Genomic DNA, 67,002 nt, shown 5'->3' on the forward strand with positions numbered 1-67,002 from the left:
TCCCTCGGGGTTGTTTTTAGCTTTGATGTTAGAGGGAAGGATGGGTGCAAGACTCGATGATGCTCAGACACAGATGTACTCATCGCCCTGAGCACTGGAGACTGAAACGTGATGGGAAAGGACATTAAGAAGCCACTTGTCCACCTTCTGCTCCAAGGCTTTGTTAGGTCTACCTAAACCGTCCTGATAACTTTTAATGTTCCTGATAGTGTTTTTCTAACCTTCTTCCTCCAGGGATGGAAGCCCTTCCCCAAAATCCCTTCACATTTTGAACTACCCTCACTATTAGGAAGCTTTTCCTAACATTTAACTAAAACTCCCCTTTTGTAGCATAAACTTATGATTTCTATCCTTTTCCCTTTGGATATGGAGAAGACTTTATTCCTTGCGCTTTTACAGCTACCTATTACCTTCTTGAAGACAATAATATCCCCTCAGCTCTCTCCCCCAACACTGAACAAGTCTGTTTCTTCTATATGGCAATTGATCATACAGTGCTCTGACACTCTTAATTCCACCAGATCTGAAAAACTGCCCTTTATCTGATTCAGCCTCATTCACAGGACCTTTCCTTGTCTCCCTCATTCCTTAAATATCTGTTCCTTGACCACTCTAACCTTGGGAATCCTCAGGATGCACAATGCCCTTCTCCAGGGACATGCAGTAGGAGAACAAAAAGATGGTAAACATCTTTCAGAGGTTTCAAACACCAAATACTTTTTACTCCAGCTATCACAAGCAACGTCACTGAAAAAGTAATTTCACAAATCCAGGAGAATACTTCAACCATCCTTATAGTATAAATCTACAGTGCTCAGGGATCCGAAGGGAATGATTTACTGTCAAGTTAGCTAGTTTTACGCGATGAGAGATACCCTTCAAAGTCAAGGGCTTGTCAGCTGTTTGGATATGATCTCTTTGTCACCTCTGAGTGGCACTTCTAGAGCTATACCCATACTAGCGAATTAAACAACACTGGAGAAAGTTTCCAAGCACTGAAACTTGTCTGTACCATTGATGGTTACAAGTGCCCCTGGCAGGGATTTGGCTGAGGCCAGACAGTTCCCAGGCACAGTTCAAGACTGATCCCAAAGTACGGGATATATAAGCAATGTTCTATATGCTATCAATTTTATTTTCCTCAGGGCCAGCTCCCTCTGGTTGCATCCACACTACAGAGCAATGGCTCTTGGGTTTCCTGTGGCCCAAAAGTATGGTTATTTTGTTGAGTTTTTTGTTTGTTTGCTTCTTCAGTTCAATTCATATAAAGTAAAGCAGTGGGCTGTACTGCAGTCCAGCAGAGTGGAGTTTGCATGGCAGGAAGGTGAGGGGTTGGGGTGCATGCCCTGGGGTGGGATGTGAGGACACAAAAGGCTGTTGGAGAGTGTAAGTAAGTGGGATGGGGAAAGAACCAAAAAAAAAAAAAAATTGTGGGTTGAGATAAAGACAGTTTAATAGGACAGAAAAGGAAGGGGAAATAATAATAATAGTAATAATAATAATAATAATAAAAGAACTGGAATATACAAAACAAGTGATGCACAATGCAATTGCTCACCACCCACTAACTGATGCCCAGCCAGTTCCCGAGCCGCGACCCCCAGCCAGCTTTCCCCTTAGTTTATATACTGAGCATGACATCATATGGTATGGAATATTCCTTTGGCCAGTTTGGGTCAGCTGTCCCGGCTGTGTCCCCTCCCAACTTCTTGTCCACTCCCAGCCTCCGCTGGCAGGGCAGTAGGAGAAGCTGAAAAGTCCTTGACTTAGCATAAACGCTGCTTAGCAACAACTAAAACATCAGTGTGTTATCAACATTATTCTCATCCTAAATCCAAAACACAGCAGTATACCAGCTACTAGGAAGAAAATTAACTCTATCCCAGCTGAAACCAGTACAATAGCCCTGGAAGACAGTGCAGGGAGAGAAAGACTATGGTGGGAAATAGCCGCTGCAGTGAATTATTCCCAAAACCATGCCTTGGTCTTGGAAAGGCGTAGCTGGAGATGTCCAAAGCACAGCCCATGAGTGAGCAAGCAGTTAAGAAGCTAGGACAACCCAGCCTCTAGCACTTGAGCTCAACCCCCAGCCCTTTTATTCTGCAGTCTAGAAGATCCATTTTGCTTACCACGATGGAAAATTTTTTCGGATCAACTCATCTCACTGTTTCCTTTTAATGTAACAATCTCCCTCCTGGGTTCCCACCCACACCCACAGTACACACGTACTTGCACATGCCTCTCGCACACGTGGCAACCCACATACCAGCTTTGGCAAGCAACAGGCAAACACACCCAAACAAATACGTGCCCAACCACCCTCATGGTCCACCCAAGAAACATGAAGTTGCTGAGGTCACCTCTTTTGCTAGCTTCCCAGTTTGATCAGATCACTCTCATTTAGCTTTCTCCGCTGAGTCCTCATCCATTAGCTCATTTAATTGCAACATTTCTGAATCAATGTGGTTTCATTGATTTCTAAGGAGTTGCTCTGGATTTACGCTGGTCAAACAGATCGGAACCAGTTGGCAGGTTTGTTAAATGTTCTCCCCTCAAATCAATACTTAATAGATGAGAGGGATACCTGAGACTGGATACAATTTCTCCAGAATGGAAGATACTTCATTACAACATGACTGTCTGCTTTGTTTCCTACAGCCAATTTGCAGTCTTTTAAATGATAATAGATATAACTTAAATCAAAACAAAGCAAATATCCCATATGAAAGATAACACTATAGTGCTCTTGGCAAACCTCCCTTTGGAAAGATAAATGGGTTTCATCGCTATTTTTAAAGGATTCATCCAAGTTCTAGAGGGAGAAGTTGTAGTTCAAAAGAAAATTCAACTTATTTAAGGGGGGGCACGGTCCTGGGCAAACTGCTCTAGGTGGCCCTGCTTGAGAAGGAGAGGTTGGACCAGGGACCTCCAGAGATTCCTTCCAACCTCAACTGTTCTGTGATTCTGTGACAGCTCCCAGTACAAACCCAGAGAAGCAAAGTATTATCATATTATAAGATATATCTTCATACTGCTGCCAGCTCATGAATATGTGTCAGTCTTGCGGTACCTGTGGTTTTTCTAAAGCTTCAGATCTTGAAATTGTGCAAGAATGTAAGTAGATGCAGACTCGGCAGGCCAAGGCCATTGAAGCTTTATCCCCTCTTGTGATTTCTGCTTGGGATAACTGGTGGTGTGAGGAATGATCCCACTGTCACCTAGTCCTCCCATTCAAACCAGGCTGCAGCTGCCTTAAGTGACTTTTGACTTATAAAATGGTAAATTGATCCTGGTAAAATAAATCCAAAGGTAAGGCCCAACAGTAGCAATAAGAAACAGCTAAAGAAATAACTTCACTTACAGAGGACGAGCCACAGATGGGCTGGACTGGCTTTAGACCATGGTGACAGACTAGACCAAAAAAGCTCCATATAAAATAGGAAACCAGTTGAATGAAACAGCCCCATTCAGCAGATCCCAGAGGAACCACTTGGCCACTGCCATCCCACCAGGTGTGTGAGTGCTTACTGATGTGTTTGGCATGCTTGTGAGAAAGCTCTGTATTTTGAGGGAGATGCATTTTTGCACGCAGTGATTTGAGAAGAGAGTGAATCACTGATTGAACTCCTTCTGATGTTCTCCACATCCCACAGAGCAATGCAAACTGCCAGCTACAACACTAGCCGTCATCTGGGATTGATGTACCCATACAAGTAAGAGTGTTTCGTTTTGTAACTTGTTGATCTTTCCTTTAAAAATACCTATTTGAGGTTCCTTACCTCTTGACTGATGGATTCTCTCATCAGTGGTGGCCTCTCAGCATTAGCTAATTGCTTTTCTGAATTTCTCAGCAGAAGCCAGACATTGCCAGAGTCACACAGACAAAGAGCATATAAGGATGAGGCCAACACAAGGCCACAAAGGATGTGGGATTTTTTCACACTGTTACTGCTGTCATGAAGACATTTGGGCAGCAAAGACATTCTCCAGAGCTTTGAATCCAGAACAAAGTGGGAAATCACTTTTAATGTTACTATAGGAAACTTTGAAGGAAATCAGACCTCTGCAAGACACCTACAGCCATGTACCTGTGAGAAAAATGGGCATTTCTACTAGCACAGAGGAGATTTATCTGGTTATATCACTGTCATCTGAACCAGACAATACAGCTGGGTTTGGCTCAGTGCAGTAGCTTGTCCTTCCATCCACACCCGTTAGAAGCACAGGCTATGGGAAAAGAGAGCATCTTCACACACAAAAGCCTTTCACAGTTGGCTTTGCAGCAGCTCGGCTTGGCATGGGGACAGTGAGCTTGGCTTTGATTAGAGGAAATGTTCCAGGAGATGATGGGGCTAAAAGCAGGAGTTATTCTGGGAAATTCACACAAGTTTTGGCTGTGGTCCTAAAGGAAGAAGGAAACACAGTGCAGTAGACTCAATAAGGAAAGGAGCAAAGCTTCACAACACAGAGGTTAGCTTTAAACAGAGCGACAGTTGGGTTTTCGTGGCTGAAGCACAGATTACTAGGATGGATGGAGTGAGAAAAGGCTTGTCCAGCTACCTACCTGCCTGCCACCACACTTGGAGCATCACCTGATCTTTCAGAAGGAAAGATCCCTAAAAGCACTGCAATCATCCAAGACACCTGTCCTGGTTTTGGCTGGGATAGAGTTAACTTTCTTCCTAGTAGCTGGTATAGTTCTGTGTTTTGTTCAGTATGAGAAGAACGTTGATAACACACTGATGTTTTCAGTTGTTGCTAAGTAATGTTTAGTCTAAAGTCAAGGATTTTTCAGCTTCTCATGCCCAGCCAGCAAGAAGGCTGGAGGAGCACAAGAAGCTGGGAGGGGACACAGCCAGGGCAGCTGACCCAAACTGGCCAAAGGGGTATTCCAGACCATGTGATGCTAAGTCCAGTATATAAACTGGGAGGAGTTGCCCTGGGGTGGGGCAGATCACTGCTTGGGAACTAACTAACTGGATTGGTGGGTGGTGAGCAAATGCATTGTGCATCACTTGTTTTGTATATTCCAATTCTTTTATTATTATTGTAATTTTATTATTATTATTATTGTCATTATTATTATTATTATTATTATCTTCCTTTCTGTTCCATTAAACTATTCTTGTCTCAACCCATGAGTTTTACTTTTTTTTCCCGATTTTCTCCCCCATCCCACTGCAGGGGGCAGAGTGAGTGAGAGGCTGCATGGTGCTTAATTGCTGGCTGGGGTTAAACCACGACAAGACCATATGAAGCCATAGGAGTCCTTGGCTGGGGACAGCACATTGCAGCCAGTCCTCTCTGGGCGTGCAGTGTCTCAGTAATGAAAAGTGGCGGTGCTACTTTTGAATGACTTTGGTGCTAAGCTGCTGCTGGTGGGAAAGTCTCAACAGAGAGACTTCATCTGTCACAGCGTATTGCAAAGCTGGCCCCATCCAGCTGGATGTCTCACTTACTGCAGGTGTAAATCCCAGCAGCCCCATCACTGTCAGTATGTGTTACTGGTTTATCCCAGCTGAGATTCCAGCCCTTTATTTTTAACTTAGATGCATGAAAACAGGACATGACCTGAGCTACAACCGTTACAGACAAGTGAAAGGTTAGCAGAGGGTGCTGGAAAAATAACCGGACTTCAAGAGAGAAGTTTTTCAAATAAACGTGACTTCAGGTTGGCTCCAGCTCAACAGGAAAGATAGAGATGAATTAAATTCCCCCAATAAAATCATATGCCCAGTTACTGCCAAGATGTGAATGACACGAGATATTTTCTTGGCTAGAAAAAGCAAGTTTATGTTGGCCATGTCAGATTTGCAAGATGATGGACCTGTGAAATATGGACGCACACAACCTCTTCTTCCACACATGCACACAAACATACCCTCTCATGGATACGTATCTCTGTATCTTTACATACCTACACAGTGCATATATGTCTCTACACGCGTGTCTTCATGTCACCCTGGGCTCCCTCCATACCTCACAGAGGTCTGATAAATGCGGTCCGACTAAGGTCATCTTGCCATAAAGCAGCCATCCAAGCAGAGAAGATGAACATGTACCTCCAAAGTGCTGATGTGGATGGCCACAGGTATCTATATAAAAAGAGTTCAGTATGCAAAAAAAAAAATAATACAGTAAGCATCTGTAGGAACAAGCAGAAAGTCTCTCACCAATGGAGCTGCTATTATCATCAGTGTCCTGGACTTAAGTGCACCACACAGACCACAATCGCCACAAAGCAGGGATTTGTAAAACCGAGTTGCCAAAGAACAAAGTTTAAACATCGCCCCAAATGATTAAAAATGGTCTAGGTAAAATATTGGCAACACCGCAGGAGAAGATTCCCGGTTTGCCACAGGAATGGACGTTGTAGCCAACTTATCGCAGATCCTGCTGTGATCTCTGTGAGCCTGAGCATCGACCAAATCACTGCACATCTGCAACGCTCAAAATGGCACCAGGAACAGAGCACCCTGCCTGGGGGTCTCAAAGGGCTTTGAGGACACAGCGACCGCCTGGAGTTTGAAATGTCCCTTCTGTCCCATTCAGAAAAGGAGCAGTGGTTCCACCTGACCCAGCTGAGATGGCTCCTTTCCCCATCCATTGTCCCGGGACAGAAGGTCTGGGACTTCAGCAGAACATTTCTCTTGGTGATGTCTTTCAAAGGCCAAACTTTAGAAAAGAGACAATTCAGGTTCTGATACACAGGGCTCAACTCATTTGCCTAAACGCAGACATTTAGCGACATCTAAGCAATGCTGGGACATCTGAGATGTCCACACAGGACTGGAAGACAACATACAGGAGACCCAAACCCTCCTGGGCTGGCAGCATGGAACCAAATAGGAAATCCAAGAGCACCTCAAATGACATTAGACACTGATATTCAGACAACCGAATCTCAGTATGCCTAAATTAGGGAAAACAAACACTCAAAGACACAAATTTACATGGCTCTTTACCAGAACCACATTAATATTCAGATGTTTATCACACCACTTATGCCACAAATAATTTCTTTTTAAGCGTCGCTTTTATATGCTTTGTAGAAATCTCTTTGTAGAAGAAAACCGGCAATTATGTTAAGCTCTCTTCAAGTAATTCAAGCCTTTATCAGCCCAGTTCCAGTGTCTGCTTGTCTAGGATGTGTACTATCACACTCTGTTTGAATTTTATGAGTCTAATAAGCAATCTTCATACTGACAGATATTGACTAAATTTCTGGATAAAAAGCAATGCATCCACATTGTCAAAGAGCACCCAAGATGCTAATTGATACAAAGACTATCAAGCAACTTTTAAATTTAAAATCAGAGAAGTCTCCCTTAGTCTTTAGAGGTACACCACCCAGTTCCTTCCCTTCATGTGTTAAACAGGGCCAGAGAGGGTGAGATCACAGTTTTTATTAGACCAAACATCATACCTGAAAAAAAAGAAAAATTTCTGAACATACAGTTCCTCCTTCAGACTGAAATCAAAATGTAAATATTGAAGCTAAATATAAGATAAGGGGAAATGCTCCAAATCTAATTACGTTGGACATTTAGGCAAGTTGAAAGAAGTAAGTAGTTAGCACCTGCAGACCTCAGGTAAGGCTATAAGCTTATTAGCCTTGATGAGACACAAAATGATGGGATGGGGAGGGAGAGAGTAGGAGTGTAATTAATTATTTATTTATTGCCTGCCACTGCCAGGGGGAATGAGATACAGTATGGGGGCGAGGGGGAAGTAATATACCATAAAATCAATGTCTATTGATTTTCCACACCTAGTAGATTTATATATTTTACTTGATAGGCTCGTGTTTCAACAGATTTTATAGGTCTTTCCTGGGGATGAAGATTGAGAGATCAGAGACAAAAGGGTCATGCCTTGAAAAATATTCTATCATGGGCACCAGAGCGTTTCTGCTTGTACTATTTTGCCCATCTGGCTCATTCTGGCTGTTTTTTTCATCTTCATGGGGTCTCTGGCAGTACTTGGCGCTCTGAACAAAATCTATCCCTTTCTGGTGTGTGCTTGGGCAGGACTTGGTGGATTTTGGCAGGCCTGTACTGGTACGTTTCTCATGGGCATGTATAGATAAGCTTTGCATTTGGTTCCTCCTCTCCATTGAGCTCCTGAGCCTGCACTGGTCCATGGGACATCTCTAAACTGTGTGAGGAGGCATGGAGGAGACTTTTAGGAGATCTTTCAGTGAAATCTTCTTTTAGGGCATGTTATTCTGTGAGGATAATTCTTTAATGCTTTTCTGGCCACAGCCCTAGCATAGTTTGATATGCTGAACACATAGATGCACACATAGACATCTAAGAGTTGTCTGCTGCTGGGTCCTCCTGCTTTGCATTGCAGCGAAGGTTGGTTGGATATTCAGGCAGCTCATTTTGGAGGGGAGATCTATTTCCCCGGACAAGCAGTTGAGTGGATTTCCTTTGCAGACCAGAGAGGTGGGTCCCACAAGTTTTCTCTGTACAATGAAGTGCGGTGGCCTCCCCAACTCATATGGCCTCAGCAGTACAGCACTTTGGTGGGGTTTGGGTGGTCGGTGGGTTTGAAGGTGTCAGTGGTATCTATATGTGCTATGGGGGTGTCCTGGTTTTGGCTGGGATAGAGTTAATTTTCTTCCTAGTAGCTGGTATACTGCTGTGTTTTGGATTTAGGATGAGAATAATGTTGATAACACACTGATGTTTTAGTTGTTGCTAAGCAGCTTTTATGCTAAGTCAAGGACTTTTCAGCTTCTCCTACTGCCCTGCCAGCGGAGGCTGGGAGTGGACAAGAAGTTGGGAGGGGACACAGCCGGGACAGCTGACCCAAACGAGCCAAAGGAATAGTCCATACCTATGATGTCATGCCCAGTATATAAACTGGGGGGAGTTGGCCAGGGGAGACCGCGGCTCGGGGACTGGCTGTGCATCGGTCGGCGGGTGGTGAGCAATTGCATTGTGCATCACTTGTTTTGTATATTCTATTATAGCTATTATTGTTATTACTATTATTTTCCCTTTATTTTCTGTCCTATTAAACTGTCTGTATCTCAACTCATGAGTTTTACTTTTTTTTTCCCGATTCTCCCCCCCGTCCCACCGGGATTGGGGGAGCAGTGAGCAAGCGGCTGTGTGGTGCTTAATTGCCAGCTGGAGTTAAACCACGACAGGAGGTTTTCTGCGTGTGGTGATTTGGAGCTGGTTGTTTTTCATGCTGATTTTGGGGTCCAGAAAGCAGATACTGGGATAGTGGGAGGGAGAAGGAGGACAGGGAGTATGAAAATGGGTCAGTGACAATGCAACACTAATAAGAGTGACCGAAAATAACCAAGATATAAGAACAAAGTGTTTCATTACTGTTATAATTTATTACATCACATTTAAGATATAGAGTTAGGGTATTTGTTATGCCAGTTATAGTGCAGTCAAAGGTAAATTTGGCCGCCCCAGAGCTATGTTTATGCTAAAAAGTATCACATGCTGCCATCCTGACTGCCTTTTACCTTCCTAAATCAGCTGAGCAGGAGGATAATAAATTGCTGGAGAGGGAAAGCAACTGTACACTGAGCAGTTGTTTCATTTGCTTTCTCCAGCTTATGAATCCAACTCTCCAGTGGCACTTTGCCCAGTTCATTTTACTTTAGCAGCTGGTAAATGAATAAGTGATCAAGAAGCATTTCCAATAAATGTAATTACTCCTCTGCTGGGGAGGGTTATGGCAAATGCAGCCCAGCAACATTTTATATGAAACACTGAAAAGGGAGAGAAGAAATTAAACAAAGGCGGCTTTTCTCAAGAAATTCCAACTTAACTTGATTCTCACGGGTTAAAGGAAACCACCATTCAGGTCCTAACCTGGTGGAAATGAAGAAACAGCTCCTTTAGCCACGGAGAGAATTTCCTCCAGTGGATCTATATGCTCTGCTGTTGCTGTGATTTCTCTTTAGGGGAATAAGTTGCTGGTGGAAATAACAGTGATTTTAATGCAGCAGCAACTGGAGGCACCGCTGAGAAGAGAGTCCGGCTGTGCAGGGTGCTGTACAAACCACATTTGCTGACACAACGGCTGTGGATTTTGCCCTCAAGCATTTGGGCACTGAAACTATGCCCAGCTACCCTGCAATCTGTTGCTTGCAGACTCCAGGCTGCGATCATAAAGTGTGGCCTCTCTTTGGGCAAATATGGTATATGTAATAAAAACTTACCTGACCTAAGTTCACACAGTTCAAAGGCACTCCTGAAAATCCTGCATTTACGTAAAGAAGAAACAAGGAGAAAGGAATAGCTGCTTGGAGATCGGATTATTCCTTTGTGTTCAAATGTACCTGAAAAAATATTGCTATTCCACAACAGAAGCAAAAAGAAAAAGCTAAGGTGTTTTGTTTTGTTTTGTTTTTCAAACAAATCCTACTCAGGGTCGTTCAAATGTTCCCACAGCAATAAAAGGGAATGTTGTATCAAGACTTCAACTTCTCTTTTCTTTTATTGCCCAACTGGAAGCTTCAAAATGCTCTGTCTGGTGTTTTTGAGTGAAATTTCATCAGAAGAGGCATGTTCCCACTGAACTCTTCTTTGACAGAGAATAGTCCAAAGAAAAAGTTCTGCAGCTGTTTTACGTAGGAGGAAGCAAGACACAGAGAAAGTGAGAAATCCCTGCATCTTCTGTGTAGACGACAAGAGCCTCACGTTGGTGTCGGATCTATGGATCTCAAGGGGAGCTGAGCCTGGAGAGCAGATGCTCCAATTCACTTTCTTGAGCTCAGACACACTGCTAGCCACAACGACTGATTTCTGTGCCTGCCTGATGGAGCCTGAGCACAGCCCTAAGTGACCTGTCCGGAGTCACGTAGGCAATCCTTAGAGCAGGAATTGAACGCAGGTCCTTCCAGCTCCACAAATGTGTCAAAGCCTGTCAATCTCTTCGGTTTATGGGACTCTCTTTTGAGACCTAGATTGGTCACCCTGAAATGGGAACCCTTTAAGTCTTCAAATTGGAAAAACATTATCAAATTGAGTAATGTTGCAAGCTGGGTTCAGTAAGATAAGTCTGTCCACAAATGTAACCTATGTACCTAAAGAAAGGGGCTGAATTCTCAAAGGTGCTCTGAAATTAATCCTGCTGCGCAGGTTCCTCAATAAACATACAGACTCCAGGTCCTCTTTTCGTGTTCCTCAGGTTTCAGCTTTCCTTCCACCTTCACTACACTTAAATCCTCCGTTCTTTTCTACTGGTGCAGAGTGGTCAACGCTCCCACCAGCCAAAGGCCACGTGGGACCTGGCATAATTTCCCTTATCTCTGTGACCCTTTAGCGAGCTCTCAAATGCTATCATAAACAGTGTTCACTGATCCTTGGTGTAAATGTTTTGTACTCCAAAGTTACTGCTGCTTCTAAAGCCAGTCTGTTGCATTCAGCACCCACAGGCCAGTTAAAATCTTTGGGACTTGCCTGGCTTGCCCATTTCCCTTTGTTTGTAACCTCATATAATGTCACAGTTTCACAGCTGAGATCCTTTTTATTGAGCCATTCATAGCCATCTAAGCAGTTGCTCTCAGGGACTCTAGACAGCTCTTTCGTCTTTTAGTTGTGCATAAATCTCTGCATCCATCACACCACAGCTCCCATTTTTTGCCTCTATTCCCCCATATTCAGTCTTGACTCTGTCATAAAGTAGGTTTACATTTTTGCTACTGTAAAGTAACTAGAGTTACCAAAATAACAGAACAATTTAGTTTGAAGGAATCGCAGGACATCTCTAGTCCAACTCCCCCGCTCAATGCAGGGCCAGCTTCAATATTTACCAGGATGCCCAGTCTTGTCCAGTCCAGTTTTGAATGTCTGCAAGGATGGAGATTACACAACCTCTCCAGATCCCTGTTGCAGTGTTTGACCGCTCTCACGGTGAAAAATATTTCCTTATATATTGTTGGAATTTCCCTTGTTGCAACTTCTGTTTGTTGCTTCTCATCCTTTTGCTGGGCATCTCCAATAAGAATACGGCTTTGTCTTCTCCATAACCACTCATTAGGTACTTGAATACAGCAATTACATTCCCCTTAGCAACCCCTTATTCAGGCTGAACAAACCCAGTTCCCTCAGCTTCTCCTTCTACGCCATGAGCTCCAGCCCCATAATCATCTTGCCTCAACTGGACTCGCTTCAGTGTGTTGATGTCTTTCTTTACTGGGATGTCCAAAATCGAACGCAGCACTCCAGATGCAGTCTCATGAATGCCAGCTGGAAGGGAACCATCCCTTCTCTTCATCTGCTGGCTACACTCTCACCAGTACAGCCCAGGATGCTGTTGGCCTTCGTCATTGTGAGGACTCATTGCTGATGCATGTTCAACTTGTCCACTAAAATAAACGGGTCCTTTTCTACAGAGCTGCTCCCCAGCCAGCTGGTGTGGAACTCAGGTTTGGAACTCAATATAGAGTTGACCTTGACCTTACTTCCCAAATAACCAAGAAAATCCTGCAGCAGCCTTCAGTTCAACGCCACCACAGCACTAAGCTAGCTAGGTTATACCCTACCGCAGATGTGCCTATGTGAACCAAAGTGGAAATAAACCCCCGATTTAGTAATCTTTGGTCCTAATGTGATCTGCATTGCCAGAAAATCTGGAGACCTTACAGCCCTCACAAAAAGAACATATATTTTTATCTTTGCAAACACTGTGGCCATCTATCTTGTGCCCAAAATGGTGCCAAGACTCTCAGAGAAGATGTCCCTTGAGAATCTGCTTCTGCCAATGACATACGTTAACGCCTGTTCTATTGCAAACAACAAACAATACTCTGCTAGCTAGAAAATCAATCCCACCTGCCCAAGACTGTTCTGGATGTGAATAAATAGAATGGACTCCAATGGGAAGGGAGTCCTCGCACCAGAGGTTTCCTGGACAGCACAACACGCTGAGGCAGGTGGGTTTCCAAGAGATGCCTTAGCTGCTGACGACAAATTGAAATACAAACGTGCAGGTTTTAAAAGGCAAAGCCGTAGCCCATCACTCATTTAAGGCATCACCACATTGTTTATAATGCCATGACCTTTTCCATTATTGAATATGCTCATTGCTACAAAAAAGATTGATTTTCTTCCCAGGCAGTGACAGATGGACAGATATGATCCAGGGGGAAGAGCTGCTTATTAGCCTGGGTCAAAGATATTCTCCAAGCCCTTTTCCTTTTTTGCCCCCATACCCAAGTGTGTCTGAAGCCGCACTAGGTACCATGATTAACCAACTGAAGCCCGAAATTACTCAGTACATCAAAGGATTTGCGTATTATTCAGCTGACCAGCCAATAATGGATGACTTTAGTTGCAATCATTAATTTATTAAGTATTTCAATTTTAAAATCGATCTTAAAAGGCAATGGGGTCCAAACAAGACTGGCCACTGAATTTTAACTACTTGAGATGGTCAAAACAGGAGTTGAGACCAGTTATACCCCTGCTTTAAAATCTTTATGTGATCAAACTCTTTGATCACAGCTTACTGCTGTGAACATTACTGTTGCTGTTTCTAGGCCTTCCTGGACAAAATGTGTCTTGAGTTGAACAAAATATTTCATGTTCAGGATGTTTTCCTTTTGACTTTTATTGAGATTGTAGCTGACAGTGAAGTAGCAGTTTGAATGAAAACTGCGGCATTTCAAGTTTTTTAAAAAAAATAAGTTTGGATTTTTTCTGTTTGTGACTAAAACAACAGAAAGAGTTCAGTTCATATTATAAAATCTCCTCTTTTTTTTTTCTGAATAAAATATCCAGCAAAAGTATTGTGCTTTGTCCTGACACATTCCAAAATATTTATCAGAGGGAAGAATGATAAAGAACTAAGGGTTGTCCAAATTCAACCCAACAGGCATTATGATCAACACGTATTCCTGTGTTTATCGGTCACCTCTTTAATAAGCATCATTCCCTGCCATCAGATCAGCTCAGTAATGTGTCAGCAAACAGAAACAATTCACTGAGCTTTCAAATGATCAGAGGTGATCAAATCAAAACCTCATTTCTGTACTAATCTGACTTGCTCGGCTCCTAGGTAATGAAAAGACGTGAAGATCTACACGGTTGTTCGTCAAGCACCGACCAGCACGGTAGCAGGCGACCAAGACTCAGCACAAGCCGGGAAGCAGCAGGGTTTAAAGAATAACCTGAAATCACATAATCACGCGGTGTCAGTAGTATTATAACGAAGCAGGAGCTGCTGGTGGTGGCTCGGGGCTGTGCAAGTGTTCAGCGGACAGAGGGAGAAGGCAGCTGCCTTGACACATGGCTGGGAGAAGTGCCAATGCAAGGCACCGAGGTGAGCACCGTCCTCTTAGCTCAGATGATAAGTCTCCCGATAAAACTGAGACTAAGCAACACAGTCCCCACCACGCAGGCCACCTTTATTCAAGAAGATAGAGGCTCGCTCTTTGCTGTCACAATTAATGCCTAGAAGTCCTCCAGAGAGCAGGAGCTCCCAAGAGTAGGGATGAAGGTAGGGCTGATAGCATCCAGGGCAGGCCAGTGCTTCCAGTTGTGTGTCGTACCCTTACACACCCAGATAGTCATTTAGGTCTCTGGTACAAAGCCCGTTTGGGTCTTTTTTGGAGGCTGATGTGTCTCAACCATCAGAGAAAAATAATTCTCTTGGGGCATAGGAACAACACCACGTTTCTCCCATGCATGACCCACAACCTTGAATCCCACTTGGGGAAGGCGCTGGTGTTGCCCAGGCTATTGTAACCCTCCCAGAGACATATTATAAACATGTAAATTGGAAGATCATTAAGTCAGATTCCTGATAACCAGGGAAATTAATGTAGGGACAATGCCCAGGAAAAAAGAAAAAAAGGTCTTTTTTTTTTTTTCTAATTAGTTGAGGCAACTTTAAAAAACAATCTATGTGTAATTATGCAGCTTCATTACCAGCAGGCCCTAAGGTCACCTTTCTAAACAGGAAGCAAGACCATTAAAGCAAAAGCAATCCCCTCAGATCATATCGTAAGTCATAAATCTGACGTGCTACGAGTCAGCACCATTCCAACACAAGGTTAAATCGCTCCCCGCTGCCGTTAACACCGGCTGTTCTGCATGCATAAGGTCATATGTTTCACAACCACAGAACAGTCAGATGATGCACATGTTACATGATAACAATGTCCTCAAATTACTCTGTGAAGCCTTCCTGCTCTTTCTAAATTACATTAATGTTTGATTTAGAGTGAGAGCACCTTCAGGGAGGTCAATTTGATTTAGGGTTGTTGGCTGGGATTTTTTTTTAATATTATGCAAACTAGCTAACCTTTGTGAAGTGGCTAAGCAGCATCCAGAACCCTAAACCACAGCATGTCCGAGGGTCATAAAATCACACAGATGGTGGTTGGAAGGGACATCTAGTCCAACCTTTTGCTCGAGGCAGGACTGAAACCAACAGTAGTTCACAGCAGTTAAGGCTTTGCCCAGCCAAGATGTGACAGCCCATGGGCATGGAGAAACCCCAACCTATGTGACCTGTTCCAGAGCTGCACCTCCCTCCCAGTGGGATTTTTATCTAGTGTCCAACCTGAACCTCCCAAGCTGCAACAAGTTGCTGCACGTATACTTTCTGCTACTAAGAAGAGTTTAGATCCGTATCTCCGCAGTTTTCCCAAGGGTTGTTGTAGGCTGCCATCAGATTGACCCTCAGACTCTTCTCAAGACTAAACAAACTGAGCTCCCTGACCTGTCCTTGTAGATCACAGGCTTTTGCCCCTGGCCACCATGATGTCCTTTCACCAGATCCTCTCCAGTTTCTCCACATGCCTTTTGGACTAGAGAGCCCAAGCTGGACTCAGTATTTTAGGTCCCATCTCAGCAGCAGCAAGTAGGGGTGCAGAGCAGGATCTGCCAATGCAGAAGAGGTTAAAATCAGCCTCTAATGGTGGAGAATCCAGTTTCCAAACAGTGGCAAAGGTGGGGGCTTGCTTGGCAGCCCTCCAGCCAACTTATTCCTCTGCAGGGTGGAGGTGCCTATCCAGGCATATCCCTCCAAAACGCCTTTGGGAAGTGGCAGCGTGCAGAGCTTTCATTCCAGTTTGTAATGAATTCCCTTCCAGAGCCGAGTTCTTGTTTAGACATCAACTGGCAATTATGGGGTTTATTGTTCCTGGTTAAACAACGGTGAGCAAACAGCTGGGAGCTGTCTGAGCTGCGTCACGATGGAAAATGGTCATGTTTGGTCGGTGACCCAGGAGTTTGGTTCAGCGCTTGCGTCCGAGCCACTGCAGAGGATGTCGGGTGGTACAGCGGGTGCTCCTGGCTCACAGAGAGTCTCCCGTGGCTGTTCCCAATGGGAATAATTCCTCTAGGGAACTCAGGCACCTTCATTGCTCCTCATCCGGGCAGGAGCAACATCTCTGCTATTGCCTGACTTGCCATTGCTCCAGCCAGCAATCCCTAATTACGGTCACGATCCTTTCAAAGCAAGCTGGCAGGTGGTTTTCAAGCAAGCTGCTTGCAGGTAAACCTGTATAATCCTCATGGTGCATGAGCACACTTGGGAGTTCAGGGACTTTTCTAACAAGCATTAAAACTGCAGCTATCCCCTTGCAGGAGGATGGTACCTGGTACCATCTGCCATCTGAGAACTGCCCCTCTCTTTGCCAGTGAAGACAAGGTGCATGACAGCCGGTCACTCTCCATGCAGTGATCCATAAGAGATTTTAAAAAAAACCCCACCAAACTATAGGGGAAGAAATTGCTGAAAAAGCCTAGTATTTTTGGCTGGGAAAGAATTCTATTCCTGACCACACAGTGATATCCGACATACGTAACTTCTGGTAGATACCAACACGACTCTTCTCCCCAGCCAGGCAGCTCCCCTCCACCCCTCAACGGCAGCAAATTTACTGTGGGATTAAGCTGGGCAAAATCCATCCTGTTTACCTGGCCCAGCCTCGGCACTGAGCTGTGTCACCTCCTCTTGCCAACGCACAGATTTCTCCAGGAAGAAGCACCCAGTGTCACCTCTCCCTCCATGTGCCCTGGGGAGCACCTTGGAGATCAGGATGACGTTGGAGCAGATGTAACCAGGGTGCAATCTAGCCTGCAGTCCCACGTGTCCTGGTTCCTGCTCTTCCCTGCCTCCTTTTCTTCCATTTATCCTTTACGTCTCCATGCTGCCCTCTCCAGCGTGCTGGTATGTGTAGGCTTGCGGTGAGGTAGGTCCAGTTTCTTCTTCACACCAGTCCAATTTCCCCTGCCACCGAAGAGGAGGGTATAGAGAAATCAGCACCGCTGCCACCAAAAAAGGCAGGAGGAAGATGTGGTCATTATAAAAACAAATTAATCACAGAGCACACGCTGCTGGGAAGGAAGAAGGACTGATGAGCTCCTGCGAGGTCCCTTTCAGCACCAGCAAAGCATCTCTCAAACCCAGTTTGGTCACTGGAAGCAGCCTGGTGACCTCAGTTAGCTCCAGCTCAGGCTTCTCTGCCCAGCACTGGCTTACTGGATACAGCCCAGGCCGGCCGGCCAGGTTTGAGGTCCTGCCTGGAAGCAACCCTACGTGTCCTCTCCCCCCACCACCGCCAGAGCTGCCCACTGCCATCCAGGTACCCACCTTCCCACTCCACGGCAAAAGGTGGCAGCGTCCTTTGCCTGTTTATTAGCAGAGTTTCGGAAACCAGGTTTTGCCTCAAATCCCTTTCCGTCTGACTTAACTTTCCAAGCAGCTACCGCAGATGGATTAAGTACCAGAAATGTATGCATGTATGCCTCCAAACTTCTCGCTAATTAAGCTGCTGGTTTCTTCTCTCAAAAACCCTCCAGTTTCTTCCTGAATCCCTCAGGCCGAGAACAAAGCCCTGATGCTCAGACCAGGAGCGTCAATATTTAGCACAAAGAACGATGCTTTGTTCCTTAAAGACTAGCGAGACAAAAAAAAAAGAAGCTGCAGTGACTTCACTTTTGACAAATTGGTTCCAGCCTAGCTAGGTAAGTGGATTTGCAGCCCTGAAGTGATCCTCCTATTGCCTCCAGGGTGTTTTATCTCCTTTTCATGAATCCCACAGCAAAATCTACTGGGAGAACCGTAGCATTTGTACAAGCAGGTAAAAAAATTGGCAGGTTCCCCGAGTCAGCTGTTCGGCTTCCCTCCCAGCCTGGGCGCGCAGCATTAACTTGTACACTGGTGCCTCCCAGTGCTTGCAAGACAGAGAAGCAGAAAGCTCAAGAAGTAACACTGAAGATTGCTTCAATTTCATTTTTTTTAAATCCAAACGCTCCTTGCTAGGTACCTGCTCATGCTTGGGGGGATTGGGAAGTCCTGCGTGAGCGTAAGGAACAGCCAAGGACACGCGAGTCCTGGGAACGGAGGCAGCAAGGCTTCTCCCTGCTCGGTTTTGTGTATTAACCGCGAAACCGCAGAGCGCTGCTGCTTTTCGCCTGCTCCCTCTGACCCCAGCATCCGCAGAGCAAGCCAGCCTCAGTCAGCAGCTTCAAAGAAAGAGAAGAAAAATGACACTATGAGTTAGGTATGTATGGGCTAGACACAAAGCAGAAGCTTCACTACCAACACGAGACACGTTGCGGGAATTTTGGCTTGTGAGTCCAAACCAGCAACCCAGCTTGACGAGGCTGTCAGCTCTGGAGATGCCTCAAGCATCGGAGGTTCCTGCTCTGCGTCATCTAAATGTTTCTCGAGTCTTAAATGAGACCTGTGTGCAGGTGAAAGGCACTACCTTGGGAAGAGACCCATCTTCTGGAAGGATGCCCCAGTTCCCGGCTATGCTCACAGCCGATATGTCCAACTCCTGCCTTGTCCTGCAGGAAAGCCTGATGCTCTACATACATTCGGGTCACACCTACTACGTGAAGACAGAAAAACCGAAGGTGAGGCAGAGCCACTGCCATCCCTGCCACCCAGAACCACGCTCAGCGGCTGTAGTCGTACTGCTGCATCTTCTGAGCAGCATTTATTCCCCTCCGGCCAGGGCACTCTGTTGTTGAAAGCCTGACGTGACACACACGGGCTTTTTCAGCACGCCTGGCACCTTCACCGCAGCTCCACTTGGGGTTTTTGGCCTCATCCAGCAGGCAAATACAAATAGTTTGGGGCCGATCCATGCCAGAAGGTCTGTGCCCCCAGCTCCCACTCAAGGCCACAGCAGGTAGGAGCCTCTTGTTTGTTTTGCGTGGTGCATACCGATGGGTCCTAATAGATTTCAGAGCTGAACTTTCCGCATAATTGCTTTTTAGTGTTTCCCTACAAGAGCCCATGAAATAAGGGATTTTGTATGTTAATGTCTTTCCTTGCATAATGAAAGACTAAATCTCAGCTCTGCGCAGCTGTATGTCATGCTATACTGACTGGTGCTTTACATTTTAATGGTCATTATTTCAAGCCTTTCTTACCGTTCTTGTATCAGATGACATTTATTCCACCAAAGGGAGTTTCATATGCTTCTGTGTTTTGCTTATCATATACTTTAAGTGGGAACAGAAAGCAAAGACTTTTAAGGGCTCTTTGGTTTGTGTTACCATTTAATTACTTCTAAAATGGTTCATCCGAGCAGCCTGGATCAGCCTTCCTAGGGCTAGAAAAAATGACTCAAGGGAAAGACCTGCAGCCTCAGGGATGGGGAAACACCTCCCCTTTTAGCTGCCTTCCTGATTAAAAATTAGCTTAAGCCAATCTAAGACATGCATGAGCTCGAGCTCATGCTGTTATTCACCTCCATAATTTGGGAAAAAAGAGCTACTACCATATCTGGTGGGGGGCAGGCCCAAGGAAAGGGGATATTACCTTTTATCTGCTCACCCGCAGAGGTTAACAGCTTCTCTCCTTGAACAGCCCTTCCAGAAGCGCCTGATGAATACAGTTGCGTGATATCACACATTTGCAGCACGGGAAAACATAGCAGACACTATTCACTCCCACTCCATGGTCCTCATTTCGCCAGAACAACACTTTAGAGGGAAAACACTGCACAGCAATTGGTCAAATTTAAAAATAACACTTTATTAAGCCTTTTGCAAAAGAAAGACTGAGGGGAAGAGGATTAATTTACACACACACATGCCCGCCCCCGCCCCGGGGAGCTCAATCACACCTTCTTCATTTCCTGCCGACATGGTATTGCTTCTTTCCAAAACATTCTCCAAAAGGTCATACCTTTAGTAGAGATTTATTTGCAGACAACCAGGAGGTACCTGTAAAAGCCAACAGGCGTGGAATAAAGCCTCCGACCCCTTCAGCCTGCATCCTCGGCAGAGGCACCTCGCTGCTGAGGTTAAGACACACGGTCGATTGCTTTTAAAAGCAAATACCACCGGAGAGAGGCTGTTCAACTGTCCCCACCTCCTGCCTGCCCCTGGTTTTGAGCTTGCTCCGAGAGCAGCCTCGGACACGAGAGCTGAGCCAGCCAGCACCACGAGGAGGTAACACATCTGAAGACAGAGCTGCTCTTTTTCTTGTGGCCACTGTTTCCTTCCCCTCCCGCCCCCCGCAAACAGTTTTTACATGCAATTGGGTCACATTTGTAAGTCAGCACGCAGCAGAAGTTGAGTTACTTTGTTTAAAATAAAAACATGTATTTCTATCACCTTAGGAGTTGTTCCTCTTTTGGCACAGGGACCCTCTGATCCTCCCACCTCCTTTTATCAGCATCTTCAAAAGAAGAAGGGAGTTATAATTGCTTTCTCCCCTCACCTTAGAAAAAAAGGGAAAGGCTGCTGTTCTTCTCTATTGGCATCTTGGAAAAAACACGCTTTGAGCAATCATTTATTTACAGAACAAAAATAACATCTAGATTTCAAAGGGCAGAGCAGTTCAGAACAACAAGGCGCTCTCCTCTCTCCCCCGCCATCAGCTTTTGCTTATTACCACCTACTGTCTGCACAACCCACTGTTCTGCCTCTTTCCTCATTACAGGGGCACACGCAGGCTTCTCTCTTTCTCTTTTGAGCACAGCAACGAGTGCTGCAGGACTGTAATGATCTCAAACCTACTGCTGGTATTTCTGTGCCGCGAGCCAACATCTGAACAAGCTCCAAGGCTAAGAGGCCAAGTCCAGGCAAAGAGTGGGATATATTTTTAAAGCAGAAGAGTAAGACTAAAGAATTCACAGTTCTCCAGATCCACTTTACCCACAACTGCCTTCTTGATAAAGCAGCAGCCTTAGAGATTAGAAAAAATTCACTTTTTACACAGTGGAAACCAGTGGAAGAACCCAGCCCTTTACCCATCACGTTTTGCTTCTGCTACAGACATCTAGGTATTGTTCCTGTGGAGGACCAGGGAGCAGAAAAATGGGAAGAAGCCAGCAGTTCCACAAGCCTGATTTCTTCTAGCTTTTTGATTTTTACCTGATTCTTTGGTTCCTGATTCGGCAGGGTCCTCTATGAGTCCTGCCATTGAAAGCACCACTCTCCCAAAGCACATTCATCGATACCTGAACCCATCACATTCAGATGGGGGGATTGCTGAATTTTCTGTTGTGTAAAGTCATTCATTTCTACAAAGCCTGATGAATCAGTGTCTTCAGAGCCTTTATCAAAGGTGGCTGAAGTGAGCCCAAAAAGGTCCATAAGTTCTTAGCAGGGACTGACTGGTAGGACTAACTAATAGGCCTAGTTCCATTAAGTGACTAGGCTGAAAATCTGACAGCAGTCTGCAAAATCTCCACTCCTCATTGCCAAGCAACTGGAAAAGGACCTATGGGACCATGGTACATCTTACTTCACATACTTCACCACTCCAAAATGCAAGTTTTTCAGGAAAAGCCATATAACATGGTCTCTGAAAGTAAAGAGCAAGACTGTTAAAGCTACAAAGATTGTATCATAGCCTACTGCAATCTGTTTCTTTGATAAGCAAGTTTCTATCTACATATTTATAAATACATAAATATAGTTCAACTGATGAATCAGTCACTCTTCAGTTTGTAGATGACTGAATAAAAACCGTCCCTAATTCCCCCTGAACAGAAAAAGCCAGTGTGCACCCAGGTAGATTAGGTATCAGAGAGCACACCATCTCAGAGAAAGCCACCCTGAGTTCATACAGGTATTTCTTCTATAAGAGACCACATACAATCCAGCATGCACTACAACAGCATTTGAAATCACTCTGATTTTGAAGCTATTTGTTAAAGAGAACAACTGAGTTTATTTTTAAAATATTTTGAACACTGCCACATGTAACACTAAAGATTCTATGCTCAGCTATTTCAAAACTATAAATGAAGACAACCATTACAAAAAAAAAGCCATTTATTAGATATATGTACATATATACATAAACATGCAAAACGATTTTATACACATTTACACAGGTTTAATTATTAATACAGTGCAAAAATGTCTAAAAAGGTACCAGCCCACCTTCTACAAACTTAACAGGTCTTTGGGAGAAAGGAAAAAAAAAAAAAACCAAAACAAAACCCAAACCAAACCAAACCCACAGAAAATTATCAGCTTCATGAAGTGACTAAGCACTGCAAATCTTTAAATTAATGAAGTTTACTCTTTGCCAATTTTCTTATACTGAGATGCTGGGTGAGGAGAAGAGTTTCCAAAAGGCTTATCCTGAAAACTGACAGAATTAAGGAGATGCAATTCAAACTACATTAAACAGTTTAAAGTTGAACAAAGAGGGATGGATTCCTGTCTGGGGATTTGATTCAATACAGGCATAATCCCACATTATGAGTCAGATTTCATGTACTCAAACTGCAAGTCATTCTCTTTTATTAAATCTTAAAGCACTGAGATCAATGTAAACTATTCTATTCCTCTTGCTGTTTCTCCAGAAGAAAATGTTTATCTGTATAAATACCATACAGATATAGGAGCCATTCTAAATACTAACATTAAAGATAAAAAATAAAAATAGGTCAAACTATGCATGCTCTGCCTCATCCCAGAATCACAATCCAAACCTATAAAGTGCGCAGATACTAACGCACTACATTAATCCATGCAGATTCCTTAATATGGTTTACAAATATTACAGGAAAAAAAAAAAAAAGGCTGCAAAGGGATTAAGACTACCAGCAAACCAGAGCTTCGTTCATTTAGTAGGAAAGATCTAGTCGCATCCTCCATCTAATCCATCAAGCAAAAAAAAATTTACACGAAGGCGGAACTGAACCAAGTGGTTTTGTTTGATTTTACTGAAACATTTTCAGGAAAAAGAAAATATTAAACAAAAGCTAAATTTTATCTTCATCCACTGTAATTATGTTAATTACACAAGCTATCTAAACACCTTGTTCTACCACTCTTATTGCAGAGCTGTTGCTAACATCACCTGGCATGGGGATGTATTTGTTTTATGATGAAGCAAACAGTCACATGCTCAGGAACCATCAGGAACATTACAGTTTCTTCCAATCAGCTCAATACAAGGATGAGGAATAAAAAGCAGATAACGGTTCACTGGCCCCATGCCCCAGTTATAAATGCTCTACGTGCCTTATGCTATAGCAGGCTAGCTTTATCCAAGCCTATGGAGAACCAGTAAAGCTCTTTTGGACTCTTTAACCTGATGGAGGCTAAAAGGGTAGGAGCTGGGAGTTGGGTCATATCACCAAGTAAAACTGGGACCGAACAGCATGGAAACTTAAAGCTTGTCAGTAGTAAAACCCCCACATCTGTAGGGTCATCTGGGTGTCTTAAAGACGATGCTTGAATTCTGGCTTCATTTCTCCACTCACACTCTGGCAGAAAACTGGGGTAATGACAGACAAACAACTTTAATCCACTCCCTTGTAACAGAATAGTATTTCCTTATGACACACAGCTCTAGCTGTTTTCTTAACTGGCTGGCTAGAATATTCCGCCATCATTCCTACTAGAGTATTCCACACAGTTTAAAGGAATTAATTATGTTATTGTTACAGTAAATGGGCTAACATGGGATGGAAGAGAAATACCTACATTTTACTACTCTGGCACCAAGTCTCTTGATGTCCTAGAAACTGTTCAGGTTGTGAAGGGCTGCCTATCGATGCCATTGTCACAGTCAGCTGCGTCACAAAAGTGCTTCCAAGGTACACAGGTTTCTGGTCTAGTAGTCCCCTGATATTTGTAAGTGTTTACACCATGAGATTTCAGGAAAATTCACTGAGATGCAAGGAAGTAATTTTGTTAAGCATTTCTGCAAACTCAGGAAGGCAACTCTGCATCATGCTAATCTCTTTGCAACCACTAGAAGTAGAGACTATGTGAGAGGAAAATAAATCTTTGGTGAGAGACGTTTGGTGGAAGAAATGGGGCGACCAGAAAACAGTTTCCCAAGAAAAAAAATGAAGAAAATCTAGGACCACACTTCCACAATAACACACGTACAGTTCTCTACATCTTCTCAGTTTGAGTCTCTATAACCCTTCAAGGACAGCTGCATCAAAATGCTATGCATTTTTTTTAAACAGACAGCTTAAATTATTCATCTATGTTCTAAAATGCCCATACGCACTTCAGTACATCACATACAAGAATACCTAGTGCAGCAGAGGTTATGAATTTCAGCTCTTAAGTACTATATTCAAAAGTGCACACTCATAAATTCATCTTAGTGTAAGAACTCAACACCATTAACTAAAGGTGTTTTATATAATAAAGAGAACCTGCTCTTGCTTTCCATTACTGGAAATGGCTTCCTACTCACCAGCTATACATTTTTTTAAAAGGTGAAGGAGTCAGTGGCCTGTCATAAGTAGGCTTGGAAGATTTATTATCCATACAGACCAAGCAAACATGGAATTACCCTTATACTAAGAGTGACCTTAACCAAGGAAATAAAGGCTACTTGAGCTGAAAGATCACTTACATTCACTTGGTTTATTTTATGCTGCCCCAAGCATATTTGCAATTAGCCAATGAGCACATACTTAACTATGATGCACTGTTTAGCCAGGAGATATTTATAGCCTTTATGGTTTTTAAAAGAGCCACAGCCTATTCCTTTCCTTCAAAACCTAGAAAAATTACCCTGAAGCTCATCCTAACAATTTTTCCCACTGATATTGAACTCATCTAATTATGGCAAATGACTCCTTTACTTACATTTACCAAGAATCTTAACGCTTCACAAATTCTATAGACAAAAATGCTACCCACCATTTTATCTTCATTTTACTACACAATTTTAATATTTTCGGAAGCATTGGCAGGGCAAGACATTGATCTGCCAAACTGTTACAAAGCCAGTAAGACAAATGGCAAAATGCTGTATAGATGGTATTAGTCAAGGAGTAAAAGCCTGTTTATGGTAAGGAGAACCTCCGTCTGTTGATCACACCTGACAAGATCTACCATGCACAATTACCACATGCCTTGTTAAATACACGTCCATTCCTCACTGTATGTTTGACACGATTACTGTATCCTACTTTATTTCAAGCTGCTTTGAAATATCCTCCTTGCAATAACCTTGTCACAAATCTTTAAAAATACTCCAAGCTATTTTTGGCCAGTTCAATACAAAAAAAGTTGTAAAAATAGAGTAGCAAACCCAAAGTCTTTTTCATACTCCGCAGTCAGGCTGTTTCTCCATAAGTTGCCTTGTCAGTATCTGATAAGAAGAAAGAGATGCCACTCCTATGTGAAAGGCTATTTGCCAGAGGTTCCGTAATCCGTACAAGTAAATGTTGCATAAACAAACAGAGAAAAAGAGTACAAACGTCTTCACCTTCCTTGCTGAGCTGTAGAAGAGGTACAAGTAACACTACAAAAGGACCAGAGAGACAGTGTTAGCATTAAACTATGGACATATAGACAAGAGACATAACTGGGAATTGCTGGCACATCTATGCTGCTTGGATGTGCCTGCCACTGCAGTGATCACTACGAAGCTCAAAGCTTCCCTTCAACTCCTATGTTGAAAGGTCCTCCAAGAATAGCCGCAGTGGTGGCCTCAACGCAGACCCTACTGGGTAAGCACAGATATCAAAAGAAGTCTGTCAGCACAACTGGCATCCCTCCTGCCTGTCTCAGCCTGGATTAAAAGGAGCCCAAAAGCTGAGCCAGCTTTCAAAAAACCACCTATGACTTTTGCAAGACAAAGGCTCAGAAGCAGGAGAACAGTAAACCCAAATCTGCTTCTGCTGTATTTGTTCTTGGGATAAGTAAAGGACTTCATTCTCTAGACTTGACTTGGTAGAAAGACCATCATTTCTGTTAAGAGGTTTAGCTGGGGTTTTGGGCTCTTTTTAAATTCAAGAACAGGTGGAACCCCATTTGCTAAGCATGTGTGAAGAGCAACAACCCGTACAGGAAAAAACTAAAAAAATCACAAAGTGCTGGCAGAAGAGTTACTTTTTTAACTCAGGCAGTAACAGATCATGCTTTCTCACTTAAGGTCACAGTTTCCAACTGTGCTGATGACACAAGTAGAGATCAGCATGTAGAAAGCACTTCACATTTGAGCTCAATTTATGCACAAGCATTTTGTGAAGACGACTGCTATAGGTCAAAAGGATAAGAGAGAACTCTTCTTTATTTAGCTTCTCTAGCTTCAGGTAGTAACTGGAAAAAAGCAGGACAGGGCCTTTCTTTGTGAAGAATGACTTGCATCAAGTATTTAGATCCAAATAAGTATCTCTATCTTAAAGCTCTGCTGTGAACAGAGGTGTAAGAAGGCTGAAAGACACTAAATTGTATCTATTACAATACAATAAATAGCCTCTCTTCAAGTTTTAAATACCATAGATAAATAGAAGTCTTCAGACAGTGGTCCCCAAACCATTACCCAAATGCAACAGTACTAAGCAATGAATACACTGCAGGCATTATTTTATTCCTTCTGTCAACTAGTAACCCAACTACAGCAGCTTCCTGCGGTGACAGGCTAAAAATTGAAGATTCTGCAAACAACATATTGCCCTCAAGTTAAAGGTTGTGGACCACTGTTTTAGGCATTTAAGGAACCTTTCAAGAAGAACCCGTTTGGAGCATACAATTCCTCATTCAAACTCTTCTGCATAAGGAGGTCAGGGAAAATAATCCATTAGGGTAAAAAAAAAAAAAAAAAAAAAAATCTAAGGAAGTCAGGAACCACATTTGTCTCAAGAACTAAATGTAATTTTTCGTGTAAATTAGAACATTTTCAATAACGTGGCTATCCTGTATTTGCTTAGTCTTTCAAGGTGGTTATGCTACAAAAGCCCATCACTAAGTCTGCCCCGGTCAGAAGGACACTGTGTCTATCCCTTTGGGAAACAAACCATCTTTGGGCTAGCACTTATTTATCACACTCAGCCCCATCTGGCATGTCAAAACATGAAAGCACTGAAAAAGCTTGCAACTGCAATTTGCCAAGGGTTAAATTGTGCCTTTAACTGTATTTGCACCACTTCACTGGAATACCTCAGTGAAATCACCTAGATAGGATGCTAAAAACCAAACCGTTCCTCCTCTTAGCTGAAAATTATTTTGTCTTGTATATTGTAATATAAAAATAATCAGAAAACATTTTATTTACACTTAACATACCTGAAAAACACAGGCTAGAAAAGGTAGAAAAAAAGCTATCACATTTCCAATTCCTTCACGGTCCTCCTGTTTGGATTAAAAGAAGTGACAAAGAACTACATCAGATGCAGTTTTTAGCAAGTACTGCTTGATATTTTAGAACACTATATTTCGTCAAGAACCTCTCATCCTAGTTTATGTTGATTGACTGTAACAGTGTTAAACAGCAAGATCAATATGATTGAACAAGATACCAAGAATTGAGGCTTATGTGACAATTCCTGCTAAATAAAATGGTGCCACCACATAATCAGGACACTTTTTGTTTTCCTTTTGAAAAGTTGTTTACAGTTTCACATTTGTTTAAAAAAAATGTACACAAAAGCACCTAGAACAAAATACAAGAATGGAAAAAAAAAAAAATTCAGTCAGCCTGGCAAGACTAAAATATTTCTCCAAATCTTAATCTCCCTAGAAAAGAATAAAATGCAATCTGCTGCAATATACAACAAAATACATGAGGTCTAGCAGGTGAGCAATCAATGGTACATTCCCTGGATGAACAAATACTTCTTGTGGAAAGACGTATGCTCTACTAAGAAGCAGAACAGCCACCCTTAATCTAGTTACCCAAATAACTCTCTCCCTTTGACTCATTTACAGGTTTCAATTCAATCAGGCTTACCTGAAATGAATACTCTGCTAGATGAACTCCTCGAATGAGATTCAAAGCTCCACACATGATGTTCAGAACAAGGGACAGAATCCCCAGGGGAGTCACACGCTGCATTCTGTAAGTAGGGACTTAAAAAAACAAAAACAAAACAAAACAAACAAAAAACAAAAAAAACTTACATTAGTGAAAGTCTGCACTACTACTTTGAATCTTCTAACATAAAATGACTCAAATTAGCTTATGCGGGTTTTAAACGTTTTCAAAACCTTTCATGTTTGCTCCAGAGAAGACCAATTATGAATAGAAAAACCTTTTTTTTTTTTTTGTTGCGTTACACTGCTCAGTTCTTCAGACATCTAGAAATCAGCAAGAGCTCTGGAGTATTTTTTAAACAGATTAAGCAATAGAATTTGTCTTTGAGCTATTTGGCATTAATGTCTTCTTTTATGGTGCACGTAGATACTTTTCAACTGTTTATTAAAGCAGATTAGCATACTTAACACTCTTCACAGGTCAGCAGAAAAGCTAGAGGCTTTAAGCACCCAAAGGCCTGAGAAAGAGCTTAGATTCCTGACACCCACAAAAGCAAGACAGTGATTCATCTCTTCCTCAATTGGTAATTATGTATTTCTTCCCATTGACAGTTTGAGGGTTGTCTGGTATACAGCAATTTAGTTTCACCTGCATAGTTTCCATACAGCATTCGGTGCCCTAATGAAGCAGTTGCCAGAATACAACTGTAGGAGCCAAGGCCTTTGATGCTCTGCTGCTAGAATAGTTGTTGGAGGAGTTGTCAGGACCATACTACCCAGTCACAGCGGGGAAACGTCTGTAACAGAACTGCTGCTCTTACCTCTGGGCCTCTCAGAGTGACAAAAAAACCACGATCAAAACTGGGGCCTAGGAATTCAACTAGATGCTATAGTTTTTGGCCTTTGAGCCACATTTTACAGTGCTTTACAATTCCCTTTCTCCCAACCTGCCCATGTTTCACACGTAGCGAATTATCTGTCTCCTTCCTTTCTCACCTTCTCCACTACTACTACTTAACACCCACACCCCCAAATACCATTTCTTCAGGATGGTTTAAATGATACATACCTAATTAAGGTCAAAGCAATTATTACAAATGTGTATTTAACTTTGGAATCTGCCGCTTCTAATACAGGGTTTCAGTTGTCCAAAAGCTCACCTATTTCTTTCCCCTAGCTATACCAGCTAGCCCAACAATAGATATCACACCTAGATACTCACCTACATTTCATCCCTGCCCTCGGATCACCACAAGTAGAACAGTGTCAGCGTAACAATAAGAAGCGTAATTTGCAGCTGAGATACCAAATCCAGATCCTCTCCTGCACCAACATCCATAAGATACAGGAGAGAATGAATGAGCCCTCAAGAAGTCTCCCCAGCTCTCAAGATCTTTTGCCTCCTGTCCAGATGTAGCCAGCTCCTGACTGCTGTAGATAAACTATGCAACACAGCAGACATTGTCTCTGGCTTCATTTCAGTGACAGATGAAACACCATAACAGCTTAAATATTGCAGTACTGCATGGTTTAAGATAGGAAAACACTTGTGTCTTCTCCTTCAAGAGAGATTTTGATAGATGGATGTAAAAAAGTCTGCTGCTAAATTAATATAGGGATATAAAGTATCTTTTATAAGTGTCTGTGTAATTAGTTTTTGGCACGCACTCGTACATCCATAATTTCATCTCCAAAGCTGCTGCAAAAGAAACTGTATTAATTCCATTTGATATATGTCACATTATGTGGCATTACTGTATATTACCGTCATACATGTGTTCATGTAAATAAATGGTGCAAGTAACCCTATCATTCAAAGGCAATTTTGCTTTTTTGCTATACAAGGAAATATAAAGTCCAAACACTGCACTGAACAGAAGCTGTCCCAGCACGTTTTTTCATTCACTGACCTGAGTATTCAGTTTCCTATTATTTTTGATAAATTATATAATATTGCAGCTATGTCTCTCTCTCATGGAAATTTCCTAATAAAGACTACTGTTTCTTCTTCCTCAGTTTCTAAGGTTTACTTCAGAGGCACACAGTGTCTCTCAAACAAAGAAAAATTATCAAGCACAAGTGTCATTCAATGTACAGGATCTTGCAAACTACACATGTCAAGAGTTTCCAGTCCCCAGGGAAGAACAATGCAAGTTTCAATATGTTGCTTCTGCAGCATGGAATATTATGTAAAAGTTACATATTTTTTTGTCCAGTAGGATAAAAAGAATTACTATCACAGATGCAGGGGAGATTAAAATATCCAGTTACTCGGGGTTCAGATTCTGTGAAACCGATCTTTAAATCGTTTGCTGTGGAGCTTTATTTCTGCTGTATCATTCTGAGGTTTAATTCACAAACTGAAATTGCACAGAACAAGTGAGATGGGTACTGCTAGGGAAAAATTATTACACTTCCTTGTGTGAATTCAATCATATTTTTATAAACAAAATTTCATACTAGAATTGCTTGTTACATTAAATAAAGGCACAAGAGAGAACAAGCACTCTTAGTCCAAGATGGCACAATTTGCACAAACACAATTAAATGCTAATTGGGTTTCAAACTGATTTGACTTCCAAGTAAAAAAGTTGTGCACTTCAGAGTACAAGAACCATACAGAAGATGTTCTGGGGACTGTGGATTATCTAGCACCCAGGAAAAATGCATCTGCAGGTTTGAACATGTACAGAACAATTCTGTGAAAACACCCTCACACAATGAAGAAATTGAAACTTCTGCCTATAAAAGATTTTCTGAGCAGAGGCCTCTGGCCATCTAACCAGAGACTGACATGAATGCCTGTATCACACTCGATTCTGTCTCTTCAAGGCATAGCACAACAACGGTTTGACAATGAGTCACATACTCAGAGCTCCAGATAAAGACAGCACCGGGAGTGAAAAATGAAATCAGACTCAAACACTTTAAAATAAAATACAAGCACACAAAAGACAGAGATGAGAGCTGTCTTCAAAAAACACCTTAAAAAGGACTCTGTGAAGGACTCCCCGTGAGCCTACAAAAGACGAAGAACAGTCATCAAGGTGTGCACGATGCTGCATAATTTAACAGCACGCTTACTAGATGAACAGCACAAGTTGTTCTTCTACTTCATAGAGCCAATTCTGATGTGAAAACTCTCCCTCTTCATATTGCTTCTGTATACACGCCCCACTGTCCTCCAGAGCTTTATCAGCTGTGCCCATATCGAGACACAAGGTGAGGCTTTTGCAACAACAGCTGAGGTTGTGTAGATGTTGATCAAGGATACAATGCTAGTGTCTTTATAGCAAGAATTGGGCTGTGTTTAGTTAACAAAGGAAGGAACAAACAGAAGAAAGAATGAAAAAGATAAGAAAAAAAAAAAAAAAGCTCTTGTTTCCATATATACTAACAAGGATAAAACTGCCCTGACTTTTCGGACTCCTTTCACACTAAAAAGAAGAGCCAGGGGATGTGATCACACAGCTCAGAAGAAGACAGGAACCAGTGACAACCACATAGGGAGATTGACATTTTGATCAATCCATTGATTGATCTATCTTCACTATAGAATATAGATGCAATTAAATTCTGCTCTCCTGCAACCATAACACTTCAATGTATGCTCAAAAAGTTTCCTATATAGCAGAGCCATAATATAAATAACATTCATACAGGAACAAACGCTATCCACACAGCTAAACTTAGAGGAGCAAAGTAGGGCTGGTAGGTAATGATGAGAGGAGAGAGACATAAGCCAGGAAAGCTGACTCCAGCTGAGGGAACAGATGATCATAAACATGATCCTTAAAATAAAGGCAGAACAATCTGTAAGAGTATTTGGGTTAGACCAAAGAGAACAGCAAGAAATACAAAGCCAGATGGAAAGTAAAAGAAAGCAATTAAGAATATGGGGGAACTGAATATGTATTTCTGATCTGTGGACACAGACTAGCTTGCAAACATTTACTGGCACTGAAACTGTACCCATTAGTGCAAAGAATTTCTAACCCCTGTCACATCATGAAAATATTTAACCTTCAAGCACATTTCTGAGGAGCACTCACAAATCTGACTGGCAAATAAAATGTTTTCAATTCTACCTTTTCTTCCCCCTGGCCACTGCCCCTCTATATTTTAACTTAAAATACCTATGTCAAATTAGATTCCAGCTCATCCATCAGAAACAATAAGACTGAGCAACTGGAACTTAATTTTATTAGTGCTTCCGTAAGCCAAGAACAACAAAAAAAAGAGGAAATACAAGTTCATGGCACTCCAGCTGCACTTAAACCACCATGCTAACAGGATTAAAATAGGGACATGGTTTAGTGGTGGACTTGGCAGTGTTCGGTTTACAGTTGGACTCGATGATCTTAAAGGTCTTTTCCAACCTAAATGATTCTATGATTTTATGATTTCATTTCGTAGAGGAAATAGGCAGGACTTTGACTATGCAACTGAAACAAAAATAAGAAGATACCCATTTTACAATAAATAAGTAGAGGTTGGTACTTGTAAAAGCAGGTAAAACGTCAGCATTCGTTACAAAAAGGTCCCTTTTGTGTTGTTTATACAGATATACATATCCTCTTTCAGAATTTTAGTCAAATGCATTACATTTTAAAGAATAAGGTAAAAGGAGAAAGCAAAGAGGGGAGAACAACCCAAAATAGACAGTCTGGGAATAAGAGATTTACCCCCAGCTCATACTGTTCTTATCTTTTCTTTCCTCAAGGCTGAAGCAACTCATTCAGACTGTAATTACATATCTTCTATTAGAGTTTGCAACAAGCAATGAATTAGTTGAGCTTCTTTTGTCATAGAAAATTTAACAAACAACTACTTTAAAAGCATGAGAATTTAACATGGAAAATACCAAGTCCAGTTACAGCCAATTTTCCATACAGAGAACCTGATCTAAGGCTGGGAAAAAAGACACTACCACAAGTCCTTAAAGGCTCTGATGCATACCTGCTATAATCTAAAGACCGTATGTTGTTAACTATGATAGAAAGGCAGTCTTTTTTCTTGGGTTTCATACACGATATATATATTTCTCAGTACAAAAGGAACCACTACTGTTTTTCTGTCATTTGCAAAGTTAGGTTCAGGAAGTCTACTGTCACCTGTGCGTAGTAGTAACTTACCAACCTCCACATGAACACCTGCATGCCCACCATTTGTTATCCCATTCATCAGCTCTGTATCCTCTAGCTTCAGCTGAACCGGGGGCCGGAACTTCAGCTCCTCCTCAATCTTCTCCCAGTTGGCCTTCATTTGAGAGCCACTTGCACAGTTAAAATGGCATTTCACTTTCTGAATAACATTATCTGAAACAATATAAAAACATGCTTCAATCAGCTCTGCAAAAGTTAAGTGCCTTAGATAATTATTAATCAAATCATGGCATTCTTTTCTGATTGCTTTTCTTTTCTTCCTTCATCTCTTATTCGTTTCAGGTGTAAAATTCCACCACTGGTTAGGGAACAAAAAATACCTCCCCTAGGTATTTTATATCGCACCCACTCCCTTCTGGACACTTTAAATCTCAACATACTGCCTACCAGTGGACTGAAAACAAGCTTTCATATTCCACGGTAGATGTAACACATACCTTAAACTACCCATGAACTACCATTGTGTTTTAACAATGTCAATGATTAGTTTTTTCCCAGCATGGAGATAAATTAATTCAACATATATTTGAGTCATGAAGCAACTCTGACTGGCAGAGGCAATTCCACAGTGATTCCACCAATGTCCAAGCCACAGATCTACGTACAGATCACCCTGCTTCATCTCTCACACTTTAAATTTAATATCATTTGCAAGCAAATCCCTTTCCACAAAGGTGGCTGCTGGTTTGACAGGAGTTGCTCTGAGACTAAGTAGAGAATTTGTCCAAGTATGAATAACTCACACCTCCGGAATGAAGTACCTCACTGTGGATACTGCTACTTCCTATTTAATTGTGCAAAGATATTGGCAAATTCAAGCTATTTCAAATGCTTAGGAAAATAAAATGCAGAAACATTTATTTTGCTAAGATATCCTATGAGTAAAATCAGTATCCTTAAAATATTGTTACACTAGCAGACTTGCATAGGTTGACCACAGCTAGTACTGGATATGATAAATGTGTAATAGCTTAAGCCTGAGTTTTGAGACCACACAGAAGGACTTTATGTTGTGCTAGAATACACAGTGCCATAAGCATTCCTTAGTGAAAAATCCTGTATATTACCTTAAGTCAGCCTGCTGTAATTATCTGTAACTACCAGGGAAAAGGCTAAGATCTTAGGAAACAAGTACATCTTAGGTGCAAACACAGGAGGGAGAAAAACAAACAAACAAACAAACAAACCAACCCCCACACATTAGGTAGACTTATTAACAAAATACTGTATAAAAGTAAAATTTAAAAAAAAAAAAAAGCATTTTTTCTTTAAAAAGAGCCTTATGCAATTAAAAGAGGCTAGAAATTCCCAAATTCCTACTCAAGTTAAAAAAAAGGAGTCATTTGGATCTCAGCATAAAATTACATCATGACTGGAATGTGCCCTGCAGGGAATCCACCCAAAATACAAGATGGCTCTATAATACACTTTCCTTGTGGATTTCTCAATCTTTTAAGCATGGGCTTAACACTATTACCAAAATCTGGATAGAGGTGTGCTAATCCACTGCCATATCTTATCCTTTCCCAGAAAACAGCTTCTCATTGCAAGGGAATTGTGTTTTTCAAAGGTGCAAGGTTCAGTAGAGCAGCTGCTACTTGGCAAGAAAACCATTTATATCAGGTTAAAAAAGAAACAGTAGGCATGATTATGAAGTATTATGTGAATCTAAGTCATGCCAGAAGTAAAGCTGCCCATAATAATCTATTCTGTCTCCCTTTTTTCCTGTACCCATCTGTCTCCACTTGTCAGATTTTTTTTTTTAATTAAGTTAGAAAGTGTTTGAGATGTGGATTTCTTTTGCTTTTGTGCTTGTTTATTAATCACCATAGCATTTTGTTCATCTATTACAGAGGCTCTCAGGAACTGCAAAACCAATAATCTAATAGTTTAATGCAGTTACAAGATCTCCTACACATGCATGCAAAGGCACACACACAGATACACTTTTATGATCAGGCTTTGGCCAGAAGACATTGTTTAACATCATAAAAGTAGCAGACAAAGAATTCTTACTATTAGAGAACAAAAGTTACAAACCAAATTCAAGAAAAGCATATGGTCTGGAAGCTAAACTGATGCTTGTTGTATCGTAGGAAGCAGCAAATTCCCACTGAAGCTCTTCCAAGAAGCAAAACGCCATGATGGTTGAGTAATTGCTGGAACAGATTGCCATGCAGGCAATATCCCCAGAAGAAAGGAAACTGAAATAGAAAAAGAAAAAATGTAACGTCAACATTAAAAGGTAAAAGAGTCATGCTGAACATGAGAAGTAAACTGTGCTTTCTGTCAAAACAAAATGTACAGGTTGCACTGAAAGAGCAGACTGCAAAAAAAATATTGTTCACACTGCTGTAATAGTCCTGCAGCCCCTGTAGATCTAACACTTATTCTTACCTCATTCAGTATGCCTTAGCACACTAAAGATCACAATACAGATTTTATTAAATTGCTACATCAGAGAAAATTGACATTATTTTCCCAGGCTGGCTTCACATCATGCTAAAGAGATGGCCAGAAAACGTCACAGGCAAGAAGATTTTGAAAGAAAACACAGTGGCTTTCCACAAACAAAAGTAAAAACAAGCAAGCAGATGTATTCCTTGCTCCCCTTGAATATGACAACTTCATATTAACAGCAAGAGATATTTGTTAACTTGCACAAACCAAGATATTCAAACACTGTTACTGCTAAGTCATCTGTAATAAAGACAAGTTTGTGTCAGAAACAGCACAATAAAAATTCTACTCCAAAAGGGGTCCCTCTAACACTGAAGCCATGTTTATGCAGAAGTTTCTCCTTACAGATGGCCAAAAACTTCCAGGAAACTTAACAGGGCATTCATCTGACCAAAATGTAGGTGTGTACTTAAGGATGAGAGAGATCACTCTCATCTAGGCTTCATTAAATAAAATGGGAGTCAGGGCACCAAGTTCAGATGTCAGCACTCATAATGTAGATAACTAAACTTCCACAATCCCCACCATAATTACGGATTTGTAATTATCTCTGAAAGATGACCAAGGAAATCTTCCCTTGCAGGTTAGCCATTTGTTAGCAATATTTCAGTATAAAACCAATGTTTTGAAGCTGAAAAATTACTCTCTCTCTGTATTTTCTCTCTTTTCTACTATTTATATATTTCACCCCTCTTATACAGAAATACTTGTGGTTTCTATTTTATCACATTTTTATTTATTCATTGTACTATGTACTTGGGATTTATGGTTTTGATTAGCTCCGTTACAGCCTAGTTACACTGGGTACATTCCCTAAATTACTTTTGTCCCCAGCTCACAGCTGAGGATCAACACCATGCCTGCGTAAAACTACCTTTTCCCAGTTGTCAATAATTTATAGCCCTTTTGCCACATATCTGTTTGCACTCTTCTCATTTCAGAGCCAGATGCATAGCTACTTCTGTAGAGACTACAGAAGATTAAAAGCAGCAGAATATGTTAGCATTAAAGGGCACTTTGAGGGAAAAGGAATTAAAATGCTAATCTCTGCTTTTCCAATTGAGTCAGTGTAAGTTCATGGATCTTCTTTCTCCAATCACTCCCCCAAAAAGGGATACTTAGTTTTAGCTCAGGGTCTCTAAGTTTTCCTACTTCTGCTAGCCAGAAATGCAATCACAAGCTAAAACTCATTTTTAGAATTAAACTAGAATTAATAGTAAATGAAAATTCTCATCTCCGAATGAAACATTAATTTCTTAAAATAAAGACAAGCAAATCCTTCTCCAATAAATAAAAGCAAAGATTTACAATTTCTCCATACTGGCTATTGTCAGTATGCTTCAAGCCTCCTCAAGACACACTCATTAGCCAGAGCTTCCAGAGACTTGAAGCCTGCTGGTATTCAGAAAATGGAGTGGGCAGTACATAGGAGGGAGTCAGGGCAGTTCTGTGCAAGTCAGATCAAAATTGTAGGGGCCCGAAAGAAGGCATCAGCAAGACCTGACTATCCCTGAAGAAAAGGATTTGGGGTTTAGACTAAACTAAGTAATTCTTAGGCACTAGGATGCCGTCTTAGAAGGTATCTGTAGAAGTCCAAGATACTCCAATTGCTAATAGTAACAAGTACTGCCCATCAAGCAGAAAGCATTTGCTACAAAAAGTGACAACTAAAATAAGCAATTCTTAACATATGTTTACTAAACTGGGTGGGAGCTGTGTGCCTGTGGTGCTGAGAAATAAGGTTTCAAAATACTGCTTGGAGGTTACAATCTAGACATGCATGCTGGGATTTCAGAGTTCAGTTAGGTGCTATAGAACATACCTAATCCTTAAAGTTCAACTAATCCCCAGGACAACCATTTCAAAAACTAAAGTAAAAAAACAAACAAGCAAAAGAAGGGACTTACTGTATGCTAAGGTCACGTCCTTTTGCCGTGCCTCGACTTGGATACTGCGCCAGAATTGAGGACAATGCCTTTAATCTCTTTCTGCACTCCAGAAAGTCCTGATTGAAATGGAAATCTGTGGAGGCTGAGAGGGGAAGTCCATCCCTCACCCGCACCACACAGGCAAAGAAGATCATGGACATTCTCCACTGGAGTACTCATGAGGACAACCTGAAAATGAAATATTAAATTAGGTTAATGGATGTAGCATTAGTTACTTACAATCCAATATGCTAGCCAGAATTATGTCAAGGTAAGACTTTATTCACCAATGCTGCTGAAGAGTACCTCTCGTAACACCACTGCCATTGAAAGGCAATCAAACTGTTCTCAAAGGTCACGGCTGCATCCATTTTTTGCCTCTCAGACAAAAAGGTGAGGCAGGGGATTTGACAGGGGAATTATCTACCTGAAAAATATCACTATTTTCCCTCCTTCTGCTTTATCTCAAGCATCAGAAATGCTGAGTAAAGTTTTAAGGTATTTAAGGAAACTCGCTAAGTCCCACTGACACACTGCATCTTCACTTGTGTTGCAAATAGTTGCATTAGTGTTGCAGTTATCTGATTTTCTAGTATAACACACAAATACAAAAATAAATTCTAGGCTACAGCCTGTCAGGCTCTTTTTACAGAACCAACTAGGACTAAATATAGAATAAAAGTTGCCCTCTCTTGACTTCTTACTCTTCAACAGGTCACAATCTCCCATGAAAAGTTATTATTGGGATTTACCTGGTACATTCAGAACACACAGGAGATCTGTCCTTCAGACATACCATGAGTACTCAGTGCAAGATGTTAGAAGACTAATGCAGCAGCTCACATAATCTCTGAAAGATAACCATAATGAACATTTTAGAAGACTAACTAATGACCTTTATGTATATAAATATTTACAAGGTAAAATCTGCGCAGTGGGTACACATAACCTAGAAAGTATTATGCCTAAAGGAAAACAAAAAACTCTTTTTTTTTATCCAATATATCAATTCCGAGATGCATTCAAAGACACTATGAAATGATACGCAAAACGTTTCTGATGCCCCAATCACTGTTAAGTCATCCTAGCTTCCTGTGAAAGAGCAGCTCTATATCAGCAGACTTTAAGTGATTATCACAAGTGAGTCAAAAAAAAAAAAAAAAAAAAAAAAAGGCATTTACTCTGCTTCAGGCAAACTACCTAAAAGAAACGTTAGGGAAAAAAATCACAGTGTGAACTCAAACTTTTGATAAAGGGAATGACTGCTTTAAACAACCCTGTATCAAACAATTCATTACGATGCTCAAAGTTTCTTTGAAACATGTATCTCATCACCAAGTGTTTTTCCTATCTAAGAAGGTAAGAGAGCAAACCTTCTTCTAGTTCAGACATTCATAAACCCTCTTGTCTGTAGAGCGGCTCTAATGTCTAATAAGGGTTGAGTTCTTACCACAAGTGGCACTAAGAGAGTCTCATTTCAGCTCCACAGGAATCATTTCCACATAACTTGTAGGAACTATCCCTTTGTCAAAGGTGGCTGCAGTTTACCAGCACGTTAAAGCAACTAACAATTGTCAGAGGAATTGCCAGAAAGCATAATTGCACGTAACTTGTTTCCTTAGAAAAGGAAATTAAAACTATAGATTACACATCACTCGAAAAGCGTTATTTTGAACTCTTAAAATGGAGATTAAAGAATTAGATGTTATTTTTTTTCCACTATCACTCTCACAGTTCTTCTCTAGTAGTCATTTGAGTTGTAAAATCAAACTAAGCTCACTAACTTCCTTTCAGCACGCATCAAAAAGGCTTTCAACAATAATCAAGATTATTACACGTCAACTTGAAACGTAGCATCAATCTTCAATGTGTTGTTCGAGTAGCCATGAAAGAAACATTGCAGAAAGCTGCTTAAACTTTAGCATAAAAGTGAAATGAAAAAAAAAAGAAAATTGCCAACTCAGAAATACTAACTTTAACACAGTCAACTTTTAAGTACAGTTGCTCAGAAGAGCACAGTTTTATGGTCAATGGTTGGGAAAGCTGATGAAGTATAAGTCCAAAATATCCCACTTGACAAACACCGCAGCCGCAATACATTGAACGCTCTCGTTTACCTTTCAGAAACAGCCAGAAGGTGACCAGGAAAATGGAAAGGTGCTAAACTTAGAAACCAAAGACATTTTCTAAAATGTACTCAGCCTATGAAATTATTCAACTCACTATGCCACTAACAGCAAAAGTTTAAGATTTTAAAAAAATATATATATTCATCACTAGGGATAACATCACCTATAGTTAACCAACTGCACATATAAAGGTATACAACTTTCCAAGACATACAAACCTTCATGCTTCAGGGCATAAGGCTTTCACCAAGTATCAGCTGCCCATCAGAGTGATTCTCTTTTCTCCTGTGAAAGATCTGGTATCAGTCACCACCAGGCAGACTTCCAAATTAAATGCCAGACTTCACTGGAAAAATGAGCCAATGCTCCCTCCTTGGAGAATACACCTGCTGTAAAGTACTATCAGACTATCACTGCTGTATTAATGCAAAAGGCTTGATTTATTTTTTTTAAATCTACCTGCCTGTGAATTTTTAGGTTTGCTGCCTAAGGAAATAAGGCTTATACAACCAAACTTTAAGTGCAAGTGGGATAGATAACTTACATACCTTTTGGTTTTGTGAAAATAGGTAAATATGTATAAAAGGAACAGAGAGAAAGGCTGATGCAGTGACTCAAATCTTAACAGAGAGCAGGTGAGCACAACCTCAGGGCAAAACAACTGGAAATGTGTTCACTGGTTCTGCTTCTTATAGAGCTCCCAATTACATGGTGCATAGGTAACACCCTACTCCCAAACAGAGCAAAAAGGTGTGAGATTTGAGAACAGTACCTGCAAAGACTTCTGAGGAGTTAAAAAAAAAAAATACAAGTTTTTCATAATTCAGGCATTTATTTATTTGAAATGTAGCACAGGCTTAGCTAAAAGAGTCAAGAGCCAACATCACCCTGCAGAAGAGAGCAAAGCCTAAAAATAAATTCATGCAACTGTTTCACCTGTCTTCTACGTAACTCTTACCACCAAGCACCTATCACTCAGACTTATCTAGCCCTCTCCTTTCCTTTTCCACATTCCCCCAGCCCACCTACTCTGGCACTGCACCTCAGTGAGGCTTTGGGTTTTCTTTTTGTTTTTTCAGAAGCCTCTTGTTACTTGCAAATCAGAAGGCGCTTTGTGCCCGTGGCAAGTAACAGTTACTAATGTCAGTTCCCTTCAAAGTTTAATTACTTGCAAGCCAATTTTACCACATCACCTGTAAGTGAACACATACTATCACAGCTTACTGGACTGATCAAGGTAAGCACAAAACCAAGTGAATCCATGATCCTACTATTTCAGATTGACCTACCCTTTCCTCCTCCAGTCTCTTTCTATTTGCATACAATTAGCAGCCCAAAGTTTCTGCAACTGACTTTACGTGGCAGGCCTTTGAACTCAGGTCCTGAACTTTGACAATGTACTTGTGTCTTTTGATTAAGCAGATATCAAATCTTGCTGTGTTCAGAATTAATAATATCACAGTGCCAGTAAAACAGCTGGCCTGACAAGCAGGCAAAACCTTGAGAAATATTTCAAGCAATTGTTTCAGAAGAACAAGTTATAATTTATGACTTAAGTAAACAAAGCTTTTTTTTTTTCATTATTTGAAGCACCTGTACATCTAACACTTCAGAAGAAAACTGTTCAGTGTAAGACTCACATAAACAGTACATATTTACCAGTCTTATGACAAACAAGGCTCTTCAGGGTATTCCCACAGTAGGCATCTAAGAAGTTATCTGAAGCTCAGTTCCTCCATCCTCCTAAGCAGCAGCCAACTCTCTCCAGTGACTAGCTAGGGATTATTGAGGCAGCCTTAATCAGACCTCTTCACTTCACTACACTGTTATGCAAGCTCCTCCATATAAGAAGATTAGTCCCAATTCACAAGCGCCACACCTCCAAATGCTAGACAACCTCCTAGTTTATTGTCTGTACTTAGAAAACAGAAAGAAGAAACTCAAAAGGCTATGAAAACAAATGCAAACCAGTACATAATTCATGAGCGGAATTATTTTACAAATACAGTTCTTTAAGAAATTTAAGAAATTATTTTATCTAACCATCAAAAGCAGAAAGTTTCCTTCTCAGAATGGCATAACACTAACAAGGAATGTCTTGCTACCAGGATCTCTCTCAAGCATTCGTCTTCTCTCCCTGTTCAGCATCACATTTCCCTTCTTTCTAGAGGTGGCACATGGGACAGTGTCAACATCCAACAACATCCAACTATTCTGTCAAGTTCTGATCTTCCTACTGAAGGAAGAGCAGAAAGCTTTAGGGAATGTTACCATGGTCCAGGAGGCTCCTGAAGCAGCCTGTGAAGTTTTCTGGACACATGATAGCTTGATACACGGTCATTAACTATGGCACCTAATGCATCTTTCCTCAGGTGGGTAAGCTTCAGAGGGAGTCACAGACAGCTACAGGTTGGATGCCAGAATACGAAAGAGATGCAGGTTGACTCAGTCAAACACAAAACATTTAATAAAGCTGCAGCTCAAGTGCTGGTTTCAGTCTCAACCAACAAGAAGAGAAAAGAAATTGCGATATGGTTCATGAGGGAGAGTTACTACTTCTCTGCAGGATCAGGAGATGGATTTTATCCTCTTCTTGTATATACAAAAAAGCAAATCTGAAATGCTGTTACATTTCTCATCTTCTAAGACTGCAGTAAGAGTATCCATCTGCTTCTTCCCAACTGCTCTCCCTCAACGCTCACAGCAGCGCTGACCAAACTACAGATGTCACAGACCTACAGCGAACAAGAACCACGCTCCAGGTTTAGCAGTGAATAAAAACGATTTGAAAGCATGATGCTATCTCAACTTTTAAAAGAGAATTTGTGGATATCAAGAGCCTATAGGCTCCTATAAACCCTACAGGCTTTATTCTTATCCCCAAAGGGAAGCAGGTAGAAAACCCTTACCATCACAAATCTGCTGTCTGCACATACTCCTATGAATTACCAGGAATATCACCTGTTACACAAAACTCAAACCCCAACATTCAGCTCCCCCATCAACCGCACTACCTCAATGAACAGTCCTCCTAACGCTTGCCCAAACCACACCATAACAACTCTGTAAGGCTCTGAAGCTCTCCCCCTACCTTAATCTCTCAGAAACATCAGCCACCTTTATCTGCTCCTGAATACGGACCCACCCCCACCAACCTGTACCCTGAAGCCTCCTAAAGCCCACCAGCTCATCTCCATACCTTCACCAGCCCCCATACCCAAGGACCCATCCCATATCCATCCTGTTCCGCTCACCACATTACACATACCCAAACTCTATTCACCCTTCTCCTGCCCCACATTAAGAGACCCCAAACCCCCCAAAGCACCTCTCTCCCACACTCTTCAATAAACCCAGACACCTTGAAAGCCACCGCCCTCATCAGGGCACTCTTTCGTACTGACAAGCCTCCCCATGCACCTCTCAAGCACCCAGACACCCCCAAATCTTACTCCCATCCCACAGGTCCCAAACCCTCACATTATCCCAGCTCACCTCAAGACATCCCCAGCCCAACGCAAGCCCTCCTCAGTGTCCCAAGTCCTCCTCTCCCTACCCCCCTCAAGCACCTCAAGGAACCCCCAAATCCTACATCCCTACCCCAGGATCCCGACCCCAACACACACATCACCCCTTGCTCACCCCCACCCCACCCCCACATCCCCCAAGACTCCAACTCCCCTCACCGCCTCCCCACACCCTCCTTTAACCACCCCAAACCTTACTCCCCTGCCACAGGACCCCACACCCTCACATTACCCCAGCTCACCCCCTCAGGGCCCATCCCTCCCCCCTCCAGGCTCCCTCAAACACCACACACACCCCCCGGAGCGGCAGGGCTCAACACCACCCCGCCCCGCCACCCCCCCCCCCCGTCCCCGGGGACCTAGAAGGGGACTGAGGAGGAGGAGGAGGAGGAGGAGAGGAAAGGCCCCTTCCACCCCCGGGCCCCCTCCGCCGCTCACCTTCCCCCAGGCCGCGCTCGGCGGCGGCGGCGGCACCACAACACGCCCCGCCCCGCCCCCTTCCGCCCACAGAGACCGCGGGTAGAGTGTCAACGGCGCGGGGCACGCCGGGACGGCGGAGGCCGGTTCAAGGCCCGTTAGAGGAGCCGCCATCCCGTTCCACGCACCCACCTCGCCCCGGGTGGGGGGAATGGCGCGGGGGTGGCGGTCAGGCCCCGGAGGTAGCGGAGGGCCGGCCTTGGGCCTTGGTCCGTCGGTGGTGGCTAGAGCCAGGCCGCGGGCTGTGGTGATTCCCTGGGGGCTCCCGCCGGGCCGGGGCCGCGGCCCTGAGGCAGAGCGAGCGGCGGGCGGTCGTCACACACGGTCGGGGCCGTAGGCTCGGCCTGAAGATGAGCCCCAGCCGCGTTGTGGCAGGGCAAGGGAGGTCAGGGCGTGTGGGCGGTGGGTGCCGTCGTCTCGGCGGGGAGCAGTCGTCCAGCCGAGGCTGTGGGAGCCGCACCGGAGCCCATGCAGGAGCCAAGGGAGAGGGGGGGGAAACGGTGAGGTTTTGGACACCCAAGTCGGACGTGAAGGAGTCTTACCAGGCTCTTCTGGAAGCCGTGGGTTGAAATAAAACTTAAGCTCTCTAGCTGAGTCCTTGCGCTGGTGCTTTGAGAGGAACTCTGTACCGTTGTGCGTCCCAGGTGACAGATGGGATTCTTTTTTTTGATTAAGAGCTGCTGCTGAAGATGAACTGGGATTCAAAGTAGATTACTTTCTATCTCCTGGTGGTGCCAGGCCTAGGAAAAAGTCAGGAAGCTCTGCCTCTGGAATGATACCTGCGCCTCGTTGCAGGCGTTGCGGCAGTAACACACCGCAAACTGTCTTCTCACAGGACGTTCATCTGAAAAAACAGCAGAGTAAAAAGAGCTAATAAATAAATATGTTACTGAACATTGGAACTCTGAATTTACAAATCTTGACATGGGGACATTATCTGAGTGTAATCAAGTTGTTGCTATTTTTTAAGCAATAGCAGCACTGCTTAGTACCATGTGCAGTGGATAACCATTGGTGTTCTGCTGTTGCTAACAGCTTCCACTCCTCATCAAAGCATTTCATCGTGCTGGTGCAGGTCTACCTTGTTTCACAATCTGATTTCATACCCACTGAGGGTTGCTGCTTTGGATTCTTCCTGTTGGTGAAATGAAATATCCTGCTTTAGGGGAAAAATGGTTTTGGGATTCTGGGGAACAGCAATAGATCAGCTTAATTCCAAATACTTCTTTCATCCATGCAGGATGTTGTTTGCCCATTTCCTGTAGTGTGGTGGATTTTGGTCATTTTCACTTTAAAAGGAACATCTCTCTGTTTACCAGCACCACCAAAAGAAATAGATGTGTTGTCTGGTAGGCTTTTTCCTCCCGTTTTTAGACCTTCGTTAGGAAGCTGGTGACCCTCCTATGTGCAAGTCCACAATGCAGCAGGTAGCACCGACTACTCAGCAGTTGCTGCATCTGTACTCCCAGGTGTGTTCGAGGCAGCCGGGCTGCCGCTGAAGCCAGCATTCTTCTCCCTGTGAGTGGCAAAGGCCTATGCGCCATTGCTGTTACGCTCTGTTAACAGCAGCTGCACTTTATTAGTAGGCAGAGGCAAACCCGTTAGGGATCTTAGGGTGTCATAATCTGTTTGCTTGTTTCACAAGTTCTTTTGAGGAGCTGGCTAAAATCTAGCTGCATGGGGATTTGTTAGCCCAAGACAGCCATCCTTTGAAAGCACTAGAGATTCCAGCCTTTGCCCCCCTCTTTTACTCTTCCAGCTCTTCAATATTCAAGATACTTACGTGGCCAGAAGACTGAGCAGGGATATCGCTTAGGCAGTGACTGAATTGCTACTGGCCCAGGAGGGATAAGCAGACAGAAGTTGTGTCAGCACTGCACAGCAGAAATTATGTTTGATCGTGATCATCTTGACTTAGTGACAAAAACCTGCTACCCATTCCTGCTAATACAGTACAAAATGCAAGGTTCCTGTCCTTTACAGAGACTGGAGGGTTGATTTACAAATTCATTGTATGTTCAGAAGTGAACTCCTTATGTTATTGTAGCTTAGCAGCATCCCAATGAATGATAGCCAGCGCTTTTCAGGGCTCCATCTTACTGACTACACCGAGTTGTAGCACAAGAGTAGCTCAGAAGATTGGAAGATACAGGTTCCTCCAGGCAACACTTTGCAACTTCTTGTAGGCAGAGCCACTGTTGTTCTTTCCCAGTACCTGCTGTCAGAGAAAATGAGGAGCCCGACAAGTAAAAATGCTGAAGCGCTGCCACTCTGTCAGTAGGGCTGCACTGACCACCAAATGCTCCCTGTCTTTCCAGTTGCTCCACCAGTCTGCTACCGGTCACCCAAGATTGTTCCTCTTTGCAGTAGGCAGTGAATCTGGGACGAGAAGTTTGAAGGCTGAGTCCAAACAATTATAAAGAAAAAAATGTTTTTATCTACATCAGCAGTGATCTACCCACTGGTGCTGAAGAGAAAAGAAACAAAAAGCTGATTTTTCTTTTGGCACAACTCCAACTGTAAGAAATGAGAACAGTGAAGCACAGAGCAATGATACTGAAATTCCAAAGAAAACAATGTTACTTGCAGACAGGCTTGAACCAGATAAGCTGAGATGATCTGTATCCCATATGAGAAGCTTTGCCAGGGAATTTGAAGCCAATCTTTGCTTCCATTTTGAAGCAGCACATCCTCACATCAAAGACAAAACTATAGAGTAAAGCATAGACTGAGTATTTGGGGCAAAAGAAAAAAAAAAATCATCCACCACTGAATACTAGAGTGTTTGAAGAATCTTTCTGTGTTAACCACTGCATTGACAGTGCATGAAAACTTCAGCTGTTGAAGAGCTGTTTTACCTGTCAGCTGAGAGCTGGTGATAGCAACAGTTAGCAAAAACAAACCAGACAGAAAACTACCTACTGCTACTCAGACTATTCAATTTTTTCCACTTCACGTGTGAAGTAACTTAAAGATATTAAAAAAAACCCACACACACAAAAAAAACCCAAACCAACCAACCAAACCCAGGGCACAGTCTGAAATCAGAGCAGCTCCTAGTTTGCCATCTAGCTAGGCCAGTTTACTGGTACTGAATGTGAGGTGATGGAAGATGGTCACATTGATAAGAGGTGACAAAGCAGGTAAATTGAATATATTTTAAGGTTTCCTTTTCCAAGGTGATGTGGAGTGGTGTTTGCATACATTAGACATGGCACATTCAGGGTCAGGCAGCCTGGCCGAGCGGATTATACAAAATCATGCAGTAGTCCCTAAATCCCCAGGAAGCTGTGGAAGTGCCAGCCAACATGAGCAGTGCCTTGCTGTGAAAATAACTTACTTGCTGTTGTTTCACTGAATGAGTTTTTACACTTTAATCTCTTGCATTAAATGCAAATTCTCTTCTTATTGCTGTGGCACGGTGGTAAGAAAGAGGCAGGGTACTCATCCGCTCATTTCCCCACGGCATTCAGAAAAGCATGATTTTTTGACTGACCTTCTGTTTGAATTATCATGCCAGCCACAAAACAAAGGACTGCTTTATTAGATTGCTTGCCTTTGGGATTTTCTTGTGATTTAATGATCCTAGCCATGACTGAGAAAGAACAGAGCATGGCAAATATTAAAACTTTCACTAAGAGGTTTAAATTAAAATAGAAGAAAACACACTGACATGCAAAACCCTTGACAGCTTTCTGGATGAATACAAGCTGGCATTTGACGGTGATGTTAAAAACAAAATAGACATAATAGCTTGTTAGAGCTCAAATGTCTTCACCAGTACTTCCTGGGTGAGCAAGAGTGCTGGACATGGATCCCGCTTTTAGAAGGTCACAATACTGGTTCCAAGGTAAACAGTTGGAATTATCCAACTGATAGCACACAGCTCTGCTTTAAAAGAAAGATATGCCCTAATCTGAAAGAGAAGGCTATTACAGTCTTTATGCCTTTTGCAACCACTTATTTATGGTATGTGGATATACCTTGTGTGTGTACGAATAATAGAGCTAAACCACTGTTGTTTATCTTAGATATGCAAATAGTGAATCCAAGCCATTTGCAAAATGGGAAAGTATGTGTAAGATTAAACCGTTCTCAGCATGCTCAATTTTACACATGTCCAGTAATCACAGCCTCAATGAAAGTATGTTTGAGGAGATTAGTCATTTTCTGAATGGAGATTTGATGTCTTACCCAAGATAATGGATCATGATGCTCCTCTGATAATGGCTGGCAAGGCAAGGTCACTCAAGACCCTGGTCTGTAGCCAGCGTTTCTTCTGTAGCTGCCACATTTCTCTCCCACATTGTCAGCAGGGTGACAGGCTGTCATGAGAGACATCAGTAAACATTTTGCATTACCAACACATCAGCATAAGACACTGGCTGAGCACTACAGACAAATATAAACATGTAGTAAAGCCAGTTTCTGAATCACATAGTAATGCTCATTTCATTACTTCCCAAAACATCCGTGATGGAGGAACATAAGAAGCAAAGTATTAAATTTTCATTTCCTAGGAATTTGGAAAGTAGATTTGTTAACTTCTAGAACAGCTTATTTAATATTGTAACAGGAGGTAGAGACTTCTATTTGCTCTACATTATTGTAGAAAAACATGTCATAATTTGTAATCTAAATCCTCAGTTTTGTGAGCATTTGATGAACACATGAAAGGTTTATTTGTCTGACTACCCTCACTGAGCTGAATGCATCTCATCACATGCATTTAAGAAATGTAATGTTGGTTTGTATAAACATTCTCAGGATATAGGGTTTCTTTTAAACATAATATGGGAAGAGTCAATAAACAATTATTCAACTTTGTCATATTCATGTTAATTGTTTATTGTTAATAAATAAATAATATCGTAAGGGCAAACGAGCAGGGATACTGATTCAGACAGAATGCACAAGTAGCCCACTGCCCTGTTTCCAAAAGTGTCCATAAGCAGGTATCAAAGAAAGAATAACTGATACTTGCCCCAACAACTACAGCTTCCTACTACTTTCATCTCAGAGAATTTCATGAACCCGATGTGGTTTGTCTACTTGGTAATCCTCAACAGATCTCTTTCCTCTAAAATCGCATCTGAATTTCCCTTTTAACCCAGGTAAACTTTCTACATCCACAATCTCTGGCAAGGAGTTCTACAGTTCAGCTGTCCATAGCATGAAGAACCATCTCTTCTTCCTCTGTATTTATATTGAAAAATGTAAATACACACTGACCTTCTTGCATATGGGTTTTTTTAATTATGGATTTACCCTGAACACCCATATGTATTTCCGATATTATCGTGACTTACATACAGATTATTTCCATTGCTCCTACATAGCCTACAACAACTACCTCCCAGTTTAACAAATGGGTTTTTTTCCCTCAGGAATAATAATCACCAGATAAATTCATTCTGTAGATCCAGCCCCATATCATTTTTACCTTGCTTGTAGCAAAGTGTTCAAAATGACATGTAGTGAACTTTCCAAGACATCAGATAAAAAAGGCATGCGATCATTAAATTTTAAACCAATGGTTTAAAAATGAATGGTTCATGGAGAATACTGACAGGGTGTAATATAGGTTGGAGTCTACGAAAAAAGTGCAATTTGTTAGTTCTCATTGCATGCTTCACAGCTTATTTTGTTACTCAGAAACTTCAGCCATCAGAGAGGATCAGCTCAGTCTATCCAGAGGAACAACCTGACTTCATCGATAACCAGTAATGTCACTCCAGGGGAAGGTACGAGGACTCTACAACATGAAGACACAAGCTGCACGGTGTCTCACCGCCACTGTCTGCTTTACCCTGAACAAGTCCACATACTCTGTGCTCCCTCTTCTTTCACTCCCCAGCTAATACTCCAAGGACAAAGAAAGCAGCCTAATCCTCGAGGCAGCTCGCAGTAGCTTTTAACTTTCTGCCCAGGTTTCACACGATGTAAGAGTGACACAACTGGCTTGAAGTCTTCCCACACCCCGCTGTTCATTCCTGTCCTTCACTGACATGATGGTTTTGGTGAGGACAGCCATGAGAAAGATCAGAGAACGGAGCAAGAAAAAGGAGGTGATGCACCTACTTCTCTGTAAAAGCTCTGTCACTTCCCTGCTCCAGTTCAGAGCAGAGCCCCACAGGTACGTTGGTACAACCAAAGGAGCGGTGCAGGAGGACCGTGAGAGTGTTTTAAGCCGATACTGCCGACCGCTTTGAGGAGGTTTCACATTGTGTTCACCCTCGAGTCAAGCAGCAACTTGCAATATTTTTATCAGCAGGGAGCCCTACGTTCTTTGACTTTCAAAAGCCTGAACAGCATAAACAATAAGCCAGATGTGCTTTCTGCTAAATGTAGTCCCATCAACAGAGTTTCATTCTGTACTCCATTTGTGGTCCACGTGAAGCAGGGACTAAAGGACACAATGCCTCTGCAAAGGGAATTAATAATCAGCTATGCATTTATACTGGCAAAGTATCCCACCATTTTAATACTTACTTAAATGAGCAGAATGGGAATAAGCCTTTACTTTTATTATATTACTCTGACCTCCATCTTCCTCCTTCCATCTGCCAGGAAGCTGAAAGAACTGCTCGGCAAGGCAGGGCAGAGCCATACCTGCACCCCAGCTCAGGCAAGGACCAAGGGCAAGGGCTTCTGCTGAAATGCGGCTCTCGAGCCCAGGGTCGGAGGGTTCATGGGCAAAGACACCAGACAGGACTTCTCATAGCTCGCTCTTCCAACTTAGCTGTTTCACAGCAGCCTGACCCAAGGTTACAGCTGCCCTTTGTCAGCGCTGACCCTGAGCACCAGCAGCTAAAGCCCTAGGAGGGGCAGGGAGGAGGTTGCAGAATCTGTTGGTGCACTCAGCGCCGTGACAGCCACCTCCCTTCCCATCGCCATTTGTCCCCACATCTTGCAAAGGTCCAGCTTTGGAGAGGCAGGTGGTGTGAAATGCTCAGTGTGCAGACATCATCCCCCACGTGCCAGATTCACCTTTAGGTGTTCAAGGGCCAACAATTCAGGGTGCAACACCATGTAGATGCTCCCAACAGACTCTTCCTTTGCTAGGATCAAACCAATGGGGCAACCATATGGGCAGTGAAGCAGCAGCGTTTCCGTCCCCTTCAAAGATGTTGGCAGTCGCTGCACTCATCTGGGAGCACGGCTGAGGGGTCAATCCTGTGCCTGGGGCAGAAGCATGGTCCTGGGAGTGCAGGATAAGGCAGGACAGACGACCTGGAGGGGAATGATCTTATGGGTGATGGGCCCCTTTTGGGTGCTCCTCCCACCGAGAGCAGTGGCAGTCATTGGGATGGCTCAGGGCTGGGTAGACATCCAGGCTTTGTTGGCAAACTTAGAGGCAACAAAATTACGGGACACCCCAGGTCCACCAGAGCAGCAGTTTGGGTGGTGCACCCACCCCATAGGGTGATAGTAAGCGGTACTGTGAGCTGGGGCTCCAGCCTTAGCCACAGCCATAGAGGTGGTGATACCCCAAAAAAATGACCCAGAGCAGTGACCAGTTTCAGGGTCCTTTAATATGGGGTTTTGACATTCAGTATAGCGCATGACCTGACCCAGGCCCCTCTCTGAGATCTGGGACGTTATGTTCATTGAACAACTAAAATCTGTTGAATAGGTGGCCAAGATGAGTCACGTCGGATCGGTAAACCCCATAGCCTTGCCCAGTCCCCATTGAGCCGTTCAGGGGTTGAGGGATAGGGACCACTGTGGCTGCAGAGGCATCAGAGAAGCCTGCAAGGCCAAGACCTGCCTCTGTAGGCTGGCCAGAGTCCCCGGCAGTGTTTGGAGGTCATCCAGGAGCTGTGGAGAGGCAGCTGGAGTGGGGCTGCCCCACGGCAGAAGGGAAGCCAAGAGCCAAGGGTGGCAGGAGCCTCCCAACACGGGCTTGGTCCCACAGCACCCAGGCAAGGAGAGCAGAGCAGGTCCAGTGAGAGTAACCCAGTCCGGCCAAAAGTCCAGCAGATGCCAGACAAGTCTATAGCATCAAGGCAGGTCCAGGAAGCCAAGTCGGCAGGTCAGGATCAGCAAGGTACGAGGCAGGGCACAGCCAAACCTCAAGCATCTCTCAGGCAAGGGAGTGAGCTTAAATGGAGCTCCTGAAATACGGGAAAGAGACCCCAAATGGGTCTTCTCACAGCAGGTCCTCCCACACGCTCGTGTCGCAGCAGGCTGACCCAAGGCTGTGGCTGAACTGTTATCAGAGCTCCCTCCAGCACAGGCAGCTAAAACCCCTTTTTGAGGGGAATGGAGGAGATTGTAGAGCTTAGTGGTGCATGCAAGACCCTGATGAAAGCCTCCTCTTGTTCTTTACATCCTCTTGTCACGCTTTATTAACATTTAAGACCAGACACAGGCCAGGAGCCTCTCAAGCTGACCAGGAGTTAGTGGAGGCTGCGAGGGAGCTGGTTGCAGCTTCGTGTTCCTTAACACAGAGCCTCCCTCTCCATTCCCTCTCCCTCTTCGCTGTAAGTCACAGCATCTTCAGACTTTAAAAGATGACATCTGCTTGATATTGGAGAGCTTTGCTATTTCTTGGAAGCTAACAAGACACTCAGCTCTGGATGAATGTGATGTCAGTTCTTCCTCCAAAGAGCCATCGTTGCTCCTCTTCCTCAGGCAATGCTGTGGCATCCAAAAAGCACTGATAGGAGGTAGTTTAAAAGCTCAGGCATTTTTTTGGCCCACAAATAAGCCAACTGAGTACAGCTATACCTATAAATAAAAAAGGTCAGGGCTCATACTCTGACCTGAGATCAAACACCATGTCAGGACTCCTGTTTATATACAGCTGGACTCTGCTCCTGTTCTTCTTCCCCATGACAGGGTGGCTTCTTCTTTCTGCTGGCCAGGAAGAGCTGCTGGCCCATGACCTTCTCAGACCATGCCTGGGTCAGTCAGCACAAGCCAACGCCACAACAAAGAGCAATGCCAACAACTGAACAGTATAGACACCCACAGCCAAGTGTTCACGCCAGTGTCTGGCCCTGTTTACTGGTTTGGATATGTCCATCTAGTCCATCAGGTAAGTACGTGCATAATTCTTTGCAGGGTTTGATCCTAAAAAATGTTTCATTTTCTCCTCTGATTCCCAACTCAGAAAGGGGGAGTTTTAATTTACCTACCATCCGTAGGTTACTGGCTTTTAGTTCCCCTTTAAATGACAAGTTAACAGATTCTACGGAGAAATAATTGGGGAAACAATCCAATCATAAATGAGGTCAGACTGGATAATTTCCTCATCCGTTTTAGCTCTCAGTATCTGAGGATTTGGGTGCTGATACTTCTGCCTTTTTCCATGCTTTTTTGCCTGACTCATGTCACTCGATCGATTTGGCTGTGCTGGAGGTCCAGCTGTTACCTCTGTGCCAGTACGTAGTAATGCATTACTTCAAAGGGGGAGGCAATGACCTTGGTTTGCAGGCATCTCGCTGTCCCCAGTGGCACTGACAGATAGCAGATAAAGAGACTCAGTGCTTGATGAGCGCTTTTGCCTACCATCTCCAAGCCAGAAAGAATATTTCAATTTCACAGCCTGCATTTCATTTATTAACCCTTCCCCACCTGCTTTCACCGTATTTTTCTTCTTCCCAGTCTCCAAGAAGACTCAGACTGGAGGCTGTATTTGCCTAATTAGCAGTAGGCAAATACGTAGTTTTATAATGTTCAAAGAACCTTTTTCCCCTGAGGATCTCTAGGATTAGCCCTTTAGAGAAACAACATCATCCACCACGTAAATACACCCTGCTTGTAGCACAGTCATGCTGAATGCACAGGAATGGAGAACTGCAAATTTAAAAAAGCGTATCAAAAGTGGCCAGTTATAATTACAGCGAGAATTTAAGTCTGACAGCATCAGCTAGGAACACCAGAGCTAACATCCCTTCAAATATGCCACTGTTTAATGAATCCTAGGGACAGGCTTAACACGGGAGGAGGGACTGTGGCAGCTACGCCGATACTGCATGGTGTAGTGCACCCTGCACATCCAGCGAGCGAGCAGCGGCGGTGTTACTGCACACCCCACCTCTGCTTCGTGCCCGTGTGTCTGCATTCAGTCCTGAGGGATGCAGCATTTGAGATGTCACCTCTTCCTCCTGTCAAGCAGCACACGTCACCAGATACACAACGTTGAGAGCATTCGGTGCATACCCGGGGTGTGGCTTCACGGCAATTAGAGGCTGGATTGCAACACACGTAGTGAAGTGCGTATCTTCCAACATAGCTTTCATTTACCCTGGCAATAGAGTAATGTTGCCTTCGGTTCAGACCACATAAACCCACCAGGGACTCTGGGTGTATTCTCCAGTTGCTGTATTTCACCAAAAGGCTGTGCCACCAAACCACCTTTACTGTCGTACCTGGCTTAGCTAGATTAAACCTGTCCCAAACATGCCTACAGGTTTTGGGCACACATCCATTTGCAGGCACCTACAGGCCTTCACTGATGAGACAGAAAAAACAGCAGCTTCTGAGTGTCCCTGGAGCGTTTTCCTATGAGAAGCATCTGTATACTTCACCATGAGGGAGAATACAATGCATTTAGTGAGCTACCCTGCATGCATATACATCCCCGGGAAGAGTTTATGGGGGTGGCAGGGATGAGAGGTGAAGAGGCTGCCTTCTCTCCAGCAGCATCCCTTTCCAGCCAAGCCCTCGTCCCAACCTGCGTGTCATCCACCCCGCCCAATCCATTTCAGTCTATAAAACCTAAATCCCAGGCGGTCTTTACGGATCTTATCAGCAAGATCCATTCTGTCAAACAGTCATTTGATTTTTCCTCTCCTTTCCAGTTACATGGGAGGTGGTCTGAAAATTAGACAGTTCTTCATCCAATATTTAGAGAGAAGAAAGGAGCTTACATAGCTTATTTTGAGCACTGTGATCATCTTCCTCGATTTTACCATGACCTGTGAAATATGAGGTTTTAAGGTTCAAAATTCTGGAATAATGGGAAACGGGGAAATTTCAGCTTACTTTCCAAAACAAAGGTAATTTGTAGATCTCATAACAGGAGAGTAGAGCAAAAATATGAATCCTTAAAAGCATTTAAAAAAAGCACCTCAACCTTCTTTGCTTTAAAAATCTCGTAGACTTTAATTCAATTTTAGGATTATTTGCGGTTGGACTCTGGAGATGATGGCATCACAGATGTACACTGGGAGTGATGCATCAGGAGAAGGTGAGTCATCTGCTACCCAGTTAATACCTCTGCTGATGGGGAAAAGGAGAAGCCTTGCATCAGGTTTACAGAGTGACTCGTCTTAATAAAGACATGCAAAACAATGCATGAGAAATATGCCCCGAACAATGAAATAACACAGGTTAAACCACTCATAAGTAGATTTTCTTGGGAAAAAAATCCCTTGAGTACAGAAATTATACTGATCTCGTGATTTCCTTCAAAATTACTGTTATTCCACATTGATACTTCACCGTATCTTTTCTGCCAAAACTTGCTTCTGCAGCCCAAAATCTGAATATGAACAGAGTGAAACTTTGACATCTTGCTTCCACATCAGCTGAGACCTCTTTGTAGTCTGATCAAGAGGGCTGTTTCCTGAGTGATACCCACACATCACTTGCGTGCTGCAGAACAAATACTGGCCAAGCAGGAGGACATTTTGTGGGTATTAAGCAAGGAAGAATGTAGAAAATGACGACGCACTCGCACTTATACAAATCCCAGATTGTCAGGGAGCCAGGCTCAGAAGTGGTTTCAATTTTGTTTTCTCAGTCATCCTCCAAAGAGCCCACATTTCACTGCCCTCAGCAAATGATGCCTACGCTCATAAATATTGTTTGTACTTGAAACCCGCCTTCTAGGGTAAAGCTTATCTAACCGTGGCACTACAGCACTCCTGTTACAACTAATCCGAATTAATCAACTTGTCTCAGTTTTAGAATGTCAGTTATCAACAGTGCTTGTAACAGCCTATAAAACTGCAAACAAGAGGCCAAAGCATCGGGAAAATGATTTGGAAAGTCGGATCAAATAGGGAGAGAAAAAAACAAAAGAAAATCACCGGCCTCAGGAACAGAGAACAGGCTGTGTCAACTGAACACCATGTTTGCTGTAAATAATGCGGTGCATGCACACTGACTTTTGCAAACACTGCAATTACTGTCTGGCTGCACTAAAACTTCACATTTATCTTGGGAGGCTTTCTCTGCTGCGTATGATTTTTCACCGCTCTTCCTCCGAGCTGTTTGTTCCCTGGCACTGTTGCTAACGTGCTCATTATTTTTAATGTTTTCCCCTTTCGTTTCCCGATAAGCAGGACAACAAAAAAACGGTGTAGAGAGAGAGTGCGAGTAAGTTCACGCGATGGGTCAGTGACAGTTCAGTCAAGCCAAACATGAGAAGGTGTTTTCGGACAGCGAGTTCATCCTACGATTGTTTGAGACAAGTCAACAGCAGAGGTTGCCTTTAGTGAAGGAAAATGACTGATGTGCTCTGGCAGAGGGGAAAATAGGAAGAAAATGAAGGCAGAGACACAGTGTTGTTTCAAGAAATGAATTGTTTTCACCTGAGAATTAGGGGACACAGTTTATTCCCATTTATAGCGCCAGGAGAATCTGACTCAGCTGCATCTTGCTTGTCAATGCCAGCAGGGCACGCACAAGAAAACGTGGCCATGGAGATGTGATTAAATACCCTCTAATGAAGTTTTCCAATGATTTTCCTTGGCTCATATGTTTTAACCAGACCCGGGTGTATCCAATGCTTGGGTCAGAAATCATATTCAAAACCTTTTTCTAGTGTGTAGACCTCAATTTGGCCAGCTCTGCAGATGCTGGCCAGTAGCACTGAAGCTCAACTTTACAGAATGTGGAAAAAACATTTTCTTGTGCAGTCCAGATCTAAAAGCCCAGGAATATAGGTTCCTAGCTCTTTCTCGATTAGCTTATAACAACTAGATTTATAGATTTTTTTGTGGCTTTCCATTATAAATTGAACTTTAAATGGGTAATTCTGAGTTACAGGTTTTTTTACTTGTAAAGTTTTTTTTTTCTTTTCGACTCCATCCTTGATGCAGTTAAATGTTTCTTCTCCGGGAATACATGTACGAACGTTCAGGAATTCAGTGCAACCACTGGCACAGGAAGATATCGAAGCATTTTTAGGATATACAAGTAGGATGCTAAAGATACCAGGTGATGAGGAAATTAAGTTCTGTAGCCTTAAAGCCGCTGATTCCACCCTCAGAACATGAGGCTGAATCTGTGCAGCCAGTGTTTTTATTGATCTTGATTTATGTTTATAGACACTGTGTGATTATAATCACTCCTTCATTTACCCAGATACATTAATGCTTCCACATCTGGCTATCTAGTTAGATGCTAACTGGCAGCAATGGCTGCATGGCTGGATTTTCTCTCATTCTGTTCCTTAATTCACCATTAATACTTCATTATTATTGTGACAGTAAAAAGCTTAGTTATTCATTATTAATCTCACAAAGGCCAGGCAGTTACCCCAGATAAATACTTGACAGATTTGAGCACCAGGACTAAAACTAATAGGGTGTAGCAGAGTGTAAGACAACTGATTTCCCAGCTGATCTATAATCCTCCATCAGAACAGCAACATTTATTTTTCTTTGACTGACAGATGCACACAAGTTGGCCAGGATACCTTTGCCAAGCTGTAGGTACAGGATACCTCACCTAGATGACACCTTTGTGGTTCAGGTTCATCCTACTTAACCTACCTGAGGTACCTATAGGTGAAGTTTTATGGAATTCCTGTGCCTCTAGCAGCTTGCTGCTGCCAAAAGTGGTGGTCTGGTGGTCCTGCTCTCTCCTCCTTCATTCCTAGCTCATTAGATCAGCAAAAAAATATCTGTTTGGAGGGGGTCTTAGTTTTGTGGTTTGTTTTTGTCTTTTTTGTTTGTTTGTTTTGGCAGTTTTCTGCTGGTTTAGGTTGTTTATTCAGGGTCAGATAAATGCCATAGGTGCCAGTGAAAGGCAGAGAGTCATTAGAGGGGCTTATCTGTTTTAGGAAACTTAACTATGAGATGAGTTCAATTCAGTGCAGAAAGTTAGGAGGAGCCGCCATCTCCCCTCATGGATGCTTCAGATGTATCAGAACAAAGGGTATAAGGTAAAGGCTATTTACTCACATAAAACCTAGGCTGAGCAATGGAAAGGTTAGTGCTCGGGGAGACTTCTGCCTATACTTTCGCTGCAGCTGGAGCCATGGAGTGGGATGGGGTTGGCAGCCTTGCCCACACTCCCATCGTGCAAAGTTGGCATCAGGATTAATAGCCTTCTCCTCTTTTCCCCCCTGCCAGCAAATCCTCTCTGCTTATACCAACAGAAGTCTTGATTTATGTGCAGAAACTTGAAGACTCTGTGTGGTTTTGTATGTGGCCAGTCCAAATTTCTTGTACTGGGAGGGAAGTTTTGCTGTGCGCTGTAAGGGGAGCAGGACTGGAGGCTAGCTGCTCCCTGACTTAAAGCATTCTCCTATTTCTCTTGGTCTTCATTGCAAAACTGCCCTTGCCCACATATTTTAAACCAGTTGAACTGAAAGATGCCGCAATTACTGTCTTTATATCACAAAAGTTCAATGTTAAAAGTGCAATTACAGTATATTTTAAATCCCAAGCAATTACCATTTGTTTATAGCAACAATTGCAATCCATTAAACAAATATGCCAGCACAATTGACCATATATATCTGCAATTATTAGCATGCCACTAAACTAGAACAAACCTATGGTATTCTAGCCTGCATTTCAAGTGGGAGCTAGAGTAAATACCAAGGCATTTATTTATATTTTGGGAGCTAGAATTTAGAGTCTAAAGTAAATACCAAACCATTTTATTTATATGTTTACATTCAGGTTTTACTTTAAGCTCCTGCCTTATCACAAGACAAACTCTTCCTATGCAGAGGCATAAACAAGATTCTCAGTAGATCATGCTGGCAGTTTTATATATCTCTGTCCACCAAGATCTTTTAGTATCGAATTAAGTGAGGCCAAAGCTCTGAACTCCCAGCACAAATATTTTGCGGTTGTTGCAGAAAAGAGAAATTGTCATTCCCAAACAGACCGATGTAGTATCCTGTCTCTGACAGTGGTCAGTGTGGAATGTTTCAGAAGACAATGTAAATCCTCCCCTCCCAACCTTCTCTGTCTGTAAGTGCACACAATGCACTTAATTGTGCAATCCAGAAAAATAATATCTTCCTGATCTTAGCTGATCATAATTGCATATAGCTTTATTTATATCGACATTAACATTAATCTTGATGGTTATTACTAATGCTGTTACCAGGAGGCACTGCATATTTTATTAATACTGTTCTCCAAACTCACTGTGCCAATCGAGGACTTCTGGCAATCTCTCATTCCCCAGCAAGTTCCTCCTATAGAAACCTCCCACTTCTTTGCAGGAACTCCCTGCATGAATCCATCCCTCTCCCTCATCCCAGCGATTTTGCCCGTATGCACAGGCCAGAATTTTTCTGTGCCGTCTTTTGTTTCCAGATTGTCCGGTCTTCCCCCAAGTTCAGGGCCAGGTAGCTGTTCCTTTTTGCCTACTCAGATCTGCTGAGAATTACCCACCCCGCTGCAGCCATGGCTCTGCCAACCACTCAGCTTTTTTCCTTACTGGCACTGTTCTTGCTATTATCATCGCTCTGCTTTGGAGCCTCAGCTGCAGATTCACAGCTCTAACACCAGAACAAAGTGCTGTATCAATTAGTTTGACCTCCTAGCTCGCGGGGGCTGCTACATTTCACCCAGTTACCTTTGCGTTTTGACTTGAATTCTTTATTTTTAAAGCACTGCCAGCTGTCTGGATTTAGATGTACCTGAGATGACTTTGTGTGGAGTCAGCTTGGCTTCAATATGATTTACTGGTTCAGAAACAGCAGTGCATACAAATGGAGCTGTACTTGTTCGGGGGCCAGCTTGGGTCTAGGAGCGATGCAGCTGCCTTGAAACGGTGCTGAGCCTGGGCTAGTAAAGCCCTGCCAGAGCTCAGCTGGTTCTGCCTGGAACCAGCTCAAGCATCTCTGTGCCACATGTCACGCTCCTGGAAACAGTAAATTTGGGAGGACAGTGACAAGGTGTCCCACCAGTGCTACGTGAAGTTATTTCTGGCTCAGCACAGCAAATTGTCTCTGATGAATCTTGGCTGGTGATAGACTGGTCTGCAGAACTACTTTGATGTCTCTGCTCCGTGGTCCCCAACATGGGCATGGCCCTGAACCTCTGCTGGCTGTGTACATTTGCATCACAGCTGAATTAACAAACCTTCCTGCAATCCACACTGCTGGCAACCACGGTGCAGAAACGTCCAAACTGTCTGAGCTAAAACTAACAAGCTCTGAAGTACCTGAGCTGGCTCAGTTTCAAGCACTGCAAGCATATTGTGCCGCATAACAGAGTGTTCTCAGATGGTGCTTAGTGAGAATGTCGAGCTAGGGTTTATACATCTTTAATGCAAAGGTAAAAAGGTAAACTAAACTTCAGAGAAAAAAGGAAAGAAAAAAAAGCTAGGGGAAAGGAATCATTGTGCCATTTTCCCCTCAAAAAGCTATTAATTAAATATTAGTTTGAAACAGAGTGATCCTGGGGATATTACATTTCATACCAAGCTTCTTACAGGGTCAGTTAGCTGCCTTCAGCAATATGTATGATTTCTCCTTTTTTTTCCTAGTTGTTCAGTACCGTTTTTTTATTTCTAATCCCTACCTCAGTGTCACTTCTGAATAAGGGTAGGCTTTTAGGCAAAATTGACTTATTTCTTTTACTGACATAAGACCGATACAGGTTGTCAAAAGACCTTTGTTGTCATCCATTCCAAGAGCTCATAATTTAATACAAGACAAGAGACAACAGGCACAGAGAAACAGATGGGAGACTGCAAGAACACGGTAACACAAACAGTCTAATTTTATTGTGAGGGTAAAAACTCACTTGTGTTGCTGTTACATAGCGTGGCCCACTCACTGGTTTCCATGCAAGACTCCACATGCAAAACCAGACATCGTCTCATTAACCTCTGCACATTCCTATGGCACCAGTTAATTACATACTGTATAAAATAATCTCTTTTTTTGACCTAATTTCAGTATTATTGAATGGGTAAATCAAGTCTGATATGAAGTAGGCTTCAGCCTTTGGATAAAGAATAGTTTTGACTACTAGCAAGACTTCACTTTCAATAGCCCTGAGCTATTACCCCCTGAAATGGAAAAAAAATTCATTGCATTGGGGTTTGGATCAGGCCAAATGTGATCTTGAGACCTACACAATACACCAACCCACATGTCAGACATCTGACATTCATTGGTTAAGGAAATATAAAATCATCAACCTCTTTCTCTACAAGCAGTGAAAGAGCGAAATGGAGATATTTTTGTAAAATTATTTCGGGAGAACTCAGATACTAATGATGGGGAGCAAATAAGCAGCTAGGTAGATGGGAAGATTGTGGAGGTAGGAATCGGTCTGGAGCAGCTGGCAGAATTACACAGAAAACTATATTAAACGATGTTCCAGCTTCTGAACTCACTCATATTCATGTTTCTTGACAGCATTTGCTTTTGAATGTTTTCTGGATGAGATGTTGGCACTATTGAGATTTATGCCGTATCAGCCAGAGAGAATGAAGCTGTTTATTTATCGAGGGAGAGCACAGGCAGCTAGAGGAGGAGACCTCAAGTCTCCCAAACCTGACCTGCCTCTCAGCAACTGGCTGACTTTATTTCTAGTCTCAGCAAGCTGCTGGTAATAACCTGCATACACGTGTCCATTTAAAGTCCCATATACTAGTTCACATGAAATATGGGTGTCAGGGCCTAAAGAAGCTATACGTACAGGAATATACCCTGCCCCACTAAGCAATTTACCACATAATGGATTAATGGTTTGCTTATATTTCTGTCATGCTGGGACAATCATTAAAAAATTCTGTTTACTGCCTGGATAGCAGATGGCTCCACCTACTCCTGCCAGGCATGGAAAAACTCCTAAAGCTTTAGGGCAGGATGAAGGAAAGCTCAGTAATCCTTTAGGAAGTGTGTTAACGGTTCAGGTATTAATTGGGTTATAGTTCACAGGAAATCCCTGGGGAAGGGGAAGCGTGAATGAAGAGAACTGCAGGGAGTGTTTGGATGTGTGAGGTTACAAATATCCCTATAACCTGTACGAGGACACGTGTGTCCCCATACCAATCCTCCTTTTCAGCAGAAGCAAGTCCTAGGACAAAAGTTTCAGCTATGAATTTCAGCTATGGGACAGCTGTGTAAGTGTCCTAAGAGTTTGTCAGGGAGCAAAAGAGAGGGAAGTTTATTGGAGCTTGCTCAGCATATGGGTGGCTATAACCTGGTTTTATTTTACTGCTGTGCCTGTCTCTATGAAGTTATTAATGACGTTGTTAGTATGTTAATAACAGTAAATATAATCTTTCTTTACTTTTACCTAATGTTCATGTTCGGTGAAAGAGTGATTTCAAAAGATCCGGCTTTCCATTTCTATGGGCTTGCTGGACTGCTCACGCACTGGACTCTGGGGCAGCCGAATAACAGATTTTTTCTTGAGTAACCTTCACAGGCTCGTTGAGTAGCTGTTAATGCACGGTGCCAAATGGGAAAGCTACTCTCGAAGGCAGGCACTAGTGATAGTCTACCTGCCTAAGCCCCCAAATCTCCTGCTGCACTTGGAACATTCTCCTCTTGATGTCCTTTAGTTCCCAGTTTACTTAGTCCTGTCAAAATAGCAAACATTAACTGCTTCCAAGGCTCTATAAAAGCCCAGAGTTTTAAGTTTTTGGTAATGTGGACAGGAGCTTCTTGCTAGCCACGCACAGATCTTCAACAACTTGGCATTCAACGTGTGGAAAAATGTCAGATGTTACTGCCATGGTGTGGATTTTGATCAGCAGCCTAGAGCTGACAGATTTTATTGTTTATTCCTTATCCCTAAGCCATTTACTTCCCTTTAACACTCTGAACTCCATGCTCAAATGCTGACATGGGTATTTTTTAATTAAGCACCTTTTCACTGTTTAAGTTTGCTTAACAGATAACTGCCTGTCGGCTTTTCACTTTTAACTTCTTGTTTGCTCAGCAGTGAGGCTTTTCATAATTAAAGACCTTTTTCAGTTATTCTGGTCTGCAATATTTATTCTTCAGAAAAAATACTGAAGAAATGGCTTTGCATGACTGAACGATTAGAAGGAAACACTTCAGGTGCTTGTCTGTTCTTCAGTAACACAAGTTTTTAAATTTAACTGTAGAATTTTCTGGCTCTTTTATCCACCGTCTCTCAATGTTCAAAATTTCAGTGACCCTCGTGAACAGTTCTGAGTCACTTCTTCTCCTGGTGTCAACACTTCACATCCGTTCGCGCCAGATCAGAATCTGCGCAGAGCAGCTAGAGCGAGATCTCGAATAAGCAGCCGTGAATTTGTCTCACAGGAGTATTTTGAGCACCCAAACGCCCTAGATAATGAAAAGCCATGTTGAAAATTCATTCTCCTCCTTATCTAACTCATCACAAAAGTAGGTAAGAAAATATTCAGCACCCAAGGAGCAGACCAGAGGTTTTTTGGACGCTACGCCCTGTATAGTATTGCAGTTGACAAATAAAATGGAACTGCAGTGGCAACATATAAAATAGCATGAGAAAGAACTGACAAACAACTTGTTGCTCATAAAAAAAGCTTGTTTTCAATTTCAGACTCAGCTTCTGTGTATGGAATTTGCAAGAAGATAAGGAAAAGCCTCTATAAATACCTGAACAAAAGCTGGTTGTTTCAACCTTTCATGGCCACATGTAAACTAATATTTATAGGGGCAAAGACACTTTGGAAAATAAAGACTGTGTCCTAATTTAAGCAGTTTTACCCTGATGTGCACGTAGGTTGCGTAACTGCTCAGCAGTGGCTTTTGCACCCTCCTACTTTTCGAACTCCTGTAGCCAAGCATGCTCTATCTCAGAAAAGAATGCAACTTTTAGCCAAGGTTTGTCAACGTGAATTCTTGGGCACAAAATATACCCCTAAGAAACCTCTAAAGCTGATCTGAGAGAGAATAAAGTTGGATCTGCTGATCTTGGTGCGTGCAAAAGTTGCCTATAGGATTGGAACATAGCTGGGAAAATTTTAGTCTATAAAAGGGGGCGTTTCACAAATTTATGGCTTATCAAAAACTAGTATTATACAAAAGCAATTATTCATAACTATACTGCTTTGCCACGCAGACCTTAATCCCCCTCAAACAGCCTACATCGATAGTCACTGAAATCAATGGGGACTTTGTCACTGGTTTCAATGGGCACAGGATGTTACCAGAACAGCATCTGCAGCACTTCCCAGATCGCAACACTGGGAAGAATCTTCATTTGTAACTAAATGTTTCATGTTTCAAAAGACTGGCCTCAGATGTGCTTTGGAAACTTTTTTTTTGGTATGTCTTTCTTCCACCAAGCTGTATATATATCAGCTCTAGTCCTAGAGATGATCTTAAGAGCTTATCTCCCAGGGGATCATAACTTCTTTCTAATTTGCTTCTTTATTAAAATAATCAGGGCTTGAAATTAACTTTTTTTTTATTGCTCACAATCTTTGCTACTTGCATGAAGAGCACGTAGCATGTTTCCATGTCTTTTTTGAGACTTTTGCTTATTTATTTGCTCATCTGCCTTTAGCAAGTTCATGTTCTGAAAACAGAAAAGCAAGAGACTGCAGGTAAAAGGGAATTAATATTTTATTTCAGCTCGGGAGGAAAAAAATGCATAACCATAAAAACCCAAACATATATTTATTGTTTGGGAAGATTAAGGAAACCAAGGAGATGTGTTTTCAAATTTTAATTTTGGAAAGGAATTCCTGTGGACCTTCTGTAACTCAATTTCTCGGTAGGTTTCTCAGTTTACCGTTCTAAAGTGAGGCAAATAATAACCTTCTACTTTGCAAGAGCATTTCAGAGCTAAATAATTTAGGGCCAGACTGTGCTATCTTTTTTACACGTTGTGTGATAGCTTACCATGCAAGTATCCCCAAAGGACCAGCAAATCTCTGTGACAACTCCAGAGACAGGCTTCCTTAGGGACAATCACGTGTTATTAGACATATTGGACATAATAAAGAATGACAGAATCTGGCTGTTAAAACTTCATGAGATGCTCAAATACTATAGTGACAGTAGCCATTAAAGCTATACATAAATTACATCTAAAACAATCCCTCTTTGCTGCATTCCTAACTTCTAAAATATCCTTTGATTTCACTATTGCTACTCTTTATTCTCAGCACATTTTGTTTTTAATCTGAGACCTCCGAATTTCTCCTCAGACAAGGACGTAACCGCAGATACTGCTGCCAGGTAAAATTACTGCAATGAGTTCTGGTTTGTACAACTTTTGGAAAACATTCCAAAACGGTTTGCTTCTTGGGTAGTGACTGAGTAAGAGTGTCCTCACTGCTTAGAAAGTGAAAAAACTTCTTTTTGGAAGTAATAAAAGACATTTTTTTGCACCAAGTGGTGAGGCTGCGGTGTAGCTGGAGACTATGTAAGGGCTGTAGGGATGGCACAGTGTATAGAATCATAGAATCATAGAATTGTTTAGCTTGGAAAAAACCTTTAAGATCATCCAGTCCAACCATTAACCTAGCACTGTCAAGTCCACCACGGAACCACGTCCCTAAGTGCCACATCTATATTTCTTTTAAATACCTCGGGGGATGGCAACTCCACCACTTCTCTGGGCAGCCTGTTCCAATGCTTGATAACCCTTCCAGTGAAGAATTTTTTCCTAATTTTCCAATCTAAACCTCCCCTGGTGCAACTTGAGGCCATTTCCTCTCGTCCTATCGCTTGTTACTTGGGAGAAGAGACTGACCCCCACCTCACTACACCCTCCTTTCAGGTAGTTGTAGAGCGATAAGGTCTCCCCTCAGCCTCCTTTTCTCCAGACTAAACAACCCCAGCTCCCTCAGCCGCTCCTCATAAGACTTGTGCTCCAGGCCCTTCACCAGCTTCGCTGCCCTTCTTTGGATGTGCTTCAGCACTTCGATGTCTTTCCTGTAGTGAGGGGCCAAAACTGAACACAGGACTTGAGGTGCGGCCTCACCAGTGCCCAGTACAGGGGAACAATCACCTCCCTGCTCCTGCTGGCCACACTGTTTCTGATACAGGCCAGGATGCTGTTGGCCTTCTTGGCCACCTGGGCACACTGCTGGCTCATATTCAGCCGGCTGTCAGCCAGCACCCCAGGTCCTTTCCCACCGGGCAGCTTTCCAGCCACTCTTCCCCAAGCCCGTAGCGCTGCACGGGGTTGTTGTGACCGAAGTGCAGGACCCGGCACTTGGCCTTGCTGAACCTCATACAATTGGCCTCGGCCCATCGATCCAGCCTGTCCAGATCCCTCTGTAGAGCCTTCCTGCCCTCCAGCAGATCAACCCTCCTGCCCAGCTTGGTGTCATCTGCATACTTGCTGAGGGTGCACTCGATCCCCTTGTCCAGATCATTGATAAAGATATTAAACAGAACTGACCCCAATACCGAGCCCTGGGGAACACCACTGGTGGCCGGCCGCCAGCTGGATTGAACTCCATTCACCATGCAGGCTGAATACCATGCTAGAGGTGCTGCCTTCCTCTGCCTTCCCAGAAAACCCATCTCTGTAAAGATGAGAACAAAGTTACTGTTACAGGAGTAATTACATAAATTAAACGAATATGAGGGGCTACTCCAAGAGCCGTTTTAAGCTGCTGGACATCCTCGGTGTGAAGTAACTTGGCCTGAAGGATGTAGCGGGCTGAGAATTTACAGATTTAATACTCCTTCCTGAACAGTTTAACACTTCGATTGCTGAAGTTACCACTTGCACTCTCTGGGATGGTCCAGCATCCCAAACTCGGAAAAAATAACCTATGGCCTGCTGCAGTAATTAAAAGTCCTTTGATTTAAATCTTCTTGGGCTCCTAAGCCACGGCTGGGTAAGTTTACACAGGGCTGGGGCTCAGCACGGCACAGGATCATCCCAGGCTGGCCCCTGCAGCGGCCTTGTTTTCACGCCAGAGGAGAACCAGAGCGGTCCTACCACAGCCCTGACGCGGTGAACACTTTCCCATGCAAAACCTTCTGAGATTTTTTTCTTTTTTTGTTCTCCCCGAAATATTTTCCC

General features: G+C 42.8%; 1 protein-coding gene across 7 annotated transcripts; it reads right to left on the minus strand.

Annotated features, from left to right (window-relative positions):
- Window positions 1–13,511: 13,511 nt before the first annotated feature.
- Window positions 13,512–43,832, minus strand: SEC22C (SEC22 homolog C, vesicle trafficking protein). Of its 7 annotated transcripts, XR_008238275.1 has the most exons (12): window positions 43,793–43,831; window positions 40,046–40,112; window positions 38,451–38,548; window positions 37,678–37,887; window positions 35,351–35,514; window positions 33,281–33,463; window positions 28,123–28,241; window positions 27,459–27,524; window positions 19,768–21,526; window positions 18,704–18,826; window positions 18,260–18,458; window positions 17,131–17,220 (listed from the first exon to the last, which is right to left on the minus strand). XR_008238275.1 is itself a non-coding variant. In XM_052808084.1 (9 exons), exons 4-9 carry the CDS (start codon window positions 37,857–37,859, stop codon window positions 17,128–17,130), a joined length of 807 nt encoding a protein of 268 aa, XP_052664044.1. In that variant the 5' UTR covers window positions 37,860–37,887; window positions 38,451–38,548; window positions 40,046–40,112; window positions 43,793–43,832; the 3' UTR covers window positions 13,512–17,127. The 7 variants fall into 7 exon arrangements, 3 of the variants coding, with proteins under 3 accessions (XP_052664044.1, XP_052664053.1, XP_052664039.1); XR_008238278.1 differs by lacking the exon at window positions 18,704–18,826; XR_008238280.1 differs by lacking the exon at window positions 19,768–21,526 and having other exon boundaries at window positions 43,793–43,830.
- Window positions 43,833–67,002: the final 23,170 nt, after the last annotated feature.

Source organism: Harpia harpyja, chromosome 1 (genome assembly GCF_026419915.1).
Source record: "Harpia harpyja isolate bHarHar1 chromosome 1, bHarHar1 primary haplotype, whole genome shotgun sequence".
NCBI lineage: Eukaryota > Metazoa > Chordata > Aves > Accipitriformes > Accipitridae > Harpia > Harpia harpyja.

Bases quoted from the DNA above. Each gene is read 5' to 3' on its own strand.
- SEC22C (XM_052808079.1), bottom strand. From the start codon at position 37,859: ATGTCCATGATCTTCTTTGCCTGTGTGGTGCGGGTGAGGGATGGACTT. The intron at 33,464-35,350 runs GTTTGTAACTTT...ATATTGTTTCAG, and splicing joins ATATGCTTTTCTTGAATTTG to ATAATGTTATTCAGAAAGTG. The intron at 25,693-27,458 runs GTATGTTAAGTG...GTCCTTTTGTAG, and splicing joins TTCTAGCCTGTGTTTTTCAG to TGTTACTTGTACCTCTTCTA.